The 71,509-nt window shown below is 44.4% G+C and overlaps 1 protein-coding gene and 1 long non-coding RNA gene across 4 annotated transcripts; one reads left to right on the top strand and one right to left on the bottom strand.

The window, feature by feature from the left end:
• The first annotated feature begins 43,436 nt into the window (after positions 1-43,436).
• LOC122468772 lies at positions 43,437-61,250 on the top strand. Its single transcript, XR_006293313.1, has 5 exons — positions 43,437-43,857; positions 46,613-46,791; positions 50,374-50,457; positions 59,231-59,318; positions 61,143-61,250. It is a non-coding gene; the product is annotated as an uncharacterized LOC122468772 (long non-coding RNA).
• On the bottom strand, positions 59,474-69,937 carry CCDC32 (coiled-coil domain containing 32). 3 transcript variants are annotated; one of them, XM_043555650.1, is made up of 4 exons: positions 69,847-69,937; positions 67,754-68,004; positions 63,438-63,594; positions 59,474-60,425 (listed from the first exon to the last, which is right to left on the bottom strand). In XM_043555650.1, the coding sequence occupies exons 2-4, from the start codon at positions 67,995-67,997 to the stop codon at positions 60,287-60,289; spliced, it is 540 nt and encodes a 179-aa protein (XP_043411585.1). In that variant the 5' UTR covers positions 67,998-68,004; positions 69,847-69,937; the 3' UTR covers positions 59,474-60,286. The 3 variants fall into 3 exon arrangements, with proteins under 3 accessions (XP_043411585.1, XP_043411586.1, XP_043411587.1); XM_043555651.1 differs by having other exon boundaries at positions 67,754-68,009; positions 69,847-69,924; XM_043555652.1 differs by lacking the exon at positions 69,847-69,937 and adding an exon at positions 69,302-69,403 and having other exon boundaries at positions 67,754-68,009.
• Positions 69,938-71,509: the final 1,572 nt, after the last annotated feature.

Here is a 71,509-nt window from a genome sequence, read left to right as displayed (position 1 = left end):
CCCTGTGGTAAAAAGCACATAACCTGAACGTCCCCTCTTAATTTTTTAAGGGTACAGTTCAATGCCGTTGACTGTATGCACATTGCCGTACCACAGATCTCGAGACTTTTTCATCTTGCACAACTGAAACCAAACCCATTAGACTATAGAACTCCCTGCTTCCCTTCCCTCAGCTTCTGGCAACCTCCATTCTACTTTCTGTTTCTATGAGCCTGACGCCTTTAGATACCTCATATAAGTGGAATAGTGTGTGATTTGTCTTTTTGTGGCCGGCTTATTTACTCAGCATTATGTCCTCAAGCTTCACCCCTGTGGTAGTATACGCCAGGATTTCCTTCTTTTTTTTTTTTAAGCTGAATAATAGTCCCTTGTATGTAGATACCGCATTTTGTTTATCCTTTCATCTGCTGAACATGACGGTTGCTTCCACATGTTGGCCATTGTGAATAATGCTATCATGGACATGGATGTACAAATATCTCTTCAAGATCCTGTTTTAAATTCTTTTGGATATATACCTAGAAGTAGGATTGCTGAATAATAAGGTAGTTCTGTTTTTATTTATTCGAAAAAAAATTTTTAATGTTTATTTTTGAAAGACAGAGAGAGACAGAGCACGAGTGGGAAGGGAGCAGCGAGAGAGGGAGACCCAAAATCTGAAGCGGGCTCCAGGCTCCGAGCTGTCAACACAGAGCCGGGTGCAGAGCTTGAACTCCCCAACAGCAAGATCATGACCTGAGCTAAAGCCGACACTTAACTGACAGAGGCACCCAGGGGCCCCTATTTTTATTTTTTTGAGGAACCTCCACACTGTTTCCTATAGCAGCTCCATTATTTTACCACCCCATCAAGAGTGCGCAAGTGTCCCAATGTCTCCACATCCTTACCAACACTTGTTATTTTCTGTTTTGTTTTTGCTTTGTTTTTTATAGTGGCTGTCCTAATGGGTATGAGGTGACATGTCATTGCGGTTTTGATTTGCGTTTCTCGGATGATTAATGATGTTGAGCATATTTGCATGCTCTTGTTGGCCATTTATTTAAAAAAAATTTTTTTTTCAATGTTTATTTATTTTTGGGACAGAGAGAGACCGAGCATGAACGGGGGAGGGGCAGAGAGAGAGGGAGACACAGAATCGGAAACAGGCTCCAGGCTCTGAGCCATCAGCCCAGAGCCCGACGCGGGGCTCGAACTCAAGGACCGCGAGATCGTGACCTGGCTGAAGTCGGACGCTTAACCGACTGCGCCACCCAGGCGCCCTCTTGTTGGCCATTTATAAATCGTCTTTGGAGAAATGTCTGTTGAAGTTCTTTATTCATTTTATTTTTTTAAAGCGTATTTCTTTCGAGAGAGAGTGCGAGAGAGGACATGCAAGCAAGTGCAGAGGAGGGACAGAGACAGAATTCCAAATAGGCTCACCGCTGCCAGTGTGGAGCCCAGTGTGATGCTCGAACTCACAGACTGTGAGATCATGACCTGAGCCGAAGTCAGACACTTAACCAACAGAGCCACCCCGCACCCCATGTATTCATTTTATTTTATTTTATTTTATTTTATTTTATTTTATTAAAAAAAAATTTTTTTAACCTTTATTTTTGAGACAGAGAGAGACAGAGCATGAACGGGGGAGGGTCAGAGAGAGGGAGACACAGAATCTGAAACAGGCTCCAGGCTCTGAGCTGTCAGCACAGAGCCTGATGCAGGGCTTGAACTCACGGAGTGCAAGATCACGACCTGAGCCGAAGTCGGATGCTCATCCGACTGAGCCACCCAGGCGCCCCCATGTATTCATTTTAAAATTGGGTTATTTGTGGGGTGCCTGGGTGGCTCAGTTGGTTAAGTGTCCGACTTCAGCTCAGGTCATGATGTCATGGTTCACGAGTTCAAGCCCTGAGTCTGGCTCTGTGCTGACAGCTCAGAGCCCGGAGACTGCTTTGGACTCTGTGTCTCCCTCTCTCTCTCTGCCCCTCTCCCCTCCCCCCTCAAAAATAAATAAACATTAAAAATTTAAAAAAAAATAAAATTGGGTTTTTTTGTTGTTGAATTGTAGGAATTCATTATGTATTCTGAATATTAACTCCTTATCAGAAATATACTTTGCAAACATTTTCTCCCCTTCTATTGGTTGCCTTTTTTACTCTGTCGATTATTTCCTTTGTGGCACAGAAGTTTTAAGTTTGATATAGTCCCATTTGTCTATTTTTGCTTTTTGTTTTGTTTTGCTTTGCCTCTACTTTTAGTATTGTATCCAAGAAATCATGGCCTGTCCAATATCACAAAGATTTCCTCCTTTGTTTCTTTCTAGATTTATAGCTGCAAGACTTATAGTTAGGTCTTTAATCCATTTGGGGTTCCTTTTTGTAGATGGTATAAGGTAAGAGTCCATCCTGATTCTTTTTCCTTTCTCCCTTGTGTTGTCACCCTTGTTAAAAGTCATTTGAGCATAGGGGTGCCTAGGTGGCTCACTCAGTTAAGCATTTGACTCTTGATTTCAGCTCAGGTTGTGATCTCATGGTTTATGGGTTTGAGCCCGCATTGGGCTCTGCAATGACAGCTGCAGAGCCTGCTTGGGATTCTCTGTCTCCCTCTCTCTCTGCCCCTCCCCTACTCACTCTCTATCTCTTTCTCTCAAAATAAATGAAAAGAACATTAAAAAAATCATTTGAGCATAGATGTGAGGGTTTATTTCTGGGCTTTCTATTCTGTTCCATTGGTCTGTATGTCTGTCTTTATGTCAGTACCATACTGTTTTGATTACCATAACTTTGTAATATGTTTGGAAACCAGGAGGTGTGAGGCCTCTAGCTTTGTTCTTCTTTCTCAAGGTTGTTTTGGCTGTTTAAGGTCCTTTTTAAAAAAAAAGTTTTTTTTCAACGTTTATTCATTTTTGAGAGACAGAGACAGAGCATGCACAGGGGAGGGGCAGAGAGAGGGGGAGACACAGAATCAGAAGCAGGCTTCAGTCTCTGAGCTCTCAGCACAGAGCCCAATACGGGGCTTGAACTCACAGACTGCAAGGTCATGACCTGAGCCAAAGTCAGACACTCAACCCACTGGTTTTTTTGTTTTTTGTTTTTTTGGGTTTTTTTTTGTTTTTTTTTTAACGTGTTTAGGGTCCTTTGAGATTCCACATGAATTGTAGGATTTTTTTTTTTCTATTTCTGCAAAAAATGCCATTGGTAAAGCAGGTTCTTAACCTGTGGTCTCGGAATCTCTGGATGGCATTGGGGGTTCTAAGAACCCCTTGGAACTGTGTGTGTCTATGTCCAAACATTCTTATCTGGTCTCGGCTCAGACATCTGAGGGTTTTCAGGAGCCTACAGATTGGGTCCTGAAAGGTCCACAGAGGTCAAGAGTGATCGCCGTGGGCAGTCGATTTGTCACCATACAAGGAGAAACCACACATAGGCATAAAATCCAAAGGAACTCAGGGAATACACATCTGGCCTTAGTGTTACTTGATATTGTTACTGATGGTTTAGTTACCATGACTGACACTTTGGAAAAGATAATTGTTGTCCTAATCCATACTCTTGAAGCAGGCTTTGTTATAAAGAGCAACATTCCATTAATTGATTATGGCTACAGGAGTGTTTTGCCCTAAAATGGATGTCTTCTTTTTTCAAAACCTGTCCTTTTTTTCTATTTGGGTCTCTGGTGCCCTATCATCTCAGACTGTAAACCCTACAGGGCTTAAAGGACAAGTGTCATGTTTAATTGTCCCTGCCTCATTATATTAGGTATGGGAGTTTGGTAATGAAGTTGTTACTGTACATGTTTCCTGCTGGTGTCCAACCAGCTTGGGAGAACCTTCACAATGTGTTGACACATTCTGTTTAGCCCCTGGTGTTGTTGTGTTTTTTTTTTTTTTTTAAGATTTTTTGGGGAGGCTCAGTCGGTTAAGTGACTGACTCAGTTTTAGCTCAAGTCATGATCTCACAGTTCATGATATGGAGCCCTGTGTTGAGCTCTGCACTGACAGCATGACGTCTGCTTGGGATTCTCTCCCTCTCTTTCTGCCCCTCGTCCCCTCGTGCTTGCTCATTCTCTCTCTCTCAAAATAAATAAACTTAAAAAAATTTTTTTTAAAAAAAGGTTTTTTTAAAATAATCTCCACACCCAACATGGTGCTCAAAATCACAACCCCAAGATTAAGAGTCACATGCTCCAATGACTGAGTCAGCCAGGTGCCCTAGCAGCTTGTATACTTAAGCATAATGGGACGACACACTTTTCACAATAATTGTTAACGTAATCATTGTTGATGACACTGCTATGGGCTGAATGTTTGTATCCTCTCAAAATTCATTTGTTGAAGTTCTCATCCCCAATGTAATAGTATTAGTAAGGCAGGGCCTTCAGGAGGTAATTAGGTTCAGATGACATCATGAGCGTGGATCCCCTGTAATGGTATTTAGTGTCCTTATAAGATGAGGAAGAGACCAGAGCTCGCTCTCTCCTCCATGTGAGCACACAGTGAGAAGGCAGCCATCTGCAAACCAGGAAAAGAGCTCTGGGCAGACACTTGGTCTCCCAGTACCTTGACCTTAGACTTCCCAGCCTCCAGAACTGTGAGAAAGGAAAAGTATGTTGTTTAAGCCACTAGTCTATGCTTTTCTGTTCTAGAAGCCCAACTGACAAAGACAGGGACTCTTGACTGATAAAAACACAAGTCAAATAACAAGATCGTATACTTTATTTTTTATAATCCAAAGCACCCTTTTTGTCCTGGAAACTGCCACCCGGATTACAAACTTGAAGGTTGTGTTTCCTTGGACCAGCAGAGCAAATTTGCCCGTCTTGTGTAGGCTCCCTCCTCTGCCTTTTCCTTTGGCTAGAGTTGGTATGACTTTGTCTGCAGTCCCCCTCTCTCTTGAACCTCCGCTTTACTCAGGAGCCCGAGGTATTTTGCCAGTCAGAGTGTGCTATCACCATCATCTCTGGTCAGGAAAGCATCCATTTGTGCCCTGCTCATGAGCGAGCGCCTACCTTGGACCAGGACCATGCTGGTATTTCCCCAGAAGAATATAAGTCACATTCAGATGATAACAAGCCTCATGAAGTTTTGATGATTATATGTGGTGGGGAAATCGAGAGTTACGCAGAATTTAAAAGATCACTGTAGGACTTTTTTCTTGATATTTAATGTGTCTTATAGATCTGAGTGGAAGACTAAGATAGTGGAACTATTCTTCTGAACTTATTTGACTACATAATCCCCTTTTTCACAGATCTGAGTCCACTTTGGAAAGACAAATCTGTAGAGACTCAAACCAGCTCCTAAATCAGCTTTGCTGTAGATAAATACATGTACTAGATGTTTCCATCTACTTCTAATTTCTAGAAGTGGCAGAAATTAGTAGGTATGATTTAAGTAGAAAGGTGAGTGGTAGGTATGTGAGTATTTTATTACTTTTTGAACTGTACACATATTTTGTGTATACTCTTTTGTAAATTATTTTGTCAAAAGTTCTTCCTTGCTTGCTTTTTTCTTGCTTTCTTACCAAGTACCATAGTCTTTATAATCCATCTACCATTATTTGTTGACTCTAGCAATGGGTAAGCAAATTTAAAAATCGGTCAGAGCAGGTTTATTGTTTTCTCACTTACCTACTATTTGACATCTGTTTTCTTTAAGGCATACATAAAGAGCTTGTGAGACTTGGAATGCCTGTAAAAATCACTCAGGTGAACTGTGTGCCACAAAGTAGAAAATGTCACCTTGTAAGGCTCACTCTGTAAGCCCCTGTTCTTTCCCAAATACCTAGCATAGTGGTTTAGAGTGCAGGGTTGGAAATCAAGGAGATGTATATTCAAATCCCCATTTCATTATTCATCTGTTTGACATTGGGTAACTGAGTCACTTCTAGAAGCTTCCGTTTCTGGATCTATAGAATGGGATTTGCATGAAGATTTAGATGGGATAATGCATGTAATGCTCTATAAATTGCAGCCATTCATAATATGAAGTACAAACCAGTACCCTTACTGGGTGTGTGGCCTTGTGAACTAGCAGGCAGAAGGAGGGGGCAGGGGACAGCAAAAAGTCTTTCTGCACACTACCTTTGTAATGGTTAATTTTATGTGTCAACTTCCCTGGGTCTTGGGTACCCAGATGTTTGGACAAACACTGTACTGAGTGTTCTGGGATGAGATTAACAGTTGAATCAGTAGAGCTAGTAAAGCGCACTTCCTAACGTGGGAGGGCCTCATCAGGTCAGTTGAAGCCCTGAATAGGAAAAAAAGAAAAAAAAGGTTGACTCTCCTGAGAGTAAGGGGGAACTCCTCCAGGTAGCTGACTACCGTGAGCTGGAGCACTGGTCTTTTCCTGCCTTTAGACTTGAAATAAATTGTTGGCCCTTCTTGAGTCTAGAGCCTGCTAGCTTTGAACTGAAACTATACCTATCTGCTCTCATGGGTCTCCAGCTTGCCAACCACACATCTTGGGGCTTCTCAGCTTCCATAATTGCCTGAGCCAATTCCTTCTAACACACACACACACACACACACACACGCACGCACGCACGCACGCACACGCACAGACACACACACGCCCTATTGGTTCTATTTCTCTGGAGAACTGTGACTGATATAATTTTGGTAGCTGTTCTTTTTTTTTTTTAATATTTATTTATTTATGAGAGAGAGAGAGAGACACAGAACACGAGCAGGGGAGGAACAGAGAGAGAGAGGGAGACACAGAATCCGAAGCAGGCTCCAGGCTCCGACCTGTCAGCACAGAGCCCGACATGGAGCTCAAACTCACAAACTGCAAGACACGAGCTGAGCCGGGGTCGGACGCGCAACCAACTGAGCCATCTAGGCGCCCCATTTTTTGGTAGCTATTCTTAAAAATTCACAATTAAGACAGTCAAAATGACTGGAAAACATCAACGTAAGACTGGTGTGAAGTTCAAATATGCAATTCCTCATAGAACTGAGACTGAAGATTCTAAGAGTTAAAACGGAGAAAGTCTAGCGTGCAAGGGCCACATGCTCATATAATGTAGCTATAGCACAGTTACAGAAATGGGGGGGAGAATGGGGATAGCAAAAGCAAAAAGTATTTTAACTGTCCTCAGTAAGTCTATCAGTGATGATAGTATTCACGTTATTCTGAGACTACCGTATGTGTGCGGTGGGATAAAGTTGATTATTATTAATGGGTGTTCTAATTATACCCTGCCCTGTGTCTTGGAGAACCAGGCTTCGTAGAGTGCCAGAAAAGAGATACAGAAGTAATATAGAAAAGGTGAGATGAAAACCCTGTAGTCTTGTATTCTTTGCAGAAACCACAGTCGCCCTCCCTTGTGCCTACAGCCTTCATGTTCTCACACCCAGCATGACATGGACTCCAGCTTACTGAGGTTCCCTGTCACCCAGGAATGGCCCTTCCTTCGCCCTCCTTGCTCTTCACTCCGAATAGCCCATGTTCATAACACGCGAAAACACCCACTGGCTGGAAGTGTTTGGGCACCTTCTAACCACGTGGGTGATGAAGTGGAGAAGGCAGATCTGGAGAAAGAAAAGCAAGAAGCTGCCCCACAGAGAAGGGCTACCTCTGATCTCTGACAGCTTTCTTGTCCCCAGTTCCACTCCTTTCCTGAGACCTGCCTGAATTTCTGTGCTGGGTTCTGTGTATCCTTATAATTTTCCCTTTTCTGCATATGCTTGAGAACTTGTTCTCACCTGTCAATTTGGGAAGAATCTAGCTAATTCTTACTGAAGTATACATGACTAATAAAGCTCCCTAAGATTATAAGGAAAAAACCTTTGGGGCACCTGGGTGGCTCAGTCAGTTGAGTATCTGATTTCAGTGGGTGATGATCTCACAGTTCACAAGTTTGAGCCCTGCGTCAGGCTCTGTGCTGACAGCTCAGAACCTGGAGCTGCTTCGAATTCTGTGTCTCCCTCTCTCTCTGCCCCTCCCTAGCTTGTTCTCTCTCTCTCTCTCTCTCTCTCTCTCTCTCTCTCTCTCTCTCAAAAATAAATAAAAACAGTAAACAATTTTAATTTAAAAAACAAGAACAAAAAAACCCTTTTAGTCCTGAATTTGAATTGAGAGTATCATTAGGAATTCATGAGATATTTTATATTTATCTTTTGATTGATCTCTTGGTTGATTGAGCCATTCCAGCTCTGTCACCTGAAGAGGACTAGAAACAATGACTAACCCAGTAGCAAGGAGTATTTGTAGTATCCATTTATTTATTTATTTATTTATTTATTTTTATTTATTTTTTTTTTTTAATTTTTTTTTCAACGTTTTTATTTATTTTTGGGACAGAGAGAGACAGAGCATGAACGGGGGAGGGGCAGAGAGAGAGGGAGACACAGAATCGGAAACAGGCTCCAGGCTCTGAGCCATCAGCCCAGAGCCCGACGCGGGGCTCGAACTCACGGACTGAGAGATCGTGACCTGGCTGAAGTCGGACGCTTCACCGACTGCGCCACCCAGGCGCCCCTATTTTTATTTTTTTAAGTAGGCTCCATGCCAGTGTGGAGACCAACATGGGGCTTGAACTCACGACCTTGAGATTGAAACCTGACCTGAGATCAAGAGTCAGACACTTCACCAACTGAGCCCCCCAGGCGCTACGCGCCCCCACCCCAGCATAGTATCTAGATGGTAGTCTTTTTTTTTTTTTTTAATTTTTTTTTTAATGTTTTTTAACGTTTATTTTTTTGGGGACAGAGAGAGACAGAGCATGAACGGGGGAGGGGCAGAGAGAGAGGGAGACACAGAATCGGAAACAGGCTCCAGGCTCTGAGCCATCAGCCCAGAGCCCGACGCGGGGCTCGAACTCACTGACCGCGAGATCGTGACCTGGCTGAAGTCGGACGCTTAACCGACTGCGCCACCCAGGCGCCCCTAGATCGTAGTCTTTAAATACCATTTTCTACAAGAAGAAAGCAGAGCTTCTTAGAGAAATGGCTGATTTCAGCTGTGAGCTAGGAAATGTACAAGATCAGCCTGGACATCTTGTTTTACTAGATAGCAAGGAAGTGATCAAGGACTACTGCTGTCAGGTCAAAAGATGCAGGAGCCCACTTAAAAAGTTTTCGCTTCAAAAAGGATGATGATTGTAGCTGATTAAAACCATTAGCCGTGTTCACATTTATGAGTTCATACTGCTACTTAAAAACCAGTAATCTTCAGACAATGATAGTCATTATCTTCAAAACTGGTAAATAAAAGCAAAGAATCAAGCATTGATCTTGCCTTTCTATTGAACTTTACCACTGGGTAAACCAAATAGTAGACAAAATGAAGCATTTTAAAAATAAAGTACCCCAATTAATAAAAAAAAATACAATGAGGGAATATCATCATTTTGCAACCTCCAGTGAAAATAGATCTCTAGGCACTGAGCCTCAACAGCTGCTAACCTCACAAAATGTGGGATGACCAACTGCAAATTTATAGGAAATACAAGGACAGAGGAACATCTTGAACTGTGATTTAGGGAGCTGGGAGGATATGGAAGCAAAGCCCCTCAACTCTCAACAAAAATGGTTTACTTTTATTAGGTGCTACTACATGCCAGGTGTTGTCGTGGCTTTCTGTGTATGATCTCACTTAATCTTTGTAACAACCCCATGGAGCAGGTGTGATTATCATGCTTAACTTATAGAGAAGGAAAGTGAGGCACAGAGAGGTTTAATAATTTGCCCCAGGTCACACAGCTCACAAACACGAGCTGGAATTTGAACACTGGCCATCTGGCTCTAAGACCTACTCCCTTAAACACTAGGTTATATTACCTGTCATTATAAAAACTCTTTTTCCTAACAAATAAAAGTTATAATAGAAGTCCATGCATACACAGACACATGGAAACTTTTAAGATTCTAAATGTTATTTAAAGGGCATGTGCAAATGCTAAAACCATCATATTAAACTAGGGATAGAAGAATTCAGTGGGGTCCTTCGCCTGAATCTGGTTTGGTCCCCACCAACTATCACCTTGATTGTCTCAGAAAGTGACGGTGGTGGACAGGGTTGATTCTTCTGAGCATAGGCTCCAAAAAAAACATGTCTTGCAACAAATGTTAAGGTCCTGCGTTGACATGGTAGTTGTCAAGACTTATGAAAAGGCGGTCGGAGGCAGCCTTGTGCAAATGAGTGCCTAATGCTCACAGAGAGGGTAGCCCAAGGGTGGCGCCTCCTTGACATGCCCACTGTCTGACAACCCAGAGCAGGGCGCCCAAGAGTGGAAAGAACCCACTCCCGTCTCTGATGGTTTCTCCCTCTCTCTCCCCTCCCTCCCGGTCTGACCCAGCCCTGAGCTAACACCAAGTTGTGGATTCTGTCTGCCTTGCACGGACAAAGCCCACCCCACCCCTACCTGCAGCACCCCTCACCTTTTTTGCTCCGGTCTTTCTCCCACTCTCCTTCAAGCCCGACCAATTTTCTGGAAGCATCACTTACCCCAGAGGGTGAATTTAAATCTCAGAATTACCTCTTGCAGGGCCATAGGCATTTACATTTTAATGTCTAACTCCTGTTGGAGGATTCCTGACTTGCACACTGGGGGAGTTCAGTGATTGTAATTTGTCACCATTGCCACCCTTCTCCCAGGGGGCCTTTTCCGGGCACTCTACATTCACCTGGGAAGGAGGTTGTCTTCTTCCCCTGGTAACAGGTAAGCTCCGCCAGGAGACCCTGAGGTCCTCTGGTCCTGTTCACGTGGGCGTTCTGCCTGAGCTCACCTACCTCATTCTCCTCCTCCAAAGACGTGGAGACGGCAGCATTTATTAGAGTGAATTGTGGTCCAAACGGCTAGTTTGGCAACTCTGGCATCTTTCTTAAACCCAACGAGGAGCTCAGGCATGAGGAGAAGCAACCACGAGATGTCTGAGCACAGATAACTGTCGCTGTCAAATAACTGTCTCTGAAAACTCTTCCCTTTAATATATGCACACTCTATGAGTAAATATGTTTCTTTTCTTTTTTTTTAAAGAATTTTTTTTAACTTTATTTATTTTTGAGACAGAGAGAGACAGAGCATGAACGGGGGAGGGGCAGAGAGAGAGGGAGACACAGAATCGGAAACAGGCTCTAGGCTCTGAACTGTCAGCACAGAGCCCGATGCGGGGCTTGAACTCACGGACCGCGAGATCGTGACCTGAGCCAAAGTCGGCTTAACCGACTGAGCCACCCAGGCTGAGTAAATATGTTTCAAGGGTGCCCCAAGCCATGTTTAACTAAGCACCAACACTCTCAGTGTATAACATCTCTGCGGCCAATATGATGTGCCACACAGATACTTGCCCTGATGAACACCAGTTTGAAAGTTTCAAACACTCTCTATTCTCCTGACATGTATTTCAACTTTTCAGGATCTGCTTCTTGCCAGGTAAAAAGAATAAAATAGAAAGAGGGGTGCCAGCCTCTAAATCAGAGCCTTTGGGAGTCAGATGTTAGGAGATTTGGGGCATATGCACACAGATCAAAAAGAGATGTGCTATTCCTATTCAGTATCAAATGAGTGTTGTCAATGTCTTTAAATGGGTCAAAATGTCTGAAGTATTGGGATCCAAAATGACCGAAATAATCCTCTGCCTTTGACTTTGGGTATCAAAGCTGAGGGTGTTAGTGTGTGTTTCAGTCTCCGAATCCTGGTCCCTTGTGGTTCTCATTTGTCAGAGTAGAATGAATGTCACATACCTGTGTTTCCATAGCAGACCCTTCCTCTCGGTCTTGAGGTGGCCTCAGTGCTGTTTGAAGTGTCACAGGCAATGCTGGGGAGACCTGGGTGCTGATACATGCCATGAGAAAGGCATTCTGATGCACGTATCCATCACTGTGATGAGTCTCTTTCCCTGTCACTTCCTGTTTTCTAGCAGATCAAGGGGCTAAAAATGCCCCAGTATCAGTAAGTGTTTACCAAACGATCTGCACATACAGATCATGCTGTTTAGGTTTACCGACGCAGACTCAAAATGAAGGGCATTTGTCTTGTTGCTGCCTTGATATATGTAGCAATCTCACCCGAATCAATGCTCCCCAGATTCATTAAGGGGGGGGGGTGCCAATTTTGTTAGCATGTGGATTTCCCATTGACAAATGATGGCTCTCTTTCCATTGAAATATGGCACTTGCTTCAGTGAATGCTAATGCACAGGTTTCAACATCACAATTGCGTGTTCTAACAGAATAATCAAGCTTCTAGAAAGAGTTGTTTATACTCGCTGTCTCCATTTCCTAACTTCCTATTCATTCCTCACCCTGGCCCATGTCACTCCACAGAAACCTCTTTCCCCAAGGTCAAAATCTAGTGACTTCTGACTCACTAGATCCAGTGGACATCTAGCTTGACCTCCCAGCAGTATTCAGTCCTGTGAACCACTTCTCCTTCCTCTTTTTAATTATTTTTTTTTATTTTAACAAATGTTTAATGTTTATTTATTTCTGAGAAAGAGAGAGAGTAAACGAGGGAAGGGCAGAGAGAGGGGGACAGAGGATCTGAAGTGGGCTCTCTGCTGACAGCAATGAGCCTGATGTGGGACTCACACTCATGAACCGTAAGATCATGACCTGAACCAAAGATGGACACTTACCCAACTGAGCCACCCAGGCGCCCTACTGTCTCCTTCCTGAAACACCCTTCTACCTTAGATTTCTGGACATCCCCTCTACTGGTGTTCTTCTCACTCTCAGCCCCTACTGCTCTGGCTGTCTTGTGGTCTTATCTCCATTCAGCCATTGAGTGTTGAAACTCATCAAGATCTTTCCTGGGCCCCTTTCCCTCTTCCTGTATGCTTTCTTCCCAGCCCTATGTCAAACACCACATGTGCCAATCATCTCACACACAGATCTCTAGCCCAAGCCTCCCCCTCTAAGTTACAGACTCTTGTGTCCAACTGCTAATTAACATCACCAACTCAGTCCAAAACTCACGGTTTTCCCCCAAGAAAAAGGAGACGAGAGAAAAGGGAAAGAGGAGAAGGGAAGGGAAAGGGAGAGGAGAGAATGGTGAAAAAGCAAGGCTTGCTTTTTGTGCTCCGTCCCTGTCACCATGAACATGACCGCGATTCATCCAGTTCCATGGCCACATACCTCGAAATCTTGTTTAATATCTTTTCTCCCCAAGTGCAGATTCTAGTCAGTCACCAATCCCATCCCTTCTACCTACAGAACATCTCCACTTCTCTCTATCTCCATTCCATCTCCCTAGTACCAAAATTGAGGGGACAACTAACATTATCTTTGCCTGGACTATTGCAGTAGCCTCCTTTCTCTCTCCCCAAACCACCATTGCGCCATTCCCACTCACCTCTGCTTATATCCTTCAATAGTTTCCCTCTGTTCTTTTTATTTTTTATGTTTATTTTATTTTTGAGAGACACAGTGCGAGCAGGGGAGGAGCAGAGAGACAGAGGGAGACACAGAATCCGAAGCAGGCTCCAGGCTCTGAGCTGTCAGCACAGAGCCCGATGCAGGGCTTGAACTCACCAACTGCGAAATCATGACCTGAGCCAAAATCAAGAGTTGGGTACTCAACCGACTGAGCCACCCAGGTGTCTCATAGCTTCCCTCTGTTGTTAAGGTGAAGACCCAACATCCCCAACACAGCCATAAGCCCTACATGGTCCATCCAGCTCCTGTCCTCCTCTCTGACCTCCATTTCCTAGAACACACCTCCAGTTCCTTAGTTACCCCGGCTTCCCTGCCTGCCACAGGGCCTCTGCACATGCTGTCCCCTCTGTCTGAAATGTTCTCCTTCTTCGGCCTCCACTCCATTTTGTCTGGTTAACTCCTCATCATTCAGATCTTCTCAGTTGTCACTTCCTCAGGGGAGCAGCTCCCCTGACCCCCTGCAGTAGATCAAGTGGCCTGTCATAAGCTCCCACAGTGAGACATATCTCTCATCTTTATGGCTCCCCTGACTGCATGATTACATATCTGTTAGTGCAATTATTGAATTGATAGCTCTCCCCGCCATTAGCCAGTGACCTTCATGAGGATAGGGACTATGTCCAACCCTTGGTTCAGCCTCGCAGATTTAGCTTACTACAAGTACTCAACATGTTAAACAGTTTAACAATAAAAGTGACTTTTGAACTTTGCTTTAAGAAAGTATTTAATGGGTTTCAGGACGCCTGGGTGGCTCAGTCAGTTGAGCCAATGACTTTGGTTCAGGTCATGATCTCACAGCTCGTGAGTTCAAGCCCCGCGTCAGGCTCTGTGCTGACAGCTCGGAGCCTGGAGCCTGCTTCGGATTCTGTGTCTCCCTCTCTTTCTGCCCTTAACCCACTCGCAGTTCTGTCTCTGTCTCTCTCAAAAATAAATAAACATTAAAAAAAATTTTTTTAAGTATTTAATGGGTTTCTATTTACATTTCCTTAAATGACCATAAATGTGAAAGTTCCCTACTCTTACCTATTTTCTCTTGATATGTATCTCAGCTGTGGGTAGATCTACAAAAATGAGGGAAGAGTGGGCACCCCAAGAGTCAGAGCCTACACTAAATGCTGTTTCTCATGTCCTAGATCTTATTTAAACTCTGAATGTCCCAGGTGGTTATTGCACCTGCTGCTTCTCAGTGCTGCTGAAAATGTCCCCTGAGAGACTGACACTTGCTTCATGGGACCGTGAGCTGCGCTCCCCACACATACCCCGCAACTGTGGACATTTTGGGGGTTTTATCATCTTATTTCTGCAACGTGACAATCTGGAGGTCAGTCAAGGGCATTGGAAAAAGCAAGGATTTCTAGTGGCCAGCCCCCGACACGCTAACGTCACTGGGTGAGACCCTAGCACCCCGGGCCCGCCCTCTCCCCTGGGTGAATGCCACTCGCTTACACTCAGCTAAAGCTGCCCTCCCTGCTCCTGCCTTTCCCATCCGCCACTCTCTGTAGCCACCATTTCCTTACTGCTCTGCCCATTGAGTGCTGAAAGAAACCCGGGCCACTACCCCAGCCTTGTGACATTCGGCTGCAGCTGCCATCCCCTCTCAATTCAGGGGGTGGGAGGGTTCTTCCACCATCACCAACCTAGCGCGCTCTCTCTCTCTCTCTCTCTCTCTCTCTCTCTCTCTCTCTCTCTCGTCTAGCCAAATCCTGAACAGTCTGGCTTGTGAATGGGCCATCGGCTAGTTTCCCCGGATGCTGTCACGTAGCCCAGCTCTCTCCAACCTGCCCACCGGGCTTGCTTCTGCTAGAAGTTTGGGGCGGCATTTTTCTACCTTTCTTAGGGGTGCTGGTTGTAGAGCCCCCAGAGTCTAACCTGAATCCCAAAATCTCTCTGCTCTGCCATTTTCCCAGGGCACAGAGTGGGCCTTCCTGTAAGAGAGGCTCTTGAGAGCCAGCTCTGTTATTCTGGACCCTGAGGTGACGCCAGCATAATCCTTGCTACACTTTCCGCCCTGCCAAGACGCCTCCCTTCACATAGGCTGTGCCTCCTCCGCTCAGTTGTTACTTCTCAGGGCAGCCTCCTCTGACCCACAGACCAGATCAGATCTCTCGGAGGTTTGCTCCCTCCCCTCTGTAGCTCTTACGAGAGTTTGTAATCCTATATTTGATTTGTATCTACATCCCCCTTGAAAAGATAAGGCCATGCAAGGCAGCAATTTTGTCTTTTGCCCACTGTTGCATCCCCAGCATCTTGCACACCTGGCCTGTGGTAGGGGCTCAATAAATATTTGTTGAACGAGTGGATGAACTAGGATTTCACTTCATTACATGTCAAGCTTTTGAGAGCCTGTCTTCAGCAAACTCCTTGCTCTACGATGGCAAAGAAAACACTTTTGGAGGCGGTCTCTCACCGGTGCTCGTTGCTTGTGTGAGCACCACAATATTTCTACTTGTGGGCTCGATACTCCGACCCCATATTTTATTAAAGTATTTCGTTCGGGGCGGTAAAAAACACTGTGTTACTGGCTTGCGGGTGGCTCTGGGGGAAGGGGTCATGTTACGACACTGCAGATAAGTGAGCATATCAGTGCCAGGCAGGGAGGAGGCTAGGAGAACACCCAGGTCCTGCCTGGGGACATTCAACCTCCTCCATCCGCTGTGCGGATTGCAGAGGGCTTAAAGAAGGAGGGGACAGTCCCAGAACCAAGTGCCAGGTATTCCTATGACCCCCCACAGCCATGAGGTGGCTCTTTGATGGGGGATCTCAGAATGGGACTGTGTGGTTAGCATACAACATTTCCGGGTTTGCTTTGTGGTTTGTCAGCACCCTGGGGCTGTTGGAAGGTGGCAACAATGTATTTAAACAAGATGGACAGCAAAGCAGCTGTGATGTAGAAGGATGAGGCCCTTCGGAGTCAGAACGGGCAGTAAGAGTTACCCATCAAAAACGAACCCCCACTGGGGCACCTGGGTGGCTCAGTCGGTTAAGCGACCGACTTTGGCTTAGGTCATGATCTTGCAGTTCGTGGGTTCGAGCCCCGCATCAGGCTCTGTGCTGACAGCTCAGAGCCTGGAGCCTGCTTCGGATTCTGCGTCTCCCTCTCTCTCTGCTTCTCTCTCTCTCTCTCTCCCTCCCTCTCTCTCTCTCTCTCTCAAGTGAATAAACATTAAAAAAAAAAAAAAATGAACCCTCATTGAATGCAAGAAGCTCCTGGGAAGCAGTGTGGGGAAGGTGGAAAGAGGACCAGGCATGTTGTCAAGGTAATGACCATGCTACTTGCCGTGGGTGGGCGCTGTGATGAGTACTTTGCATGCATTGTCTCATTTAATCCCACAGTAGCCGATGAGGGTTCTTATTATCACTATTTTTCAGATAATAAAACTGAGTGTCAGGGTAAAAAAATGTGCCAAAGGTAACGCAGTTAAGTAACCGTCAGAGTCAGGATTTGAAGCCAGTTCCATGTGACTCCACGTCAACCCACTTAGTACCCGGATACACTGCCCATTGGGAAAGTTGGCTTTGAGTCCTGATTCTTCCATTAGGGCTGTGTGTCTTGAAGCAATCGCTTCAGTTCTGCAGAAGTTTTATTATCTGTACAATATGAACAATAATACCTACAGCAGAGAATTAGATGAGACAATGTCCCTCACTAAAACTGTGCCAATCCGGGGCGCCTGGGCGGCTCAGTCGGTTGAGCGTCCAATTTCGGCTCAGGTCATGATCTCGCGGTTCATGAGTTCGAGCCCTGCATCAGGCTCTGGTGCTGACAGCTCAGAACCTGGAGCCTGCTTCAGATTCTGTGTCCCCCCTTTCTCTCTGTCCCACCCCTGCTTGTGCTCTGTCTCTCTCTGTCTTTCAAAAATGAATAAAGATAAACAAAAATTAAAAACTGTGCCAATCCATGAGCCACTAGCCACATGTGGCTCCTGAACACTTGTAAAGTGCCTAGTCTGAATTGATAAGTCCTGCAAGTGTGAAATACACAGATTCTGAATACTTAGTATGAAAAAAATGCAAGGAATCTCATTAATAATTTTTCCTATGGAAGATATGTCACAATGATAATATATCAGGTTAAATAAGATATATTACTAGAATTTTCACCTGTTTCTTTTTTTTTAATGTTTATTTATTTTTGAGAGACAGAGAGAGACATGGCATGAGTGGGGAGGGGCAGAGAGAGAGACACACACAGAATCCGAAGCAGGCTCCAGGCTCCGAGCTGTCAGCACAGAGCCTGACACGGGGCTCAAACCCACAACCTGCAAGATCATGACCTGAGCCGAAGTCAGACACTTAACCGACTGAGCCACCCAGGCTCCCCCTCTTTATTTTTTTTAATGTGGCTACTAGAAAATTAAAATTGTACATATGACTTACATTATATTTCTATTGGACGGCTCAACTCCAGAGCACTGTAAAGATGAGTGATTATTGTTATGGTAATTTCACACAGAACCATATTCCATTTCACCACTGAGGTCAACACCTAGACAGTCTGACATAGAACGAGTCCTCATTTTTCTATAAATGTGAGTTTTAATGAATTTTAAAAGATGAAGGTTTTATTTATTTATTTATTTATTTTCTTTGAATATAGTCGATGCTTAGAAACAAGCTGTAGGTTTTAATCTTTTTGAGTCCGGTCTTTCTGATGCGTGTCTCGTCCTTCAAATAAACAAGGTCTTCCAGGTGGAGGGAAGTCTCCGTGTCTGGAGAAGTGAACCCACTCAAAGTATATAGGTGACAATTCAAAGCATTCTGACCCAGATTCTTTATTCAGGTGACTGGAGCATAAGCTGCATCTCATGGAGCACAAAAATCACTTTTCCTTACAGCTGGCAGAAATGATGTCTTTTTTTTTCTTTCATTGCGTATCATATGTTGCACATCCCTATTCATCATAATGTATGAATCACTGCAATTGTTTCAAACCACTGTCTATGAAAGCATATCATTCATTTTTTTTAATCAAAAAAAATTTTTTTAATGCTTCTTTATTTTTGAGAGACAGAGGGAGTCAGAGCATGAGTAGGGGAGGGGCAGAGAGAGAGAGGGAGACACAGAAACCAAAGCAGGCTCTAGGCTCTGAGCTATGAGCATAGAGCCCGATGCAGGGCTCAAACTCACAAGCTGTGAGATCATGACCTGAGCGGAAGTCAGACGCTTACCCGACTGAGCCACCCAGGTGCCCCTCTTTTTTTTTTTTTTTTTTTTTTTTTTGAGAGAGAGATGGAGGGAGGCGCAGAGGGAGAGAGAGAGAGAATCTTAAGATGAGAGAATCTGTGCTGAGTGTGGATCCCGATGCAGGGCTCAGTCCTACGCCCCTGGGATCATGACCTGGGCTGAAATCAAGAGTTGGACGCTTAACCAACTGAGCCACCCAGGCGCCCCTGAAAGCATATCATTTCAATACATGTCTAAATTTCATCTTGTTACTTTTGACCCATCATTCCAGTCTAGAAAATGTGGGATCTTGATTCTCTCACTGAGCATCATGCCATCCCTTTCAGCTTTGTATTTGTCTGCAAATTTCATTTTAGACTTTGTATTGTTCATCCAGGTCACTAAATGAGAACACGGCTAAAGAAAGAACAGTCAACTTAATGATAACCTTCATAAGGACCGAGGGACCAAACTTATGTAGCTGAGATAGACGACTGATCTACATTCCATATTGAAGTGATAGCCCAGGAGAAAGCACCCTATAATGAAAGGATTTTTGTTTTAGTTAGGGTGATGCTACCTGCTGTAATATCTGAACCCCAACATTTCAGAGATTTAACACCACAGTGGTATATTTCTCCCTCATAACAGTCCAATGTTAATGGTTTTGGTTGGTATTTATTCTTCCTCTAGCGATTTAGGCTCGGGGCATCCCCGCCCCTCCCCATCACCATCACAGCATTATACCATCTCCCAGGGCTTTGTTATCCTCTGCAGCCAGTCAGCAAAGAGACAACTTAAGAAACCTACATTTCTTTTTTTTTTTTTAATGTTTTATTTATTTGGGGGAGATAGAGTACGAGTGGGGGAGGGGCAGAGAATCTGAAGCAAGAAACCTACATTTCTTAAACCTGGCTTGAAAGTGGTACACAGTGACTTCTGTTCATATTCCATCAGTGTGAATTTAGCACGTGGTCCCTCCTAGACATAAGAGGAGCTAGAAATACAGTTCCTGGTTGGGGAGCCCCTTTCTAGAAAACCACTGTATGATGAAAAAGGAGCATGGAGTCTCATAGACTGCCCTCCATCTCTACTATCTAATGGATGGAAATTATATCCCTAAGGATGAATGCAAAAATGTCTGAATGTGTTTGGAGACTTCACCATTCAATATACCTATTGTCACTGCTTCCCCCAAGCACATTCGATAACACACTGCACTACATAAGAAATAGGGATAATAAAAGATTGCATAATTACTCATGCTTTATAGGGATACTACATTATTGCCCCAAAAGCAATGGTCATAAAAGTGTTCCCTCGAGTTGGAATGAATTAGGCATTGGAGAGTAAAGGAGGGCGTGGCAAGATGACTACCATCCACCTCCATTCACTCCATTAGGAGGGTAGATGTAGAGAGAACTCAAGATACATCAATTCAAGGGAGATACGTCAATTCAAGGGAGACTGCAGTCTGGCCTCCTCTGTATCACCCCTGAAGTTGGTAAAAGAGAAGCGAAGTATCACCTCTTTTCCTTTTTTAATTTTAGTAACAAAAACCACATCGTTATTCATATTTGCTCTCTCCTGGCCAACGTTTCTGGATGATTTGTCTTAGAAAGATGACTTAATACCTAAATTGTCATATAAATATGTGCAAAATTATGTAAAATATTAAAGGGTAAACATGAACAATGACCCTGCAATTTCTCTATATTCCCCACAGTGCTTAGCAGTGCCTCGCCACAGCAGGCATCTGCTAAATATGTATTGATTTTTGATGGATTGAGGTGGGTCCAGAGTTTGTTATGATTGTACCTTACCTGAGTATTCTGTTCAAAAATATTTATTGTAATAGTTTTATATAGAGTAGAGGCATCCATTCCCTTCACGAATACTTCTTCCCTTTGATGTGAAAGCATACATTCTATAAAAATATACCCTAAGTTGAGATTTCCCAGCTCTGAATCGGCTCTCCAGCTCTGACTCTGCTCTCCAGCTCTGAATCTGGCAATTGGTCAAGGAATTAAATCTCTGTTCTTTATGTGATGAAAACATAATAAGTAAAACCATCTAAAAATATCTGAATATGGACATTTTTCTGTTTAAAAGACCAGTCATTTTTATCATATCTTGCTTACTTATGTACTAATGTGAGGCAGGCAGGGAATCAATGATATGCAATAAATGCCTTGTAAAGAGTCTTATAAAGGGGCACCTGGCCGGCTCAGTCAGTGGAGCACTCAATTCTTGATTTGGGGATTGTGGGTTTAAGCCCCATGGTGGGTGTAGAGATTACTTAAATAAATAATAAATCAATAAACTTTTAAAAATAGTCTCTTAAAAATATAATATATTCTGTTGTTTTCATAAGCTCCTCCCTTAAAGTGGGAAGGTCATTTTATCTATGACTAAGTCCCAGCAACCACACACACAAAATGATTGATATATTTAACCACACTAAAAAGGAAACACTCCTGCATGGCAAAAATACTGTAAGCAAAGCTTCAAAAGACAATGTAAAATTTGGGGAAATATCTGCAACTTGAATAACGAAAATCTTATTTCCCTGTTATACAGAGGACTCTTGAAAATGAAACAAAAACCAGAAACAAAACCCACTAAGACTCTAGCAGAAAAATGAGCAAAGGATATAAAAGATTATACACGGAAAAGAAATACAAAGACCCTTACTTATATGACAAGATGGTCAACCTCATTCATGAGTGTAAGTGAAAACGACACTGAGAGAACATCTTCACTAAGAGTTTGGCAAAAATCTAAACTTTTGATACGACACTGTGTAGGTGAGGGTGTGGGGAAACAGGGGAGGGTCATGTGGGACAATCTCCGTGGAGAGCAATTTGATAATATCCCTCAAAACCGAAAATGCACTTACCTTTACACCCAGCAAATCCACTTCAAGGAATGTATCTCAAAAATATAACAGGTGCAAAATTACCTGTATACTGGGTCATTCATTGCCTTATTGTTTTTTCGGTTTTTGTTTTGTTTTGAGAGAGAGAGAGGGCACAAGTGAGCAAGGAACAGAGAAAGAGAATTCCCTGAGGGAGAGAGAGAGAGAGAGAGAGAGAGAGAGAGAGAAGTGGGGCTCACCCGAAGCGGGACACAAGCTCACCAGATGTAGGGCTGGAACTCAAAACCGTGAGATCATGACCTGAGCCCAAGTCAGATGCTTAATGACTGAGCCACCCAGGCTCCTTGCCTTATTGTTTTTAATAGCAAAAACACTGGAAACAATCTAAATATCTATAGATAAGAGGACTGGATAATTAATTCATGGCTCATTCATACAGTGGAACATTATCATACTATGAAAAGTACATTTTTTTTTAATTTATTTTCAACGTTTATTTATTTTTGGGACAGAGAGAGACAGAGCATGAAGGGGGGAGGGGCAGAGAGAGAGGGAGACACAGAATCGGAAACAGGCTCCAGGCTCTGAGCCATCAGCCCAGAGCCCGACGCGGGGCTCGAACTCACGGACCGTGAGATCGTGACCTGGCTGAAGCCGGACGCTTAACCGACTGCGCCACCCAGGCGCCCCAAGTACATTTTTTTTTTTTAATGAGGAACCTGTCTGTATGCTGGCATGGAAAGATCTTCAAGATACATTAAGGGGAAAAAGCAAGATGCAGAACTGTGTGAACAGTATGCTACATTTTGTGAAAAAAAAGGGGGAGATTATTCCTGTGTGCTTACTGGCACCTAAAGAAACTCTGGGATCAGATAAACAACAGTGGAGGAGGGGCAGATGAAAACCAGTAGCAAAGGAAGGAGACTTTTGTGAAAATGTGAAAGGAGACTTCCTACCATAGGAAGGAGACTTTTGTGAAAATGTTTCAAAAACTCTCCTAATGTTTGAACCTGGGTAATGTATTGCCTAATCAATAAGCTAAATTTTAAAAAGTAATGAGATCTCAGAGAACTTTGAATGCAGTGTTGGTAGGATGATGATGGTCTTGGGAAATGTGAATTTTCATGGCCAGTGACTTTATTGTATGGTATAGATCATCTTGTATGACTCAGTAATTGCTGCTTCTGCCCAAGTCTTGTCTTCTCAGCAAAACCACCAGCCCTCACCTCTGCTGGAGCCTCCACATAGGTTAACCTAGGCAGCCAGCAGGGGTCTGAGGACAACTTGTTGATTGATTAGGCCTCTCAGACTTTCATCTCTTTCATCATGAGCACTTCTTATGCATTTTCCCTTCTTCCTTTCAAATAAATCAAAATATTAGCACGAAAGGACAAGAAGATAGAAAGTTGCCAGGTAAATTGGGCCTCCTGAGAGTGTATCTTCAGATTTTTAAAAAAGGCAGTTTCCATCTCATTGATGAAAATGTGTTTGCTCTCTATTTAGTCAATTACCTATTGTATGTTGGATGGTATTTTCTGGTTCAAATGGCTGTCTGTATCAAACGCCAACATTTAAAAATCGATTTCCTCTCTATAAAAAATCTATTTCCTCCACTCCTGTTTCAATGTCAACAACGCTATTGTTAGAATCTTTGAATTGGTGTCTTTCCAGCCAAAGGATAATTCAGCTGAGATGTTTGATTTTATGATACAAATGTGATCTCGCTTCTTCATGTGAGCTGCCTCCTGAAAAATCACTTAGTGGAGAAGAGACAAAAAGACGCAAGAGGCCAGCGCGTGCTGTGCAGGCTGCTGGCGTCGGCCGCCGCAGCAGGGGCAGCCAAGTCTGAAAGACGCGGGCCAAGGCCAAGGCCGGAGGGGGCTCCCGGATCCCCTCCAAGAGGTGGAAACCCGTCCTCCACCAGCCTCTGGAGGTGGAGTGGATTCCCCCTGCAGAATCCGCAGAGAATTATCCCGGGCAAAGAGCTCTGGTGTTTCACCCGGAGCCGGGGTGGAAAGGGCAGCTTACTGCCTTGCTTCCTGGTGCGGAAGTCTGAGAGAGCTGTGGCGGGCCAGGGGGTGTGGTCGGCCACACCCCAGGCTGGATCCCAGGGGCCCAGCTGGACTGCACAAGGCCCTCCCCCAGGACGGGGAGAGGGCCCCTCAAGGCTGGCTCCCCTTGGGTATAGTAGCATCCTCTTCCCTCACACCTTACAGCCTGTCCTCTTCCCGGCCCCAGCTTTCTCTTCTCCGTTATCCCCAACTAGAGAAAGACTCCAGAACACACATACTTGGGCAAGTTATTTTGGGGGCAATAAATGAAACTGGCAGGGCCTCAGTTTCCTCTTTTTATGATATCAACCTTTACAACCTTTAGAAAGTGATTTGACAGTGTCCTATAAAGTTAAATAGACACTATTCAACTTGTAAGTACCAAGAGAAACGAAAATCTTTGTCCACGGAAACACTTGCCTACAAATGTTTATAGCAGCTTAATTCACAACAGCCAAAGACTAGAAACAACTCAAATGTCCATCAACAAATAACTGAAAACACACTGTGATGTATTCATACGACAGGATACTCCTCAGCAACAAAAAGAACAAACTACTGATGATACCTACATGCTTAAGCATGACTAATCTCAAATGGGTTATGCTAAATAAGCTGGACTATGATTCCATTTAAATGAAGTTCTGTAAAAAAAAAAAAGCTAATCTGTGGTATAAGAAATCAGAAACAGTGGTATTGTTGGATGGTATAGACTGAGAAGGGCAGAGGGAACTTTCTGGAGTGATGGAAATGTTCTATATCTTTTTTTTTTTAATGTTTATTTATTTTTGAGAGAGAGAAACAGAGTGTGAGTGGGGAAGGGATAGAGAAAAAGAGGGAGACACAGAATCCGAAGCAGGCTCCAGGCTCTGAGCTGTCAGCACAGAGCCTGGCATGGGGCTTGAACTCGTGAAACAGGAGAGATCATGACCTGAGCCGAAGTGGGATGCTTCACACACTGAGCCACCCAGGCGCCCCCCGCCTTTTTTTTTTTTTTTTTAATTTTTTCAGATGTAGCTATTTAAACTGCCTTACCATGAGACTGCTTAGGACAGGAGAAAGAGCTTGACTGCTTCTGTTTAAATGCTGGTTCAGTCCTTATTACATGTGATATTGAGAATGTTACTTAACCTCTCCAAGCCTCAGTTTCCTCATCTGTAAAATGGGAATAATACCTACCCCATGTGGATTTGGGGCACAATTGTATGAGAGAAAGTACTGCGTTTCAGAAATAAAAACTATTGCTGATCTCTGCAGAAGGGGAACGCTGGTGATGTGAGGGTCTTTGTGTAGCACATGTCCAGCGTGGGTGAGAGCATGCCTCTTCAAGAGCATTTCCAGGAAAGCAGGACCTAGCTGCTCTTCTCTGCATGAGGAAGGGGGAGAGATGCCGAAGCTGAGAGGAAACTCTTGGAGGGAGTGCTTGGGACTGGGCAAGATTCAGAGCCCTCTCAGAGGAAGGGTGGATGAGGAACACCCTAAAAGGCGAATCAGGGAAGAGATGTCTAATGGAAGGAAATACTGCACCCTGCTGTATGCGTAGTCTCCTCTCTACGCCTCCAAAAACAAAAACAAAAACAAAAACAAAAACAAAAACAAAAACAAAAAAAACAGTCTACAAGATAAAGCTCTTGTGTAAGTGGACCTTTTGGAGGAGTGAGGGGAGTTGGTAAATCCTGCTTCAAGGGTGGCACAGGGAGGAAAGGTAGGCTGCAAACACCCAAATCTGGTGGATCTGTGTGTCTGGCACAGTCCTGAGTGCAGGGTACAGGCTTAATAAATGACAGACATTTAACGTCGTGTGGACCGGACTGGCTGAGGAACCTGCCTCACTGCAAACGGTGGGCTGAGGTCTGAGCTCCGAAGCGAGTGTTTCTATGACAACAGCAGCGTCTTTGCGCCCCGGAGTGGGCGCGTGGGGTGGGGACGCGGCTGAGGTGAGCTCCAGTTGGCCTCACCCGTGGGCCAGCAAAACCTCCCTGTCTGGGGCGCCAATGATTCCCTCTCACGCTCCACTCTGGCTTCGTGTCTGTCACCGGCGCCGCGCAGGGAGCCCCGAGCCGCCTCTCAGCTGTCGCGCCCCGCTGTGAATCTCGCCCACGCCTTCCCCGGGAGCTGGCCACAGAGGCCCACAGCTCGGGCAGGTGACAGGACCCTGTGTTCTCCTCGAGCTGTCCTCACTGTGGCCCTCGGCCACCCGGACTCCCCAGCCAGCGAGCCGGGGGAGTGCGAAAGGACGCGCCGCAGGGCCCAGCGCTCTCTCCCCACGGGCCGGGCTGGGGTCAAGGTCTCGGCTCCTTTCGCTCGCAGCACCGCCCCCTGGCGCTGAGCCGGCGGGAACGTGCGGGCCGCCTCTGCGTGGATCTCGCGCAGCCGGTTCGGCCGCCGCCGACGGGGCGGAGACTGGGCGCCCTCTTGGCCCCGGCGGCCGGCAGGGAGGGGGGCCGCCAACCGGATAACCGCCGCGGGCGGAGAGCGCGGCCGTGTGCCTCCCCGGGGGCCTGTGCTCTGTCTGGTCGGAACAGAACGTTTCACACCGCAGATCTAAAACTACTCTCCCGACGTTGCTTGGATTGGGACAGGCCTGTGTGAAACAGGGTCACCGCCTCAGTGTGCTCAGCTGGTGATGCAGCAGTGACAAGAGCCAGCCCTCCTGCAGGCAAGGCCAAGCAGGCAGCCTCCCACCCACGGAGGACGTCAGGAGTTCCTGAGCTCTCCCCATGACCACATCCCACCCGCCTCTGCCATGACCCTCTACTCCCCAAACTTCTGTTTTGAGGATAGGCGTGAACTCTCCGGCCTCTGACACTCTCACCTGCTGAACGTCCATCTGTAGGGACCTAGGGTTTCCCTCTTCGTCTTTGTCCTCCCCATCCCAACCCACCCACCCCACCCCCCCCCCCGCTCCCGTCATCACTCTGTCTTCCCCAGTGACCCAGTCTCCCCCAGACCCTTCCTCAGCTCCACCCTTGACGCTTGACCCTAACCACAGCTCAAGTTCACTTAGCTCCTTCAGCAGTAAGACTGGTGCTCAACCCCCAACCCCATTCCCATCCCTGTTTTCACAACCTCGTGGTTATTTCTGGTTTCCTATTTCTCCAAGTCACCACTATCCGTCCTTAACAGGGACTCCAAACATTGCCCTCTCCCAGCTGTCATCAGGGTCCCTGACTCAGCCTCCCCCCCCCCCCCCCCCCCCCCCCGCAAACCCTTCCTTGCATCTGGGATCACTGGCCCAGTCGAGCACAGAAGATTCTCCTGACTCTGCCTGATGGAGTTTATGTGACCTGTATGTGTCCCCACTTGAGACTCCACCTTCCACCCTGCTCTGGGCCCCACCCCCAGTCTGTACCCTCACTTGTGCTCACTCACAGAGCTGTCAGTGGAATCCAGAGGTGTGGCAGGAACCTCTCTTCCTGCCCAGCAGGCCTGCTGGGGTTCACAGAGCAGATGTCGGTTCCTGCCTTTTCTGCCCAAAGGGATGGAGCCCTGTTTTCCTAACCTCACCTGCTTTTGAGGGTCCAGCATCTTCCAAGGACCTCCTGGGATGATGGGGGAGGAGGGGAGCTTGCCTCCTCCTTCCCTCTAGTACAACCTGGGTTGCTGTTTGGTCAGCTAAACATTCCCACCAAAAACTGGTAAAGGAAGCAACAGCTGGTTTAATTCTCAGAGTCTTGGCTGCCCGTTTCCTGGAGTTTATGGAGGCAACATTGCCACTTTCTGAGCACCTACTGACTGTATTCATGGGCCCCCAAGGGAAGGTCATCACCCTCTCCCCTAGCTTGGCTAAATCCTACCCCTTCAATCAAGACTCAAGCCCCATGTAGCCCAGGGCTTAATTTAAGAGCCTACCTTTATCACTTGCCATCATTTTCTCTCTCGGTTGTTGCTGTCTCCAAAAAGAGACAATGTTGTCAACTTTGTCCCTATGATCAGCTCTGGTGCGCCCCACCACACCTAGGCTAGACAGCCGGCCACATGCCAAAAGAGGCAGGACTCCCCTTTCCAAGGGCCCTCGGGACATGTGCTATGGATGGGTGCCCAAGAAGATATGTGCAAAGTTCCCTCATGCCCCATAAGGCCACCACAGGGCTATTCTTGGCCCCTTACTGAGGACACACTGTGTCCTGCCCCTGGATGAAGACAGGAGTCCATCCTTTCAGGGATACACACTAAAATAGTGCTTCTCATATTTCCAGATTTTTATACACCAGGAAAAAGCATTGGAGTTTCTAACTTTTCACTTTGCCGAGAAGTTTACTGACAGTAAGTACCATCTACTATCACCATCATTTCATTTATCCAGAAACTTTAATTCCAATAATATGGGAATGACATAGATGCATTGCTAACATTGTGCTTTTTAAAAAGTTTTTTTTTTTTGAGGGGTACCTGGGTGGCTCAGTCGGTTAAGCCAACTCTTGATCTCAGCTCAGGTCGTGATCGCATAGTGAACTCAAGCCCCACGTGGGGTTCTGCACTGACGGTGTGGAGCCTGCTTGGGATTCTCTCTCTCCCTTTCTCTCTGCCTCTCCTCCACTTGTCCTCTCTCTCTTTCTCTCTCTCTGTCTCTGTCTCTCTCGAAATAAATAAACTTAAAACAATTTTTTTGAGTTTTTGTTTTGAAATGATTGCAAACTTACAGAAATATTGCAAGAATAGTACAATGAATTCCTATATACCCTTCACTCGGATTTACAAAGTACTAACATTCTGCCATATTTGGTTTATTGTTCTCTCTCTTTCTCTACACACACGGGCACACACACACCAACAGAGAGAGAGAGAGAGAAGTCTCTATACCAATAAATGTATTACCTAAACCATTTGAAAGTAAATTGTAGATATGGCCCCTCTTAACCCTGAAATACCACAGTACTATTATCAAAATCAGGAAATTTAGCATCTTTGATACAGTACCATTATCTAATCTATGTACCTTCTTCGAATTTTGCCAGATGTCCCAATAATGTCCCTCCCCACCCCGCTGTTACAGCCCTCTCCTCCCTCCCACCTCCTCCTCCTCCTCTCTCTCTCCTCCCCCTCTTCCTCCTCCTCCTCCACTTCCTCCTCTCCTCCCCCTCTCCTTCTCTTCTTCCTTTCTCTCTCCTCCCCCTCTTCCTCCTCCTCCTGCTTCCCCTCCTCCTCCTTCTAATAGCTATTGTTTTCTCTGGTTCAGGATCCCATCCAGAATCTCATATTGCATTTAGCTGTCATGTCTCTTTAGTCTCCTTCAATCTGAGCAGTTCCTCAGCCTTTTTTTTGTCTTTCATGATATTGGCTTTTTTCTTTCTTTCTTTTTTTTTTTTTTTTCAGTACAGGCCAGTTACTATGTAGAATGTCCCTTAGTTGGAGTTTGATGTTTCCTCATGATTATATTCAGGTAATGCGTTTTTTGCCAAGAATGCCACAGAAGTGATGTGTCCTTTCTCAGTATATCACATCAAGAGGCACATGACATTGGTTTGTCATACTTTGAGAAATGTTAATTTTGATCACTTGGTTAGAATGGTGGCAACTGTGTTTCCCCACTGTTAAATTACTATTTTTCCCTTTGGAATTTGGTAAGTAATTTGTCAGGTGAATTAGCAAGTCTTTTCAATGAAATAAAATTGGCTTTTTGGAAAACTCATTCCATAGCCCTGTTTTCCTCATTTGCTCATGTCTGTTGAAAATATCTTCAAGGGGCGCCTGGGTGGCTCAGTCGGTTAAGAATCTGACCCTTGGTTTCCACTCAGGTCACGATCTCCCAGTTTCGTGGGTTCAAGCCCAAAGTCGGGCTCTGTGCTGGCAGCATAGAGATTGCTTGGGATTTTCTCTCTTTCCCTTTGTCTGCCCCTCCTCCACTCATGCTGTCTCTGTCTCTTTCAAATAAATAAATAAACTTAAACAAGGAGAGAAAATATCTTCAAGATCACCAGTGATCCATATAGTGCCTCTTAAAAATCACTGCACAAGGATGCAAGCAAATTATTCATTTATCTAACAAATACTTGAGTACTATATAAGCCATGTACCTCAGAGGGAAGAACAGCATACAATCAGGACACCATATAATTAAGTATGGCACACCTCTTTTATAGAAGGCCTCTGGACCTAACTTCCAATTTGCAGAAAACACAGGGGACAGAGGAACAAGTTGAACAACTCAATGAGGAAACAACCACTAAATCCAGAATGTGAACCATTCTGTAAGAAAGTTGGCCTACAAAAGGACACTGTCTTGGAAAAAAGAAAGGAGTGACTAATCTGGATTAAACGTTGCAACAATTCATGAGCTTTGATCGAATCCGATTTTCTTCAAAACTATAATTGGGGACAATAGGGGAAATTTTCATGTAAATTAATATTAGATGACATGGAATTTATTGTTAGTTTTCTTAGGTATGATAATGGTTCTGTAATTATGTAAGGGAATGCCCTTATTTTAGGAGAAGCATGCTAATGTATTTAGGGGGGAGGGGGCATGATGTTTGCAATTTACTTTCAGCAAGGGGTGCCTGGCTGGCTCAGTGGGAAGGCCATGCAACTCTTGATCTCTGGGAGTTCAAGTCCCACTTTGGGTACAGAGATTACTTAAATAAATAAAGCTCTAGGGGTGCCTGGGTGGCTTAGTTGGTTGAGCATCTGACTTGATTTCGGCTCAGGCCATGACCCCAGAGTCGTGGGATCAAGCCCTGTGTGGCGCTCCGGGCTGAATGTGGAGCCTGTTTAAGATTCTCTCTCTCCCTCTGCCCCTCTCCCTTGCTTGTGTGTGCTTTCTCTCTCTCTAAAATAAAATAAAATAATTTAGTGAATAAAATTTAAAGAAAGGTTCCATGAAAATTCATTCATACATCTAGAGCGCGAAAGAGCAAAGTGGTAAAATGTTAAAAATTGTTGATGCTTGATAGAAGGTTTAGGGATGCTCATGGTACTATTCTTTCAACTTTTTGGTGGTTTTGGATTTTTGAAAATTAAAAATATGAAGGAAAAATATATAGGTGTAATTGTGATTACTAAGACTAAAACTCCCTTTAAAATGTTGCTGAATTTGTAGTATTTTTATTATTCTAAGTTTTCTCTGCTAGTTTCTCTTCACTGTTATATGTGGAGAAGGTCCTCAATTTTTTTTTTTTTATATATTTAAAAAGGCTCCTAGGGGCACCTGGGTGGCTCATTTAAGTTGAGCAGCCGACTCTTGATTTCAGCTCAGGTCATGATCTCATAGTTTGTGAGTTCAAGCCCCATACTGGGCTCTGCGCTGACAGTGAGGAGCCTGCTTGGGATCCTCTCTCTCCCTCTCTCTCTCTCCCCTTCCCTTGCTCTCTCTCTCCCTCTCTCAAAATAAATAAATAAACTTAAAAAAAAAAAAAAGGCTCCTAATTCAGCCTTTCTGGAAAGTGTCTGGATAATATATGAGAAATCTTACAAACTTCATAACAACTTTAACTTGGGTATTTACCCAAGAAAATAACTATGGGCTCCTGTAAAGATTCAGCAACAGGGTTGTTCATGCCAGTATAATAATACATCAGTGAAGAAACTGTATAATTTAAATGCTCACCTCTTTATTGTTGATTAGATAAACTATGGCCCAGCCACCTAAAGAAAGGAATGTAGCACAGGCATCAAAAATGTTGTGAGATCGGGGCGCCTGGGTGGCGCAGTCGGTTAAGCGTCCGACTTCAGCCAGGTCACGAACTCGCGGTCCGTGAGCTCGAGCCCCGCGTCGGGCTCTGGGCTGATGGCTCAGAGCCTGGAGCCTGTTTCCGATTCTGTGTCTCCCTCTCTCTCTGCCCCTACCCTGTTCATGCTCTGTCTCTCTCTGTCCCAAAAATAAATAAACATTGAAAAAAAAATTAAAAAAAAATGTTGTGAGATCAACCATGTGTTGACAACATTTGAGGCTGGATGACTTGTATATAGGAGCCCATTCTTTTTCCTTAATTAGAAAAAAAACCATTGCAGAACCATGTTTAACAAGTCGAAAGATATTGGTACGATATATTTAGCTTATGAAAAAATGGTATGGGGGTGCCTGGGTAGCTGGGTCAGGTAAGCTATCAACACTTGATTTCAGCTCAGGTCATGATCTCCCAGTTCCTGAGTTCCAGCCCCAAAACGGGACTCCGAGCTGACATTGCAGAGCCTGCTTGGGATTCTCTCTCTCTTCCTCTCTCTCTCTGCCCCTCCCCTGCTCACTCGCGCTCTGTCTCTCTTTCAAAATAAATAAATAGAGTTAAAAAAAAAAAGAAGGAAAAATGGTATGTACTGTCTAATCCTATTTTTGTTTAAAAAAAAAAAAAAAGACTGGAAAAATATACATCCAAGTGCTCAACCTTGATTCTCTCTCCAGGTTGGATTTACAGGTAGTTTTTATTTTTTCTTGTTCCAACTTTCTGGAATTTGTAAAGCGAGCATGAATTGTCTTTATGTTAAGAAGACAAAAATCATGTTTAAAGAGATGTTACTGAATTACCCAGTGTTTTCTTCTACCTAGTATGAAGCATCCCCACTGGGGGTTCCTGGAGCCTCACCCAGAGGTGGGACCATCCTAGGCCACAAGGTGGCAGTGCTGCTCGCTGAGGGCGGCTCTTTAGCACCCTCTATCGCACCCCTGAGTGTCCTCTGCCTCCCTTCCCCCAGTCTCAGCCTCTTAGCCTGAAAAACACAAGAGCACTCCCTGAAAAAAGAAAGGCAATCTGGCGAATACAGGGTCTCCTCCCCACTCTGTACCTGGGTTAGGAGTGTAACTAGTGCCCGCAGTGGCGATGGCAAGTCAGGAAATGTTCCTTTCCTTGGGGATACTGGGAAGCCTCCCCACAGACAGTTGCCTGGTTGTTTCTAGATGTGACAGGGCCGCCAGTGTGTGTGTGTGTGTGTGTGTGTGTGGTGTGTGTGTGTGTGTGTGTGTGTGTGTGAGAGAGAGAGAGAGAGAGAGAGAGAGAGAGAATGTGTTAAGAATGTATTCTGCATGTTTTACTGATTATGTCATTTTTCTTGGTGTGTGTTAATATTTAGAATATGTTCTTTTATTTCAAAACAACAATTATGGATAGAATGTTGAAGAAAGCATAATATTTACTTCATACCCAATTCTATGCATACTTTCTTCTGCTTTTCAGTCCACACATTGTTCATCATGCTGGAAATCCTTGCTATACCTTCCTTTGAAGCAGGATCAATGCACTATACAGATATAATTTCAGCAAATGACCTAACCAGTATGAAGTGCATTGAATAATGGTATCATTTTGTGTTATGCTCTGTGGACTTTTTTTAAAAAGTGCTTTATCTACAAAACAATAATGTAACTGTATTTATAAAATTGTTTCCCAATTAAGAACATATTTAATAATTTATAAAAGTGGACATTTGCACAATTTTTTATAGTTCGCCTAATTGTTTGAAGTGCAAAAATTAATGTTTTTTTTTTCAACGTTTTTTTATTTATTTTTGGGACAGAGAGAGACAGAGCATGAACGGGGGAGGGGCAGAGAGAGAGGGAGACACAGAATCGGAAACAGGCTCCAGGCTCTGAGCCATCAGCCCAGAGCCCAACGCGGGGCTCGAACTCACGGACCGCGAGATCGTGACCTGGCTGAAGTCGGACGCTTAACCGACTGCGCCACCCAGGCGCCCCAAAAATTAATGTTTTAATATATTCACAGAGTTCTGCAACCATCACCCCCATCAATTTTCACGGTCATTATACTACTGTATCAATTAGCAGTCATTCCCCACCTGCCTCCACATTCCCTCCCCAGACTGCAGCAAGCCCTGCTCTGCTGTCTCCATACATTTTCCTGCTCCAGAAATTTCATACACAGTAAATGGAATCATACAACATATGCTCTTTAGTGGCTGACTTAGCATTATGTTTTGAAGAGTCATCCATGTTGTCACATATAGCAGTGGTTAAGTCCTTTTTATTGCTGAATAATATTCCATTGTGTGGACTTTTACTTACCCATTCATCAACTGATGGATATTTAGGTTCTTTCCACTTTGGGGTTATTATGAATAATGCTACCATGAGCACTCGTGTACAAGTTTTTGTGTGTGGGTGGATACATGGTTTCATTTTTCCCCCGGGGTATGTACCTAGGTAACTCGATGTTCAACGTTTTGAGGAACTACCAGGCTATTTTCCAGGGGCAATATATGTTGATTCCAATTTCTCCATGTCCCAAACACTCATTACCTGTCTTTTTGGTCACAGTCCTCCTACTAAGTGTGAAGTGGTATCTCATTGTGGTTTGAGTTGTATTTCCCTGATGGCTCGGGACCATTTGCATATCTTCTTTGGTGAAATGTCTGTTCAGACCCTTTGTTCATTTTTTGGTTGGATTATTTGCCGTTTTATTGTTGGGTTGGACGAGCTCTTTATACACCCTAAATATAAGCCCCTTATCAGACATCTGATTTGCAAACATTCTGTCTTATTCTGTAGGTTGTCTTCTTACTTTCGTGATAGTGTTCTTTTGAGGTACAAAAGTTTTTAATCTTTTAAGTTTTAATTTTGATGAATTTTAATTTGGGGGTTCATCAAATCTTAGAAGCCACCCACTCACAATGTCTGGCCCACCCAAGACCCAGGCCGCTGGGGGTTCATACTCTAGTGTCCCTGCTTAGGTATAAATAAAACAGCGTCCCGAATAATTGCATTTGCCCTTAGCTTTTTTCCCCCTGACCCTGTAGTTACCTTGAGTAGTGGTTGGGAGTAGGTTGGGCTTTCCTCTTCTTTCCCACTGAGAGAGCAGAACTGAAGACCCCCTACAAAGGCATCTCTAGTGAGCTGCCTGGTGTCTATGTGGGTTGCCCACTGTAACCCCACCTTAAGGGATGTGGGCTCTGGAGACCAGAGCCAAGCAAAGTTAAAGCTGCTTGTACCCAGGGATAAACACAGCTGACTGTGGCCGCTGTCCTTCCGGAACTTTATTTAGGCACATGAAAATATATGGACTTGTTTACGAGTGTGGGTTGGGGTGGTCAGTTTTTTTTCTTTTCAGCAGACTGGGATCATTTTCTTTCAATGCAACAAGTATTCGTTGATTACCTCCTATATGCTAGGCATTTTTAGATCGCTGAAAATCTGCAACTTGCAGTTTTTGCTTAAAAGCATAAAATCTTTCTGTGTCAATACATAATGATCTGTCATTTTTTATCACTGTAAAACATTAGCACACTTAGCATTTTGATGTATTTAATGCTCTGATAAATATAAATTGATCGAAGTACCTCTAGCTATTTCTATCACCATTATTGGGTGGGATGCAATGAACAGATTTCCTAAGGTTAGGGAATTAGACATAAGCAGGGTTATGAGTTTAAGTCATAGACTCTTTCTCCCTAATGGGTTAAAACATATTTTTCAGTTTTGCTTTATACTGTGGATCTGTAGAAAGAATTAGATTGGTACAACTATTTTTTTTAATTTTTTAAAATGTCTATTTTATTTTTGAGATAAAGTGAAAGAGAGACAACAAGTGAGGGAGGAGCAGAGAGAGAGGGAGACAAGAATCTGAAGCAGGCTCTAGGCTCTGAGCTCTTAGCACAGAGCCTGACACAGGGCTAGAATCCACAAGCCATGAGATTGTGACCTGAGCTGAAGTTGGATGCTTGACAGACTGAGCCACCCAGGCGCCCCATGATGAGAACTTTTAAGATCTACTCTCTTAACAACTTTCAAATATACAACACGCTATTGTTAACTATACCCACCATGCTGTACGTTACATCCCCAGAACTTACTTATTTTATAACTGGACATTTGTACCTTTTGACTCCCTTTCCCCATTTCCCCCACTCTCTTTCCCACTGGCTCTGGCAACCACCAATCCCTTCTCTACTTCTGTGAGTTTGTTTTTTTAGATTTCAAATATAAGTGAGATAATACAATATTTGTCTTTCTCTTTCTCTCTTATTTCACTAAGCTTAATGCCCTCAAGATCCATTCATGTTGTTGCAAATGCCAGGAATTCCTTCCTTCTTTGTGGCTGAATAATATTCCATTGTGTATATATATATCACAGTTTTTTATCCATTCATCTGTTGATGGACATTTAGTTTCCTTGTCTTGGCTGTTGTAATTAACATTGCAATGGAAATGGGGGTGCAGATATCCTTTTGAGATAGCGATTTTGTTTCCTTTGGATATATACCCAGAAATGGAATTTCCGGATCATATGGTAGTTCTATTTTTTAATTTTTTCAGGAATCTCCGTACTGTTTTCCTGGTACTGGTACAGTGGCTGGACCAATTTACATTCCTGTCAACAGTGCACAAGGGTTCCCTTTCTACGTCCCTCCCACACTTGTTGTCTCTTGTCTTTTGAATGACAGCCAGTCTAACAGGTGTAAGGTATCTTATTGTGGTTGATTTGCATTTTTCTGATGATTAGTGATAGTGAGCACCTGTGGGGTGCTCACTTTTCACGTACCTGTTGGACATTTGTATGTCTTCTTTGGAAAAATGTCTATTTAGTTCCTCTGCCCATCTTATGATGTTTGTTTGTTATTTGCTATTAAATTGTATTTCTTTATATATTTTGGATGTTAATCCCTTGTCAGTTACATGACTTGCAAATATTTTCTCTCATCACCTGGGTTGCCCTTTCATTTTGTGGATGGTTTCCTTTGCTGTGCAGAAGCCTTTTAGTGTGATGTAGCCCCACGTGTTTATTTTTGCTTTTGTTGCTTCTGCTTTTGCTGTCATATTCAAAAAATCATGAGCAAGACTGATGTCAAGGAGCTTGCTGCCTATGTTTTATTCCAGGAGTTTTATGGCTTCAGGTCTTACATTCAAGTCTTTAATCCATTTTGAGTTGATTTTTGTGTATGGTGTAAGATAGTGGTCCAATTTCATTCTTTTGCATGTCGCTGTCCAGTTTTCCCAGAACCATTTATTGAAGAGACTATCCCTTCCCCATTGTATATTCTTGGCTCCTTTGTCATAAATTAATTAACTGCGTGTGCATGGGTTTATTTGTGGACTCTCTATTCTGTTCCACTGATCTGTGTCTGTTTTTATGTCAATATCATACTGTTTTGATTACTATGACTTTGTAATATAGTTTAAAATCAGAAGTGTGATGCTTCCAGCTTTTTATTCTTCTTTCTCAAGATTTCTTTGGCTATTTGGGGTCTTTTATGGCTCTACACAGATTTTAGGATTATTTTTTCTATTTCTGTGAAAAATGCCATTGGAATTTTGATACGGATTGCCTTGAATCTGTGGGTTGCTTTGGGATCTGTCATTATTTTCAACAGCTGCATGGTGCCTGATAGCGTGGCAGCATTACAACTCCATGATTTCTTTAACTAGTTTCCTAATTGGGGGCATTCACATGGTCTCCGTATACTTTTCTATTACAAATAATGCTACAATCAGTGCCTTTGTCATGTGACCTTGTGCATATTTGTGAATATTTCTGGTAGACTCCTATGGGGAGAATTGCTTAATTAAAGAGAATGTGCTGAATATTTCTAATTGTTTCCAGGTAACAAGATTGTGTCCATTTATTCTCCTACTACTAGTATATGAGAGGATTCTGCTCCCTGTGGTCTAGAAGTTAATATTATCAAGTTGATAGGTGAAAATGGGCAATAACCTTTTCGATAGTTATCCGCCTCAGCCGTTTATCCTGACCGAGCAGCTTGCAACCCTCAGCACAGGGCACTTCGGGGATACAAATTAAGAAAGGTCAAGTTCTAGCTGTTCTCGTGGGTGAGCTGCAGCTATTACCAACGCTTGCTCAGATTCGTTGTGTACTTTTATATCCACGGTCTGTTTTCTCCCTTACCACCACACCCTCTAAGGTAAATGCCATTATCTCATTTACAGGTGAGGAAACACACCCAGTGAGGCCAATTTCTCCAAATCACAAAGTTAACAAGTAACAGAGCCAGGGAGGAAGGGGCCCCTGAGGGTGAAGGAAAGAACAGCAAGGGTAAGGCCACTGTTAACCCAGGAGTTTGAGTACTGACCTGGATGTCAAGGCCAGAACCAGACCAGTTGTGTGGTCTGGAATGGTCCTAAATTCCTTCCCATGGGCTGCGGCGTGTGCGATCTGTTCTGCCTGCACTTGTCCTGACTGGGCATGAGGTGGAGGCTACAGATATGGAGAGAGGAACCCCCCTGAGTCTAGTAACTCAAAGGGATCAGGGGAAGAGACGAAAGGACTGTTACCCTGGTGCTGGCAGAGGCGTTTATGAACGGATGATATGTGTGCAGACCTTGTCCACGAGCTCATGAGAAATCTCTTCCACCCTCCCAGCTGGCCGCTGTGCTAGTCACTGCCCAGGGCCCTCAGCATAGACTTCATTCCTCCCAACAAAGCATCCACTTAAACAGTCCTTGTATTACCGTGGCTCTACGCCTAGGAATTCCAAGGGCAGATTTGTTTAACCGTTTCTGGCTCCAGTACTTGTAGACTGGTCCTCAGAACTCAATGGTTTGGAGAAATATTTTCAGCAGACTCCAAGTGGGGAGCCGGCAGGCAGCTCAGCGTCTTTCCTTTGAGAGTGCATTTGTTCCCCCAGGGAAACTCAGCTCAGTGGACACACTTCTGGGGTCATAAAAACCCCTGTGGCCTTACACCATCAGGATTTTAGTCCCCAAACATGAGGCTCCTCAGGGTGGTACCATCTCAGCCCCTCCCCGACATGACCTGAGGGTTGGGGGGGGGGGGCACAATGCACACTTGCTTTGCCAGCCATGTGAAGGGGGCTCTGCCACTGGGTAGCTGGCTGGTGGTTTCAGATGTGAGAGGCCCGAAGACTACGGAGAAGAGTCTTGTATCCTGAGCCTAGTGAGAATGTGGCCCAGGATCTCAGGAAGGTACAGTCTGTCTGCCCTTTTGTTTGTAAAAACAGTAAGAAATCTATCCTGTGGTCATGTGAGAGAATGTCTTTATTCTTAGGTAACGCGTATACACATGCAGAGAGAGAGAGCGCACGTGCGAATGGTGCATCTAGATAAAAGGTATTTGGAAATTACTTATACCGTGCAACTTTTCTGTAAGTTTGAAACCGTATCAAAATTAAATGGTGACTGGGGCGCCTGGGTGGCGCAGTCGGTTAAGCGTCCGACTTCAGCCAGGTCACGATCTCGCGGCCCGTGAGTTCGAGCCCCGCGTCAGGCTCTGGGCTGATGGCTCAGAGCCTGGAGCCTGTTTCCGATTCTGTGTCTCCCTTTCTCTCTGCCCCTCCCCCGTTCATGCTCTGTCTCTCTCTGTCCCCAAAATAAATAAATGTTGAAAAAAAATTAAAAAAAAAATTAAATGGTGACAAAAAAGTAGAATTATAAAACTCAAAGAAGCATACTTAGGTACATTAATTCTCATTCACACCTGACTAGCCCAAGAATGGACTTCATTTTTGTGTAAATTTTGAATTATTTGTACCCAGTTGTAATCACGGACAGTTTTGTAGTCTGTTTTTTGTTTGTGTGTTTGTTTTTACTTGACATCGGTCGCAAACTGTTGTCTCTGCTGTTACACGGTCCTGATAACTATCATCTAAATGACTTACAAAATACCATTACAGGTCATAATTTATGCTTTCCCATTGGTGGACACTCCAGAGGAAGCAGGGGATTGATCTGAGTTCATCATGAACTTTGTACCAGGGGCTATCCACCACAGGCCTTATCTTATTTGCCCCTCACAATCATACTAAGATAAATATTTTTACCCCCAGCTTGTGGGTATGGAGCTTATAACAAGCCAACCCCACTCACGCAGGGCAGATTCAGCATTCAAACCCAGTCTCTCTGACTCCTCTGCTCATGCCTTCCCTTGGCTCTTCCACCACTAAAGACTTGTCTTCTTCCTCCTCTAACTGCATGGCTCTTTTTCTGTACTGCAGTTTCTATCTTGGACTGTAGTTATTAATTCCATGTCCCCAACACTGAGGCTAGCCTATGGGCCCTTTGAGGGTAGGGCTCACAGCAGTTTACCCTTGGAGGCCTCAACGTGCTTAGGCCCTATGGAGGTCATTCATGGCAGGAGTTCATGTCATTTATTCTTTCCACACATACTGTATTTATGGAAGGCCTACTATGCTCCAGGCACCGTTCTAGATTCTTGGGACACATTAGCAATTCAACAGACAAAATGGAGCTTATATCCTAGGGGAAGAAGATGTACAATAAAAAACATACGTAGTAAATAAGAAAAGCATATGTTATGTTAGTCGGTGCTAAGTAATATGGGAAAAGAGAGCACAGTAAGGAGAATAAGGGATTACAGGAGGAAAGGGTGTTTTAATTTTCTTTTTTTTTTTTAATTTTTTTTTCAACGTTTATTTATTTTTGGGACAGAGAGAGACAGAGCATGAACGGGGGAGGGGCAGAGAGAGAGGGAGACACAGAATCGGAAACAGGCTCCAGGCTCTGAGCCATCAGCCCAGAGCCGACGCGGGGCTCGAACTCACGGACCACGAGATCGTGACCTGGCTGAGGTCGGACGCTTAACCGACTGCGCCACCCAGGCGCCCCGGGTGTTTTAATTTTCAATGGAGTAATTAGGGTAGGCCACACTGAGGGAGTAACATTTGAGCAAAGATTTGGAGGAGAAGAAAGTGAATACCACATGAATGAACACATGAGGGAATAAAGTTACCTTTAGGATACATTCTAACTATACAATTAGAAAGTGGTCATTAGAAGAGCTAGGACCCATGGGGTGCCTGGGTGGCTCAGTCGGTTAAGCATCTGACTTTAGCTCAGGTCATGATCTCATACTCCATGAATTCGAGCCCCGCATCGGGCCCTGTGCTGACAGCTCAGAGCCTGGAACCTGCTTTGGGTTCTGTGTTTCCTTCTCTCTCTGCCCCTCCCCTGCTCATGGTCTGTCTCTCTCACTCTCAAAAATGAGTAAGTGTTTAAAAAAATTTTTTTTTAAATAAAGAAAATTTTTTAAAAAAGAAAAGCTGGGACCCTAAGTCTGAAAAAGTCAGTGCTAAGGAGACATAAGATCAAAGTTTAAAAGATCATACCAAGCACAGACAGGGTGGACAATGGCTCATTCCACAAACAGTGCCAATTTGGCTCCTCAAAGTAATGTCAGAGCGAACAAGAAAAGCTGCTTTACACACAGGTGGTAAACACCTGAGACTTAAACCCCTAAAGCTGGCATGGGCTGAAAACACAGGACAGTTTTCAGTAAACCCATAGACACCAGCCCTGTGGTTGGTGATTGGAAGAAGTTGGGGATATTGGTAGGGCATGCCCCAACCATCTGACGTGATCCAGGACAAAAGTCCAGTCTTGTGCCATGTTAGGACGGAGGACCTGGGTGAGCTGGATGCCACCGAGAGGTCCTGTTGACCCCGGACTGCACATCTCACATCAGCTAACACTGAAAGCCTTTTCTTTTACATGTCATGCTGTTGATGTTTGTCGAACAAATTGCAAACTGGACAGGTGGAATTATTACACTTAGAATTATTGCATTTGTGAATTTTTTTAATACAAGACTTACATAGAATCAACTTTTTCAAACATATAATCGCACTTTCTGACGGGGCAGGAGATATCATTTTGACCAAAGTATAATCTTTAACAATTTATTTGCTTAGTAAATAATTTCCAAGTTAAATGGCCTTTGTTTTTCATAGACTGTGTCTGTGTAAATACATAAACATGTTATCGATGAAATGAATCATAACTGAAATATGTGAGGTTGGCCTAACAGAGGATTTCTATGCAAATAGAAGCTTCTTTTGTGAAGTAAATACTTCCTGAAATTTTGCCTTACATATGTATATTTTTGTTTATTGGGTTTTCTTAGAGTAGAGCACACCCACTTGACATTCCATTTTTTAAAATGTATTTAAACTTTCTATCTACTGATATGGAATGTTCTCAGAACAGTAAAACACAGATCAGCACATATTGTATGCTGTATCATATGTTATCATTTCTATTAAGAATATACACATACAGGCTCATATATGCATAGAATGTCCCTAAAGGATACACAAGGAGGTGGAAACAGCATCTATCCCCAGGGGAAGAAATGTGATGATTAGAAGGCAGGAGAAGAGGGAGATGTTGTTTTCACTCCATATCTTTTTATATCTTTTGACCTTTGTACCATGTGTATACATTACCTAGTCAGAAAATAGTCTTTTTTTTTAATGTTTATTTATTTTTGAGAGAGACAGGGAGAGACAGTGTGTGAGTGGGGGGAGGGGCAGAGAGAGGGAGACAGAATCTGAAGCAGGATCCAGGCTCTGAGCTGTCAGCACAGAGCCCCACACGGGGCTCAAACCCTTGAATGGTGAGATCATGACCTGATCCAAAGTCAGATGCTCAACCAACTGAGCCACCCAGGTGCCCCAGAAAATAAAGTACTCTTTAATACACCATAAAAAAATAAAGCATCGCTGTTTCAGGACAAATATGTAGTCACCAAAATGACTCGGACATTAAGTCGTGAATGTTAGTGTTAGGACACACTGGTAGGGTCAGGAAAAGTATTGACTGAGTCCAGGAAATGCCTTCTCCAAAATGCTCCCTTTAATTGCAGACTGTATTTTAAATCATTTGACCTCAATTTTGTTTTACAGATTTATTCAAGGTACAGTTTATTTACCTGCCTTTATAGTTAGGGATCTCTGCTCTGTTGTCACAGAGTCCACCATATCTGCTCTTAAAGACTGCCTTTTCTTCTTCTTCTTCTTCTTCTTCTTCTTCTTCTTCTTCTTCTTAATTCTTTCCCCACCCCCACCCCCAGTTGCATTTTGGAAACACAAAGACTTTAATAATTATATGAGCCACAGATATGAACACACACTCTGCATAAGGTAAAGTACAAATAGGAAACAGAATCATTGGAAAATATTCTATCTCAATAGTCAAAGAAACTCAAACTAAAAGAAATACCTTATTTAATATGCAAGTCATTCAAAGGTTACCCCCAGTGGCAAGTAGGGTCTGGTAAAAGCTGTATGTATTTATCATTGGCTAAAATATAAATCAGCTCAACCCTTTGGCCAGGCATATGTCAATTCATGCAGCCATAAAAATATTGATGTCTTTTTTTAAAGTATTGTTATCTCTAACATGTTTTTTTTTTTTAACGTTTATTTATTTTTGAGACAGAGAGAGGCAGAGCATGAACAGGGGAGGGTCAGAGAGAGAGGGAGACACAGAATCCGAAACAGGCTCCAGGCTCCGAGCTGTCAGCACATAGCCCAACGCAGGGCTCGAACTCACAGACCGTGAGATCGTGACCCGGGCTCGGAAGCTTAACCGACCGAGCCACCCAGGTGCCCCTACTTTATTTATTTTTTTAATGTTTATTTATTTTTGAGAGAGAGGGAGAAACAGAGAGAGAGGGAGGCACAGAATCTGAAGCAGGCTCCAGGCTCTGAGCTGTCAGCACAGAGCCCCATGTGGGACTTGAATCCACGGACTCTGAGATCACGACCTGAGCTGAAGTCGGATGTTTAGCTGACTGAGCCATCCAGGAGCCCCAAAATATTAATGTCTTTTGACTTAGTAATCCCAACTCCTGGGAATTTGTCCTGAGGAAATTGTTTCCAAAGAAGAGAAAAAGCTGTGTGTGGGAAGATCTTCATTCATCTGTATCCATCGAAGGGAAAAGGTGAGGGGCTAGAAAGAGCGATGGTTTTGCAGTCAAGTGTCTGGGGTTTGATGGCTTGATCTTGGGATCTGCCGCTTAATGTCTGTGTGATGTTGGATAAGTGACTTGATCTCCCTAAGTCTGTATCTGCCAGGATGGAAGGAGGGAAATCAGGCTGGGAGAGTCGTGTGGGACCAGAGTCTGGAGGATCTTGACTGCTAAGACAAGGTCCCCAGGCTCTATGAAGTGGGCAAGAGGAGCATTGCAAGTATTTGACCTGAGCTCCACCTCAGGAAAGTTAAGCTGGTGGTGGCATGTAAGATATATGCAACTAGCGAGAAGGTGGAGGTAGGGAGGCCCTTTAGAAGGCTTCCGCAGTAGTGTATATGAGAGGCAATGACTAATTAAATGATGCAGCCTAAATTGTGCGAGTACTTTGTGGGTGATGAGTCATTATCATAAATCTCCAGCCTCCCCGAAGCATCTATTTTATAGCCTGCACTGAGCAGAAATATCACCTAATAATGCCTTATATTTCTAAAGCCTTTTACGGTTCAAAAAGTGCTTTCATGCGTATTATCTCATACGATCTTCTAGGGTGTTTACAAGTTGGTATTGTGAAGGACTTGTCCCAGATATTGTAGCAGGCCTATTCATTTATAATTTCCAGGGTCCACCCCTCCTCTCCTTCCCTCAGTTCCCTTTTGTTCAGTATTCAGCACTTTCCAGTTCTTTTTTCCATTTCACTGCAGAAAAAGAAAAAAAAAGAAAAGAAAAGAAAAACAGAGTGGCTGAACAATGCCCCCTGCTTAAGTCCCCCAGAAGGTGGGTAAGTCATCAATGTGCTGAATTTGAGCACATTTGGTTTATTTAATCATGTGTTCATTTTTCTCTGATTGCACTGGAGTTTCACACATTCCACCATATGTTGTCTCCATGATGCTGTGCACACACGAGCGAGAACCCATGCGGGGGCCTAGCTTTCCCTCTCTTCTCTCCATCTCCAGCCCATTTCCCATCCCAGAGAGGGGTGTCTCCCTCTGGAGGCCCAAAAAGGGATCCCCAGTTACACAGACCCAATCCCTGAGAAATGGGACTTGTGATCACCCGGGAAATCTGAGGTCCTGGCCTCCACTGTGATCACAACGTCCTAACTCGGGGCTTCTCTGGCTTCCAGAGGCACTAATGAGCAGGGCTGAGCGGTAATTAAGACTGTGCTCAGCTCCCCATCACACAGCACAGCTGCAGCCAGCCAGGAGGAGGGAGAGGGAGGAGGACACGAAGGATGCCTCCAGCCTTCTCTTCCCACTCTGAGCCCACTCTCCAGGGCTCTGTTTAGTGCAGCAAGGGGGAGTCAGTAAAGCCAAATAATGAGGGAATAACTGTAGGATTCAGCTGCCCAAAGCTGGGGAGGAAGCATCCAGATGCCGGCCAGGTGTTGCTTCTCTATCCCATGAGGCGCCAGTGGGTCAAAGCTGTGCTTTTGTCAGAGGTGAGAAGTATCCTGTTTTGCAACCAGCCTGACACAACAGGACCTGCATCAGGATGGGACTGTGGTCTCTCAAGGCAGGGGCAGCATGATACGCACCACCCACTATTCATTGCCATGCAGATATACCATTGCTTCTGGGGAGGCTTCTGAGACCTTCTCTGGCTCATACCCTAGACCAAGGCTCCACTCTGGGTGAGGACCAACAGCAATAACAAATACTGAGTGAGCAACACTGAGCCAAGTTCTGGAGACCCACAGATCCATATGACCCAGTCTCTTCCAGACAGCATACCCTCCAGGGAGGGGGCAGATGTGGAGAGATGTGACTGCTATGATAGTGGTAAGAACAAATTCTAAGGGAAACAGAGTAGCCTGGGTAGATTGAGGATAGCTCTGCTTGTATAGTGGCAATCGAGTCATGTCTTGAAGCAGAACACAGATTCACCAGAAAAGAGCTTTTTGGCAAAGGGAACAGAGCCAGCGAAGGCATGGGCATGAAATAGCAGATGGCCTGTCCTAGCGCAGTGAGCATTCAGATCCAGACGGTGAGGCAGACCTGATGCATAGCTTGAGTGGAGAGAGGAGGGATGGATTCTAGGGGTCGCTGGCCTGGTGGGAGCAATTGCCAGTCTGACTCACATTCCCCAGCTTACACCACTTTCAGGTGCACAGATGCTCCCAGACTATCAGAATCCGTGGGGAGCTGTCCCAGCCCCAGGTGCTGAGCAGGAGAGGGATCAGGGGTGAGTTGAGGGGCTGATGGAGAAAAGCCAGAGCTAGGGGGAAGGGGATTAGGCAGAAGGAAAAGGCCCCATGCTCACACAGGAACGCAACTGCAGCCAGGGGAGAGGGGTGCCTGTTGCTAGGCTGGAGCCTGGGCCTCATGTGGGGCGGTGGTCACCCTTTTCCTTCCTGTCCTCTGCCAGCTGCTCCAAGAGTCACAGGTACCTGAAGGTCCCCAAAACCTACTCTGTCCCCAGGTAAGGGATAGAAGTATTCGGTGATGATTCTGTAGGGGCAGAACTGGGAGGTTATGTCAACCACTTCCCAAACATGTAAACCTATGAGTCAGAGAAAGAAAGGTTAGCCTCAAAAATGCTGAATCTTCAGTAACATTGTGACCACTTTCAAATATATACAATCAGGACTCATTTCAAATAGCCTTTTGGAAGCATGCTAACTTTTTTTTAAGTAGGCTTCATGCCCAGCACAGAGCTCAATGAAGGGCTTGAACTCACAACTCTGAGATCAAGACCTGAGCTGAGATCAAGAGTCAGACGCTCAATCGACTGAGCCACTCAGGCACCCCAAAGCATGGTAGCTTATGACCGCTGGGTTATGGCCGTCCCCTCTCCTGCCAAGAATCAAAAGACTTCCCCTTTCCTTATCTGAGTGACATGATGAAGTTCTCCAAGGGTATTTTGGGCTGACTGATGAATAAAAGGAGCCTGGAATGCTGCTGTGTTAAGTCAGCCACCTCTTGGCTGGTGAGTGCCCACTTCATGACTTTCCTGCATGTAGATTTTTCAGTTCACGACAAGCTTCATTTTCATTCTGAGCTGGTGGTCTTGTTTTCCAAGGCAGTGTTTCCCAAAAGGCTTGAGATCTCTTGCATGGCCATGGCTCAAAAGTTTGGAAATGAGATCCACAGGTGAGCTGTGTCCTCTACGGAGCTAACCTGAGGCTGCCCTGTACCCCTTGCCTCTCCCTTAAGGGGTCACAGGGTCAACAGGACACCTGTGGACACCTCTTCCCGGTACCTGTATGTCTGCCCTGTAGGAGAAAGGTGTAAGGAGTGGAACGGGTATATCTGGATGGGGAGGAGGGCTGTGAGTCCAAGCCTCCTTCACACATGGGAAACAAAATATCTGGCTTCCCTTCTTGTGCCCTTGTCAGAGAAGTGGATCTGGGACCCAGCCTCGTCTCTCCCCACTGACTTGACAGGCATGGGAAGCGACGGTGGAGGGAACTTCAGAGCTGGGGGAAGTAGAGGGAGGATTGCCTTTTATTTTGAGTATCTTTCTTTGGACTTTTGCATTTATAATAATTCTATTTTTGAAAGAATCATTTGGTTCCTTTTTCTTTTAGCATATTTTCTTTAGAGCAACAGAGGCTTTTGCAATATGGAAAAAGTGACATTTGATCTGAAGGAGTGTGGAGGGGAGCTCTGAGTGTGGGGGACTGACCTTTACTAACCACCTACCCAGAGCGGAGGCTGGAGAAGCGCGAGCTGAGCCTGCAGCAGTGATGTCTGGTGCCCTCCACAGGTCAGTTCACAATGGGAGTCTCGGTGACGACCCGGAGCTGTGTGTGCGTGCCTATGCTCGCCCCGCTCTCCAGCGGATTCTCTGGATGGCTCTGGCTAACGTGTCTGTCCACGCGCTCTGTTGCCAGCTGTCCCAGTTCTCTCTTCCTCTCTCCCTCTCTCCTTTCAGCCCAGCCTGGAAGCCCCAGGGCTGGGCCAGAGGGAAGCAGTTGTTGCTGTTTTTCCCCAGCTCCCGCTCAAACGTGACACCACAGAAAGGTCAAGCCCACGTGGTTCTGCACGTCCCCTGCCTGGCCCGCCCTGGCTGTTACCATGACGACTCCTGGGCTGGAAATGTCCTTAGCCACCTCTACTCAGCATGTTGGGTGGCTGTCCCAGGCTCCGTTCTCAGAAAAGCCACTCCAGCCAGCTGTTCCGGAGTTATAGGTCTTCTGGGAATATGGACAGACAGATATAGAAAAACAGATCAAGTCAGAGGCACACACACCGACAGAGACAAAGAGAAATAAGGCATATTTAGGGACCCAGAGAATGTGAAGAGGCAAAAAAGTGAGATGGTGACAGGGTCTCAGTGATGCAGGACTGAGGGATGATGAACAAAGCACAGCAGAGTCTGAGACAGAAACAAGAAAAGAGACAAAGAGAGGCACAGGGGACTCATGACAACAAGGATGAGAGAAGCCCCCACTGAAGAGTAATGGAGATGGCCTGAGGGAGGCAGAGAGGGGAAAGGGGACAGTTGTGACAGGAGTTGGCCCACACTGCCTTGCTCCCATCCAGTATTTGTCTCACCTCCCCAAGGTCTCAGGTGGGATCTCAGGTGATTTGCTGGCCGGGCTCTTTCTCTGGCTGGGTCACATTTGCCATCCATTTGCCTTGCCCTAAGCTAACAATGGTGAAGTTGAACCCCACCCCAGCACACACCCACACCCAGCCCCTCCTTGCCTTAGGGAGGCCCTTGGTTCCATTTCACCCCAAACTCACCATAAATACCTACAGCTCAGCCTCCTTTCTCCCAGGTGGTGGAATGGGTATTAGAGCACTGAGTAGGATGGTAAGAAATGAGGCAAAATTAGGGAGTTTGAGTATGACCATCAGAGGTGACGTAGCCCCTGGGCAGGGGGCAGTTAACTAATATGAAGGAGGAGAGAAGGGGTGACCGGAAAGACTGAGTACCGGTCGGGAATGCAGGGGTAACAGGGTGAGAGGAATAGGGGAGGGGAGTGTTTGGAGTGCTCACCAAGGAGGCCAGAGGAGCACTAACTGGAGTCACAGACCTACTAGGATTGGTCCTCCAGGGCTGGCCAGGAATTTTGCATCCAACATTAGGTCATTAATTTCCTATCTTAGAAGTGTCTCTAAGGCTTTGAGTAAGGTCTCTCAGGGTCTTTGAATTCTCAGTCATTCTTAGCCTTTCTTCTTAAGAAATAATAGCCCATAAGCAGAGGAAACTTGGAGCCCATCCAGCCTCCGACCAGTTCTGTCCTTGACCATTGTAGAATGAACAGTACAACCAGTATCCCTAATGTCACCATGTTCCAGGCTCACATGTGGGTGTAGAATAGAACAGGTGGCAGCCTAGAGAGCCTAGTGCCTTGGTAGCCTCAGAGCAGACAGCCCAGTGAGGAAACTTGGCCCAGAAGGGAGACTTCAGCTCAACATAGCTGTGGGTGGACATCAGATAAGGCTATGCTGAATTAGCCAACTTGGAGAACTCCTTGGGCCACAGAAGCTAGAATGTGAAAATCAAAGGTCCCATGCTGTCCCTGGAAGATAGGTCCTGGACTGAATGGGAAAGGGACTGTGGCAGATGTTGTTGATGCCCTACCCCACATCCCTTCAGCCCACCTCTATGTCCAACTGCGGCTGTGATGGACAGTTCCAGAACATGTTCACAGTTTCCCATTTATGATATAATGATTTGTAAGAAATGTATATTTAGTCATTCAGATGACCAAAGTATCTTTCTCAGATATATTTGGTCTTCATCCACAGTTCCTGAAAATACTTCACAGCCATAAAGGTGAAAAGGGTGTCTTATAATTACTGAAGTTGACTTATAGACTCCACCCAAAGGCAGCGGCTGGTTTCCAGGAGAAACAACTTTGTGATTAGAGTGTTGGAACTTTCAGTCCTACTCCCACCTCCACCCCAACCTCTGGGGAGGGGAGACTGTAGACTGAATCAGCCAATGGCCAATGACTCAGTCAATCATGACTATGCAATGAAACCTCCATAATAACCCAAAAGGACTGAGTTGCGAGAGCTTTGGAGTTGGTGAACACATGAAGATTATGGAGAATGGTGTGCTTGGAGAGGGCATGGAAGCTTCGTGCCCTTTCCTCATACCTCACCTTATGTATCTCTTCATCTGACTGTTGACTATCACATCCTTTAATAAACTGATAAATAAATGTTAAGTGTTTCCCTGAGTTCTGTGAGCCACCCTAGTAAATTAATTGAACCTAAGGAAGAGGTAGTTGAAACCTCCAATCGGTCAGAAGAACAAATAACAGCCTGGGGTGGGAGGCAATTTTGTGGGACTGAACCCTTAACTTGTGAATCTGATGCCATCTCCAGGAAGATAGTGTCCGAATTGAGTTGAATTCTTGGACACCCTGCTGATGTATGAGAATTGCTTGGCACTATGTGTGTGAGAACCCAACCCACCCCTGTTGGAATTGGGTCCAGGAATCCTAATAGACCATCCTTCTCCTTCTCTGTGGGAGGCTTTTCTCAGTCTCTGCAGGGCAGCCTAGAAGCAGTAGGAGATTAACACTCCCAAAAGACAAACCTCAACCACTGAGGGATGGGGACTGGTGGAATTATAGCCATATTTCCCCATCGCTCAGTGGGAGAAATTCTGAACTGTGATCTTTTATGCACCTCAGAGTGATCCCAGAGGGACTGAGCCCTAACTACCCACAAGGAACCACTCACTAGACCCTTCACCATCTCATTCTCTTTGCTCCATTATTCTTGCCCACCCCCTAAAATAAACTGTCTACATCCAAGACCTTGTCTGATGGTATGTGTTCAGAAGACGTAAAATAGCACAAGGGCTGTCTTTCTGTGATCTTCCCTGCCAAAAAGTCTGTCCCACATGGCTGGGCTAAGATAAGAATTGTTGGAGAGCTCTGCCTCTGACTGATTGTTGGTAGGTGATCAGATGTTTGTTGGAAGAGGTCATTATCATGTAAGGAGGTCATTATCATCTAAAGAGCTCAACAGCTCCTCCTCCAAGATTTTGCGGAGTCCAGGGCTGACTTATTAGCAGCAAGCACCTGTAGGTCTCTGATGGACAACCATAGACTTTCATAACTGGAAAGGACCTTAGGGGTCATCTGATCCAACTTTCTATGAAATAAAGGAATCCATTTACAATATCTCTGATGCCTGATTGAACATATATTATTGGACAGCTATTAGAAAGTTTACCTTACATTGAATTGTGATTGCTCTCCCTGAAACTTACCCCCAGTGGTCCTAGTTTGTCCTTTGTATGTCAGTGTTTCATTTTTCTGCTCAAGACTCCTCCAAATATTTTAAGGCCAACCATGTTTATCATATCTTCTCTTTCCAGGCCAAATTTTATTGCCTTGACCTTTCTTCAAATGAGATGATCTTCTGGGCCTCCTTACCCTGGACCCCTACTCCAGGCAGCACTGTGAGTTTGTCAGTGTTCCTCTTTCATAGCGCCCAAATGATACTTCAGAGTCGTATGGCCAGTGCAGAATTTATTTTTATACTATTATAGCCCTAAGTACATTTCCACTGTTGATTCCTAGAATTATAAACTTTGGCAGGTACACAACACTACTGACTCAACTGAACTGTAAAGACATTGAACATCTGTTGTTTTGGTTTCTCAGCATCCCTTTTGCTTTTCTTCAGGTAACAGCAACTCTCTCTCACTTCCCATTTTCAAATGGTTCTGGTGGGATTGCCAACCACGGTACCCTGTGCCTCTAGCCATAGGTTTTGGCCCATGACCTAGGCTCAGCCAATGAAAGCCAGTCCTTTCCCTGGTCACAGCAATTGGTTTGATGATTAGCATGTGACTCAGGCCAGGCCAATCAGAATCCTTCCCTGGGATTTATTATATGGAGTTGGAAGGGCTGGATTTGCTAAGCTGGGATGATGTAAAGAACTCCCAGGCCTATATCTGCTATACCTACACACAAAGAAATAGAGAAGTTAAGAGTGAAAGAAAGAAGAGATTGAAGATATTACTTGAGTATTTGGATCCAGATGACCTTGAGGCCAGCTCTACTTCTGTCCTTATCAATCAATGTCCCTTTATGGTTTAATCTAGATTGAGTCTGTCTTCTGTTACTAGAACAAACTAATACACAGTTCTTTTTGTGTCCTCTAATTGTGTAGTTACTTTTTAAATCCTAAACGAAGGGCTTCATATTTATCCTTATTAGATTTCATACTTTGTCCCATCATTTCAGTCTACAAAAATTTAGAGTCTGATTCTGTTGGTCAGTCAATTACCTATCCTCTCACTTTTAGTAAGGATGTCTTCTATGCACTTATCCAAATCATTAATAAAAATGTTCAGCTCAGCAGAGTGAGGAGGAAGAAAAAGAAGAAGGAGGAGGAGGGGAGGAGGGGGAGGAGGGGGTAAGGGAGAAGGGGGAGAAGAAGAAGAAAAGGAAACAAAGAAGATATGAGCATCGTGTCAGTTTATTAGTCAATGAGCACAATTTTTAGATGGTTTTTCAAACAACTAAGAATTTACACTACTGTACTCTAATCCAACCTACACCTTCCATCCTGTCTCCCAGATCTCATGATTTAGTTGACCAGATGCTCTGCTGAAGGCTATGCTGCACCTTGGCATTCTGCTGAGATACCAATTGATAATCTCATCCAGGGGCACCTGGGTAGCTCAGTCGGTTAAGCGGCTGACTTTGGCTCAGGTCGTGATCTCGCGGTTCATGAGTTCAAGCCCCACATCCGGCTCTGTGCTGACAGCTCAGAGCCTGGAGCCTGCTTCGGATTCTGTGTCTCCCTCTCTCTCTTCCCCTCTCCCACACATTCTCTCTCTCTCTCTCTCTCTCTCTCTCTCTCTCTCTCTCTCTCTCTCTCTCAAAATAATAGATAATCTCATCCAAAAAGGACATAAGATAAAAAACCAAAAGTGGTCCTTTATTTATTTATTTATTTATTTATTTATTTATTTATTTTAGAGAGAGAAAGGGCATGTGAGAGGGGGAGAGAGAGAGGAAGAGAATCGCAAGCAGGCTCTACGCTCAGTGTGGAGCCCAATGTGGGTCTTGATCCCACAACCCTGGGATCACAACCTGAGCCAAAATCAAAAGTCAGATGCTCAACTGATGGAGCCACCCAGGCTCCCTGGTTCTATTCTTTAAAATGCTCAAAACTCAGGGTGCCTGTCTGGCTCAGTAGATAGAGCTTGCAGCTCTTGATCTCAGGGTCATGAGTTCAAGCCTCATGTTGGGCATGGAGCCTATTTAAAAAAATAATAATAATAAATACAATACAATAAAGGAAAAAAATAAAATGATGATAAACTCTCAGTAACCCATCTCCTTACCTGTGCACACATGCATGCCCACATAGGTACCATCTCTCTTACCTATCTCTGCCTCCTCCCTCCCTGCTTATCTGCAAAATAACTGATTTTTTAAGTGGATCAGGTCAGCATGAAGGGAGCAAAGAGTCTGTCTGTTTGGGAAGAGAAAAACTTTACTTCCGAACAATCTGTGACCTGTAGCACTTGGGAAAAGGAGGTGGGGAGAATGCCAGGAGATATAACTCAGCCACACATTGACTCATGGTGGGAAGTACCACCGCTTAAGATGGCCTCCAGCTGGAGGGTGGGGCCTCAAGGAGCAGAGACCCACCCACCTGTCGCTCCAGTGCAGCCTATAGGAGGCAGTGTGGTGCATCCAAGGAGCACAGGCTTCGGAGAGCTAAGCTAGGCTCGAAATTCCAAACCCAGCAACACCACTTGCTAGCCACCCCACACTCCCTCGTGCCAAACCCAGGTGTCAGGCTCCACTCCTACTCTCTCACACTTCATTCCACTAGGATACTGAGTTCCAGTGGTTCTTCCCCTCCAAATGCTTCCTTTATCCACTTCTCTCTAGGCTCAGAGCCACATCCTCGTTTGCGTTACTATCATCTCGTCAAATATTTCTTCTGCACCATTCGCTCTTTCTGGGACTCAAATTACACGTATATCAGACTGACTGATATTTTCCCACAGATCTTAGAAGCTTGGTTTTCTTTTTTTACTCCCACTCCTTTTTGCCCCTCTTTGTGTTTCAGCTTGGATGGTTTCTACTGACCTCTCTCAAGTTCATTGTTTTTTTTTTTTTCCCCTCAGCTGTACCTACTATGGAAAAACTTGTTGAAGGAATTCATCTCTGATATCATGTTTTTTATTTCTAGCATTTTTTTAAGTAGGCTCCGTGCCCAACACGGAACTTGAACTCACGACCCTAGGATCAAGAGTAGGATGCTATACTGACTGAGCCATCCAGGAGTGCCCATTTCTAGCATTTGCATTGGACTTTCTCATAGTTTCTGTGTCTCTGCCAAGACTCCCTAAATGTTCATGCAAGTTGCCCGCCCTTTCCCACAAGACCTTTTCACATATTAGTTATTATTATTTTAAAGTCCCTATCTGGTAACTCCAAAATCTGTGTCATCTGTGAATCTGGTTCTGTTGATTTCTGTAACTTTTTTTTTTTTTGAGAGAGAGAGAGAGAGAGAGAGAGAGAGAAAGAGCAAGCAGGGGAGGGGCAGAGACAGAGGGAGAGAGAGAGAATCCCAAGCAGGCTCTGCACAGCCAGCGCAGAGCCCCACGTGGGGCTCAAATTCATGAACCATGAGATCATGGCCTGAGCCAAAATCAAGAGTCGGGTGCTTAACTGACTGAGCCACCCAGGTGCCCTGATTTCTGTAACTTTTGACGATGGATTTTTATTTTTCTTCTTTTTCATATGCGTCATAAATTTTTATTGAATGCCCATCACATGTAAACAGTAGAGACTGAGGTAAATGGTATTTATGTCTGGAAGTGGCCATGCCTCTTCTGTTGGTCTGAGGGGTTGAGTCTGTTTAGTTCGGGGTCAGGCAGGGTTTGGGCTATGTTGTTCCCACCATTACCTTAGTGCATCACAGGCTTTGAATCCCTCTAGTAGTGGGCTGCTTAGAGTGTGGACTGGTGTGTCAGAGGATTTTTCTGGGTTCCTGCTCCACGGACCTCAACCATCCCTGCATGCCTGCCCTACACCAGCAGTGGAGTGCTCTTGCTTGTCGTGTGGAGCCAGGCTCCTGGAGGGGTAAGACACGCAGTGGGGGTGGGTTGAGGGGGTGCGTCTCTGTTATCCTGGTTCAGCTTTAGTCTCAGGCACATCCCAAGGTCAGGAGTGAGGCTTTCTCATTATTTCTGCCCCTGTTCCCTCAGAAAGCCAAATTCTGCCTTACTATCTGCAGTTGGTTTTTGTGGCCAGTTTCTTGCCCGCTCCCCCAACAGAGCAGACCCTTGCTTGAATCCTCAGCCCCATAGTTGCCCGCTTCTCCCTTTGGGATAGAGGGATTTTGCTTCCATTCTTCCTCACCAGAGCAGTGGATCTTTGCCTGTGGCAAAGAAGGACAGAAATGTTTTTACTCCTCACCCCAAAGCAGGTGAGTTTTGCTTTCATTACTCCCCCTAAAGCAAGAATCTGTTGCCCCTTCCTTAGCAGCTTAAGGCTTTTGCTTAAGAGAGGGATTCTGGAAGCAGCTGAGGCTTTTTGCCTTTGCCAAGCAGCTGCCTTAATCAACTTCTGCATGCTTGCACCACCACGGAGGAAAGCCCTCTTCCATTTCCTGCCCAGCTCCCAGTTTTTCTCTGAACCTCCGGGGAGGCCTCTGGAAAAACACTGTGAGTACAAACTCTCCTGTGTCTGGAATAGTCTCCAGCTATTCTAAACTGACACACTAGCCCATGTGTAGCCTTTTAGCTTTTGTTAAAGTTTTTGTTGCTTTCTTCTTACCCACTTGTATGATGGCCACCTCTTTCTTCCGTGCTCTGCTAAAGTTGAGACTGTTCACGTGTGTCTCTCTCTCCTTGAAGAGGCTTTATTTCATTGTCTTGTGACCTCAGCTTCCTGCAGACTCAAGAAAAGCTACGGTTTTGTAGATAATTCGGCTATTTCTCATCCCCGGGCAGGGGAGTGGCATTTTCTTGCAGGATTCTCTACCCTAAGTGGAGATGAAAGTCCTCAGGTCAGTCATCTCTTTCTTAGACAACCGCAGTCACCTCACAGCTGGCCCCTGCATCCAATTTTGCTCCTCTCCATACTGCATCCAGAATTAAGTATTAAAATTCTGTAACCATTAGAAACTAAAAGGGACTGAAAAATAAAATACCTGAAATTAGCTACATAAAATCCGAAACGTAGGTCATGGTGTGCCAGTTACCTATTGTCTTGTAACAAACCAGCTCCAAACCCAATGGCTCAAACCACGGCATTTATTTTGTTCATAAATCTGCAGGGCTTCTCAGGGACAGCTTGTCTCTGTTCCACCTGGTGTCAACTGGGGTAGCTTGAAGGCTGGGGTCTGAAATCATCTGAATCTCTCACATGTCTGATGCCTGGGTGGGAAGATTCATGCTGGGGGCTAAACTGCTGAGAGCCAGCCCCTCTGTCTCTCCATGGCGTTTCTATAGTATGGTGTCCTCAAGGTTGCCAGACATCTTCTATGTTGGCTCAGAACTACCAAGGAACATGTTGAGAGAGAGAGAGAGGAGTGCTTTCATGACCTCGCCTCAGAAGTCACATTATTTGTGCTGTACTCGATTAGCAAGGCACTTACATAGTCATACCCAGGTTCAAGGGGAGGGAGTGCTGACCCAACATCCCAAGAGAGGCATGTCCCCATCATACTTTAAGATGAAAGGCTGGGACGTGTTATGTTGATATGGCCACCTCTGAGGTCTGCCAACCATGATTCTATTTGTTCTGTAATCGTGAAACAATAGCTTCAAAGAAATCAAGCTAGAAAATAAAAATAAGACCACAAGCCATCAACTGCATTATTTCATATAGACATATCATTGCCAAGTGTGAATCTGTGCTCCCCTAATCAGTATAATCATGTCATACCCATGGCAACCATAGCTTGCGTCTTTCTAGATGCAAATCCGATCCTGTCACTACCCCTCTTAAAATGACCCATTATCTCCTTGTCCTCACAATAAAACCCAAGCTCCTTAACATGGCTTAGAAAGCCCTTCATACCTGGCCTTGTTTGTTAATTTCCCAACCTCACCTTTGGATGTTTCCTCCTTTGTCCTTCATGCTCCAGCTACACCGAACTACTTTCTAGTCTCCAAACTTTCTTTTGCCTTTAGGCCAATGTACATGCTGTTTTCCTCTTCTGGGACTTTTCTCTGTCCCCATGTTCTTCTCCCTCTATTTTCATGGTCTGACTGCTACTCATTTTTCTGGACTTGGCTTCCCTAACACAGCCTCTCTCCTACTTCCCACCCTGACTGGCCTAGGGTTCTCCTATCTTCTTCCCCATGCTCTAAAGCTCCCTGTGCTTACGTCTTGACTCCACAGCACCAGTGATGACAGCACTAATTAGCTAGACCATCTCTCTCCTTCCACCATTGTGTGGGAAGATGTGGTTTCACTTTATTCACCACCATGCACAGTGCAGGGTCTCAACAAATATTGGCTAGGTGAATGAATCCGTGCCTGAAATAACCCACTTCTGGGTTCAAGTAAACAACTCTCCCACAGACCTAAGATTGCTATGGCAGTGTCCTGTCTTGAATCTTATAACTCAAGTAGGGGCAAAGCTGGCTGGGATGGTTTGGAATTTTCAGGAAAATATTGCCTGTTTCATGTGGCTGGAGCTTTTCTTAATCTTGGGGAGCCACTCCAAGGCAGGGCCAGGGAGTGGCCCAGGGCGTTTTCCCTTTTCCAGCAACAGTCCTGGTGGGCAGGCCTGCCTGGGAGAGGCACACCTCAGCAACAGCTGGTGGGATGTTTGTTTACTTGCTGTCCCTACATCCAGAGCCTATTTCTGGAACAGGTACTGGATGCAAGCCTGTGCCATTCCAGCCCTGATCCTACCAAAGCCCTGGGTGATGAGCGTGCCATGTGGCAGGAGAGAACAGTGTGGCAGTCACTTACCTTTCCTCCCTGGCTCTAACCCAACCTTCTTTGGGTATGCCACATCATTTCTGCTTTGCCCTATTGGCAAAAGTTGTCCTCCCTTGGCTCTGTGGTTTAGCATTAAATATTGCTCCATTTGCTCTGTTTCACTTAGGGAGCCCTCTCAACTCAAATCTGATTTGAGGAAGTGCTAACTGGAGTTCCTTGGAAATTTCCAGGGTCAAAGAAAAAAGATCAGCGTTTCTGGCCAGCAGAATTTTTCCTACATTTAGTCCAATTTCTGAAAGAAAATTGGAATATAAAGAGATCATTTGACTTGTGATCACACAGTAAGCCACAAGGCAGATAAAGATAGCACCCGAGACTCTTAGATTCAAATTTAGTACCATTTTAATAGTCTAAGTTAAGTCTATATTAAAAAACTAGTTTGGGAAGCTAGTATCAAATTTGGTTTCGCTATGGGATGCCTGGCTGGCTCAGTTGGAGGAGCGTCCTCAGTTGGAGGATGAACTTGGGTTCGTGGGTTTGAGCCCCACATAGGGTGTAGAGATTACAAATAAATAAAAACTTAAATTTTTTGGTAAATTGTGCTTCACTTGTTTTAAGAGCCATCACTCAGGTTGTCACCTCTAAACCATAGTTGTGGGGCACCTGGGTGGCTCAGCTGGTTGAGAGCCCAACCTTGGTTCAGGTTGTAATCTCATGGCTCCTGAGTTTAAGCCCTGCATTGGGCTCACTGCTGTCAGCGAGGAGCCCACTTTGGATCCTCGGCCTCTCCCCCGCTTGTGCTTTCATTCTTTCAAAAATAAAATTAAAAAAAAATAATAAGAAGAAAAGAAACCATAGTTGCAACTCGCTGAACTCCCTTCTGTGGAAATCTGCCTCTATTAAAGAGTTAAGTGAGGGGCGCCTGGGTGGCTCAGCTGGTTAAGTGACTGACTTCGGCTCAGGTCACGATCTCATGGTTCGTGGGTTTGAGCCCCTTGTCGGGCTCTGTGCTAAATGCTTGCTCGGAGCCTGGAGACTGTTTCAGATTCTGTGTCTCCTTCTCTCTCTGCCCCTTCCCCGCTTGTGCTCTGTCTCTCAAAAATAAATAAATGTAAAAAAATTTTTAAAGAGTTAAGTGAGCAGGTAGCTGAAGATCTAGGACTTTCATCCCATACCTCACCCAGATTTTCATGTGAGGCTAAAAGCCTTCCAGTCCTGCAGTTCCTCTAACTCCACTTCAGTTCCTCTAACTCAATTTCCCACCTTCTCATACTAAAATTTCTGTTTCTTAGGAAACGGGAGGTAGGGAAAAGGCAAAGCTAGAATCTTGACTGAACTATAAAAACACTATTTTCTGGTGCAGATACATTCTCTGTCTGATGATTGACTGCTCTTTAGGAGGGTGTTTTGGGACCTTATTGCTTTTTTCTTAAATTGTTGTTACTTGGGAAAGAGTCATTTTTGTTTATCATGAAGGGAAAAGAAAACTCAGTCTTTAAAAAAAAAAAAAAATCTATCCAATGAGAGCCATCAGATGGCCCCGTAGGAAGTGTGGTCCAGCACCTGAACCCCAGGCAGAGACAGAAACTTGCAAGCTCAGTCCAGGGCCAGATGACTGTTAAGTGTCTGCCTTCCCCAAAGTGTTTGGGGACCACAGACGGTCGCTCTCTATGTCAAAGGTATCCTACTATTAAAAAGCAGTAGAGGAAAAAATTTAAAAAATTAAAAAAAAATAAAAGTAAAAAGCAGTAGAGGGCACCTGGGTGGCTCAGTCGGTTAAGCGTCCAACTTTGGCTCAGGTCATGAGCTCAGAGTTCTTGAGTTCTAGCCCCACATCGGGCTCTGCGCTGACAGCTCTGAGCCTGCTTCAGATTCTCTGTCTCCCTCTCTCTCTGCCCCTCCCTTGCTCACGCTGTCTCTCTCTCTCAAAAATAAGTAAACATTTTTTAAAAAGCAGTAGGAATAAAGCTAATACCATTAATCAAATTTTTCTTTTTATTTTTAGAGGGGGGGAGCGGGGCAGAGAGAGACCTAGGGCTTGATCCCACCACCCTGGGATCACAGCCTGAGCCCAAATTAAGAGACAGACACTCAACCAACTGGGCCACCCAGGTGCCCCCATTATCAATTTTAAAGAAGGAAAATATATCTGGAAATTGCCACCTCCCCCTAAATTCATATAATTCAGCAAATACATGGAATTATCTGGTTGATTCCCATCCTTTGACAGTGCAAATACTTGATTTAGATATAACCACATGTTCTCTGAAGATTTTTATGGTCACTCTGTTCCATCATTAGGGATTTGAAACCTGTTACCCGGGAAGAAGCTCCATGGAGTCAGAGCTGCAGAAATCTGGCCACAGAATCCTACCCTAAGAGCACCGAGGTGAGATTTGGCTTGTCAGAGGGCTCATGTCAAAAATAGAAGGCTGCAAAGTTTCTCAGGTCTCCTGCATTGTCAAATACTTGTCTTTACCTCCCCACTAACTGGGAGCATCTCTCTGGGGGAGAAGCAGTTCAAGAGCACCACACACACAGCTATTCTCATCAGAAAAGCTTTATGTAGACAACACGGACTGAACATGAACACTATAAACAGGGAAGCACAGGCTCAGCCAGGAAAGCTGCCGCAAGAAGCTTGGAACTATTCAGAAGGGGTGTCAAATACCAACACCAAATTTACAAGTCTAATTTGAAGCTTGGCCCTTTTTAAGTGCAAGAGGAAGTTAGGGGAGAAACCATGCATGAAATAAAAATATATACATATACACACAAACACTCAAGTTGTCACACTGTTGTCCCTTTTCTCCACAAGGAACAAATCAGACAAAGGAAAAGTGTGGCCTCTTTTCCTAAAGTCTCTATATTTATTACAAACTTAGAGGAGCCCCACATGGGGTGTGGATCCAAGGAGGCAGATTTGATTCTCCTTGGCCTCACTTACCACTGACAATTAACCAAAGAAATACTTGGGATACAGGCAGGAACATCCAGAAGAGGCAAGCAAAAATATGGCTCACTGAGCTTATATATTCTACACAAGGATATCAGTTTCTCCAAATACTTTCATACTTGCTCCTTCACTAGATTCTTAGCAGACTTCTCACCTGTAGCAACAGGGCTCAGGCAAGGTGTGAGACACAGAGGAAAGCGGTATTTTGATCCAGCATGTGCTGGGTCAGTCACTTTATCCAGGACAGTCACACATGCCAGCCCCAAGCCAGTCCTCAGGGGCCCACAGCTGTTTGCTTTGTTGAGTGGGAGCGTGGGCTACCCTCCCTCCTTAGATTTCTCCTTGCTGCTCCGCTGTTCCCTCTGGACCCAAGACAGCTGCTTGGCGTGCGTGTGTGCAATTTACTGTTCCGCGGCTGCTGGCTGGTCCCCGGCCACTGGCTTCTCAACCTGGGACTCTGGAGGAATCAGATACTGGACCTCCTCTGTACTGATGGCTACTTTATCTGGCTGGAGCCACCTCTTGAAATGTTCCAAGGTGCTAGGAGAAAGCAGGAGAAAACGGTGGCCGCATCAGACCTGGCTGATTAATCACTTAATGATTATCTCAGTTACTCAAATGCTGCCTTCCCGCCCACCACCAATTTCTTCCTACAATTGTTTTTCACTGCTAACGGGGAGAACGCCGATCTTCCTCTGACAGCTGTGCATCCTGGCAGCTCGGTGGCATAATTTACCCCCTAGTGGGCACTTTGGCTATAAGCAGCACCAGGCCCCTTCAAATGCAGAGCCTCTGAAGGCTTGACGAGAATAGCTGAAGAGCTTATGTCTCAGTCCTGTCTTTTCTTCCTCAAAACTGGAGTGGAGAGAAACTGTCAGAGGGAGGAAACGTTCAAATAAATACCAAACTATTAGTGGAGCATCTTGAAATCTCCTATACCTGAGGCAGTCTGAGACTCGATTATACTTACAGCACACTTAGTTGCACTAAGCACCATTTTTGTGGTTTTTTTGTTTGTTTATTTCATCCTATAGCAAGTCCCAAAGATGGAAACATCTGCACAGCAATTTCTCCCACAAAGAAATAGCCACTATGCCAGAGGGCTCTTTTTTCCTTTGCATCTGTGCAGAGAGGGGAAGTGCCCCCTCCCACCTTCCTTAATTACCCAAGATCCTCCACTCTAAAGCTTATTAGATACTCATGGTGAACTACAAATGACCACAAATAATATAAACCTTATTCTATGCTCTTAAATAGGCCAAAGTCTCGAGCCCAGAAGTAAAGCCATCACCAGCAGATTTGAGACACCTAAAACGGGGGAATCCTGGTGTAGACAATAGGATTTCTCAGCCCATTACTCCTGCGCCAAAAGCATGCCATGATGAGGGTCACCTACCTGGCTTTCACGTACATGAAGAACCACACAATTCCACGACAAAATGGCCTCTGTTTAAATCATAAATGTTGAAGTCTGCAAATAAATGCAAATCTATTTCTGGTGTGCTTGTTCTAACACTGATAGAAAGACGTGTTCCCACAGATGGAGCTTGGGAACAAGTGCCCACAGCTCAGGGGACTAAGGTACTCCAGGGGCATTTAATCTTCATCTACAACACTTTTCATAGAATTGTTTCAACTGCTTCTATAGAAAAGGGAACATCATATCATTTTAGGTATTGATAAACACACAGAAACATGACCTTGAGCCTTGGTGCTGATCTGATTTCAGAGAAAAAGAATTCCTACTTGAGAATCACATAGGAGAAAATTTTGTCTTCTCTTCTCAGAATTGGAGAGGAGGCAAACATTCAAGGGGAGCAAGAATCAAACACCAAGTTATTAGTGTGTTGGGAATGTGTACATCTTCAAGTCTTTTGTGTTTGGGGCAGTTGAAGGCTCAACGGGATTGAGTCTTTAGAGACAGAAAAAAGCAACATGTGTTTTATTTTCTGAACCCTCAGAGGGTAGGTAGTTGGCCTGACTTTAGATGCCACATGATTTCTGAACAATCTAAGGGCACGCCAATGCAATATTTAAGGTAATGTAAGTAAAAGCACTTTGCAAATTAAAAAGCAAAATGTAGGGGCGCCTGGGTGGCTCAGCTGGTTAAGCATCTGATTTCAGTTCAAGTCATGATCTTACAGCTCACGAGTTCATAGGGCTACTCGTTAACAGTGAGGAGCCTGCTTGGGATTCTCTCTCTCTGTCTCTGTCTCTCTGTCTCTCTGCCCTTTCCATGCTCTCTCTCTCTCTCTCTCTCTCTCTCTCTCTCTCTCTCTCAAAAATAAATAAACTTAGAAAAAAAAGTAAAATGTAACTATCAAGTTTTATTTCCCTACTGTCCATGATTTCAGCAGCCATAGCTTCATCTGACATCATGGGGCTTTTTAAAATCAACGTTAATGGTATGTTGCAAACTTAGGTCATGTTTCCCTAAGACCTTTTGTTTCAAATTCGGGTTTTTACTTCCCTCACCAATTTTTTTGAATTATTTCTTACTGAACTTTAAAATTCCATCAAGACCAATGATAATAGCTAACACTTATATAGTACTTACCAGGGGCCAGGTCTGTTCTAAGCACTTTATACACAGTAACTCATTTAACCCTCATAACAACCCAAGAGGTAAGAGTTACTATTCCTGGAAAGCATATTACTATTACATATTCCTGTTACTATTCCTGCTCTGTAAAGCAGGAAACTGAGGCACACACAGGTTACTTCCTTAAGGACACACAGCCACTAAGTGGCAGAGCGACTCTCCCGGGTGTTGGGCACCATGCAGCTCTTTGTGGCAGGATGCCCTCTCCTCCTCTCTGCATCCGCCACCCCCTGAAGATACTGTTCAAGTCCTGCCTTCTTCTCCGGCACAAACACCAGAGCCCACAGGGAGCTCAGTGGTCTCTCAACTCCCAAAGCATGCTCTGTCACTTCCACTCACCCGGCTCTTTTCTTATGCTGCCTTATTTTGTTAGGTTCATCTTTATATATATTTGGCATCTCTCTCCAAATAGTTGTGGGGACCAAAGGAAAAAAAAGGGATCTCTAAAATTTCTTTACATCTCCCCTCTGCCCCAGCACCCCCAGCCCCATAGCATCAAGCACAGTGCCTTCACACAGTAGATGCTTAGGAAATTCATGCTATACAAATTCAGTCTATACAAATTTGAATGCCTACAAGGTGATAGAAACTCTGTAAGGCAATAGGGAGTTACAGGTAAGATACTGTTCCAGTTGATGACTGGTTACTACTTTCTCAAGTACATTGTATACTTGGAAAAGAAGACTATGCTTTATCCTCAATTCTGTCCAATCTGTGATCAAGATGTAGGTGGGGTATTTGCTTTTTTGCAAAAATACTATCAAAAATCTGCTACTGGACCAAGAGCAAAGAGAGCAACCTTAAAAAAGGATGAGTTTTGAGCTCAGAAAAGCTGATGTTGATATTAACCAATATCTCGACTCAAATGTCACTCTCCCTGAATTCTTCAGAGAAAGAGAAATGCCCTCAGTGAAATACTGTCACCTGGAACTGGACTGAGAACCAATTACCTCTCATCAGAATCAAATCCATCCACAAAGAACTCTGATGCTAACTTCTCCTGGAGGAATCGGTCCCAGCATTCCTTCTTGGCTTGGGCCAAGGTTCGAAGCATGTCCTTAGAAGTTACTTCCTGATTTAAACCTTTGATTCTTCTCAGTTTCTTCTCTAAAAACAGATGAGGAGAAGTTAACAAGGAAAAGTGAGTATAAAATGAAACTAAATCTAAAATGCAACATGACAAGTTAAAAATTCTCTCAATGATGAGTATATTCACACTCCCTGCAAAAGAGCTCATTTTTTCTGAGGACATGTACAGGGAAATGTACATTTTTCTTTTTCCTTCACAATGTCTTAACTCTGGATTGTATCAGAGAAACATTTAACCCCAGAAAGGGAAAAAGCCATAGGCTCTCATAAATAAATCAGTGGCATGTCTTCTTTGAAATCACAGAAGCCAGCAGGTATCTCTCTAAGGAATTACTTGTTTTCCCTGGCTTGACATGTGTCAACTCCTTGAATACAGTCTCTCTGAGGAGTAAGTGGTTTTTCTTTTTGTTACAATGACATGAAGTAGTTTCCAAACCTCAGGAGAAAGAATTAGAGAAAATAATGAAAGATCCAATGGTTCATTAGACACTAAAATTGACTTGATGGGAACTCAATAATCAGAGACCTTGAAGATCTCTATGTGTGATTAAATTCTTCATAAAAGAAAACCTCCCAATGTTTTTTACAGTTACTCAACTTGTGGCCTGGATGTTGGGAACTTATAAAAACAAACATCTTCTAATTCCAATGAAAGGTCTACATGGCTTCCTGATGATAGATGTTTACTTATTCTTCTGTGCATTTTAAGTGTAATTGTTGAACAACTGAAGAACAGAAGGAACAGTATCACCATTTGCCTTCTGCCTTAATTCAGTCTTGCCTTCAACTATAATAAATGTGTCAATGATGGCCTTTTGGAGGGGGGAGTGGGGAATAATATCAACCCCAGACCCAAACAGAAACTTTGATTTGCAATCCTGTTTTCATTTCTCCTTTTTAAAATTTTATTTATTTATTTTAAATAATCTCTACACCCAATGTGGGGCTTGAAATTATAACCCTGAGATCAAGAGTTACATATTCCTCCGACTAAGCTAGTCTGGAGCCCCCTGTTTTCACTTTTTTTTTTTTTAATGTTTACTTATTTATTTTGAAAGAGAGAGAGAGAGAGAGAGAGAGAGAGAGAGAGCAGGGACAGGGAGAGAGAGGGAGACAGAATCCCAGGCAGGCTCAGCTCAGAGCCTGATGCAGGGCTCTATCTCACAAACTGTGAGATCGTGACCTGAGCTGAAATCAAGAGTTGGTCACTTAACCAACTGAACCACCCAGGCACCTCTGTTTTCATTTCTAAACAGGCGACATCATCTGCCATCCACAGATCAAAGCAATAACCACCTTTTGTTGCTGCAAGTTACCACCAAGAGCTCGCCCATGTAAAAAACCTGCAATTGATAAAAGTTAAATATTTGAGGAGTTTTTGCCTCCTTGAGGATGTGAAAAGAATTATGTAGATCTCACACTGAGCTGGCTAAGTTTTTTTTTTTAATACTTTTAAAAAATATATTTATTTTTGAGAGAGAGAGAGACAGACAGACAGACAGACAGACAGGGTGTGAGTGGGGGAGGGGCAGAGAGAGAGGGAGACACAGATTCCGAAGCAGGCTCCAGGTTCTGAGCTGTCTGTACAGAGCCCGACGTGGGGCTCAAAGTCACAAACCATGAGAGCATGAACTGAGCTGTAGTCAGTCGCTTAACTGACTGAGCCACCCAGGCGCCCCATGAGCTGGCTAAGGTTTTATAATTGGTGCCCTTAGTGGAAGGTACTCTTTTGGGCTGGCAAAGTCTTCCCCTCTCTGAGTGTGCTGAGTCCCTAATCGGTTGTGATCTAAGTTGGGCAGGTAGAAATAGATACCACTGCATACTCCAAGTCTGCCTGCCAATGTCTCCCAGACTGTGCCATAGGCACAGAAATGGCTCCTGTCTTCCTCAGAGAATGAAATTTTAATCATCTTTTTTTTTTCAAGATTTTATTTTTAAGTATTCTCTATACTCAACATGGGGCCCAAACTTACAATCCCCCAGATCAAAAGTCCTATGCTCTACCGACTGAGCCAGCCAGGAACCCTTTAATCATCTTCTTAACTGATTTTAGAAAAGATCAGTGGAGTTTTAACTTCCAAAACCAGTCTTGACCAATCAAATCATCACCAAATCCATTAAACTTTCTTACATCTCCTGGGCACAGAGTACCAACAAGCTGCAGGATGTGGTTCTCCAGCTTTCTCAGATGATTGCTTCTTCTCCTTATCATCGTTCTGACTACCACTGAACAGAATTGTGTGGGACACCTAGGTGGCTCAGTTAAGCATCTGACTCTTGATTTCAGCTCAGGCCATGATAGTTCGTGAGTTTGAGTCCAACATCAGGTGAGCTCGAGTCTGGCTTTGGGTAAAACATGAACCCGGGTGAGCCCCTTTCTCTCTCCCTCTCTCTTTGCCCCTGATGGGATTCTCCCTCTCCTTCTCTCTCTCTCTCTCTGCCCTCACTCACTTGTGGCCTCTATCTCAAAAAAAAAAAAAAAAAAAAAAAAAAAGAACACAATTGTCAACAACCTTGGCCAGGGCTGCAGGCTGCAAGTATTACTATCCTAACGTTGGTGGCTTCCCGATAAATTTCACATTACACCTTTATATTTTTCATTATCCATCATTCCTCTTGTGTTTCTCTCATATCTTTTTCTTACAGATCCTGTAAACTCTATTCTGACTCTTCTTTCTGTCCTTCCTCAAAAGCTTCTTCCTGAATTGCCTTTCCTTTCTTAAATAATTATTCCTAGGTTTGGTTTTGTGACACAAAGATGAATCTCATGGGTGTTTAATAATAAAAGGATACCACAATTCTAAAGCACTCACTGCCCTAGACCGATATTTTTCTTTCCCCTTGCATGGGACAATCTGAATCTCTTTCCTGTATTTGGAGTCTCTCGAAATATTAATACTTAAGGCCACAGGACAGAAGATGTATTCAGGAAATATTTTCAAAATTAAACAACAAGAGGTAGAATGAATCTTATGTCAACATGGTCCCATTCCAACAATCAACCTATTTAATACAACAGTTTTTTAGTACAACCATTTTTCAATATAATAGTTTCATCAGAAATCCAAATGCAGCTCTGGAGCCATGCCCTTTTCTTTCAGGATGGCATAATGTTTGACACTTTTGAGTTATCTGAATATATGGGCCACCAATAGTAGGCAAGAGGATTGTACAGAATGGCAAGAAATGAAGCAGAATTCAGATGATACAGTCAGAGGCAGGAGGTAACAAAGACAGTTTTAAGGGATATACAAGGAAAAGGGTGCTCCTTCCCAACAACCAACCTGAAACCCTAGAATTATATCTGACAAATACATGTGGTGAGGACTAAAAATAATACTAATTAAGGGGGCAACTGGGTGGCTCAGTCAGTTAAGTGGCTGACTCTTGATTTCAGCTCAGGTCATGATCTCACAGTTCATGAGATTGAGCCCTGTGTCCGGCACAGTGCTGACAACACGGAGCCTGCTTGGGATTCTCTCTCTCCTCTTTCTCTGTCCCTCCTCCTACTCACACTGTCTCTCTCAAAAATAAATAAACATTAAAAAATTATGACAATGGGCACCTGGGTGGGTCAGTTGGTTAAGCGACTTCGGCTCAGGTCACGATCTCACGGTTTGTGAGTTTGAGTTCCAGATAGGGCTGTGTGCTGATGGCTCAGAGCCTGGAGCTTGCTTCAGATTCTCTCTCTCTCTCTCTCTCTCCCTCTCTCTCTCTCTCTCTCTCTGCCCCTCCCCTGCTCACACTCTGTGTCTCTCTCTCTCTCTCAAAAGTAAACATAAAAATAAATAAAAATAAATAAATAAAATAATAATACAAAATGATAATAGTAATAATTAAGATTAGAAACCAGGTTTGAGGGGCACCTGGGTGGCTCACTCAGTTAAAACATCTGACTTCGGTTCATGTCAGGATCTCACAGTCTGTGAGTTCGAGCCCAAGCCCCATGTCGGGATCTGTGCTGACAGCCCAGAGTCAGGAGCCTGGTTCAGATTCTGTGTCTCCCTCTCTCTCTCTGCCCCTCCCCCGCTCTCGCTCTGTCTCCCTCTCTTTCTCAAAAATAAATACACATTAAAAAAATACATGTTAAAAAAAACAGGTTTGATGTAACTTTAACATGCTTCCTTAAAACCACCAGCTTATGATTAAAAACATAAAAGAAAGTAATTTAACTCACCTAGAGATGCTAAATACACTTCTGAATCCTGCAAGGGAGCCCAAGGCTTTGTAGCTGGCTGATCAGCAAAATCTGGGGCCTCCCTCTGGCCTGTGCCTGCAGGGTAAGAATCCATAAAGGAGTCTGAAAAGGCATTGTTGGCACCATCTTCTTGATCAGGATTTGGCAGACAGGAACAGATTTCAGCCCAAAGATCAGGGCCAGATTTTGTAGCTGTAGAGTCAACGCTCTCAAACATTTTCATTTGGAATCTGAGCAGGAAAAACAGAACTGTAAGGACTGGCTCTAAGGATACAGCATAAGTATGCAGTACTGAGATATTTGTTTCCCTACTGAAGGAAGGTAACAGGGTTTTAAGAAGTTTCTCTAAACTTAAAATGTCTTTTATTAGATTCCTATGTTATAGATATAAAGATGACCAAAGGGCAATTGGGTTCCTCTTCTGGCTCGGCATTCCAGTTGTTTTCATAATAAAGTTTGTTTTTAAAAATGAAATTTCTCAAGCCAGACACAAAAGGACAAATATCAAATGATTCCACTTGTAAGAAGTACCTAGTGCAGTCAAATCCATAGAGACAGAAAACAGAATGGTGGTGGCCAGGGGGTTGGGGGAGGGGGAAATGGGAGTTACGTTTAATGGGTACAGAGTTTCAGTGGGAAGTTCTAGAGATGGATAATCATGATGGTTGCACACCCACGTGAGTGCCACTGAATTGTACATCTAAAAATGGTTAAAATGAGGGGCGCCTGGGTGGCTCAGTCAGTGGAGTGTCTGGCTCTTCGTTTCGGCTCAGGTCCCTGATCCCAGAGTCATGGGATCAAGCCCCCCATCGGGCTCAGAGCTGACAGCACAAAGCCTGCTTGGAATTCTCTCTCCCTCTGCTCCTCTCCCCCACTCACACTCTCTAAAAATAAAAATTTACAAATTTTAGGGGCACTGGGTGGCTCACTCAGTTAAGTGTCCAACTCTTGATTTCAGCTCAGGTCACCGTCTCACAGTCGTGGGATTGAGCCCCAAGTCGGGCTCCACTCTGAGCATGGAGACTGTTTGGTCTCTCTCCCTCCTCCCCTCTCACTCTCCCTTTCCCTAAATAAGTAAATAAATAATTTTTTTTAAAAAATACTTTTTTTAAACAGTTAAAATGGGCCCTTTTACATTATGTGTGTTTTAACACACACATACGCACACACACAAAGAAATGTCTAGGACATTTCCAGTGGAGACAAATATTCTGCACTTTGCTCCAAAGATCTCCAAAATGCAACCACTCTGTCCTCAGCCAATTAAATTCTGTTTTCAATAGGACATGAACTAAAGGCCTTGCACAGTTCCATAGACATGAGGATAATAAAAATGCTGTTTGGAAAATACTGTCAGAGAGTAATGTCATATGCAAAGCCCCATGTGCTCATTATATGTAGAAGCTGGACTATATACCTTATTTTATAAGTTCTTATTTTAATAGTCAGAAACAATGGAAGAGGCATTTCCATCAGTTTACAGATGAAGAAACTGAGGATCAGAAGGATAACAAAAGTCTAGGGTACCTTACTGACATCTATGGTGATTCCTTGATTGGAAACCACACCTCTGCCGCTCCAAAATCCATGTTCTTATCCAATACCTCGCTGCTGGGGCTTTCATAACTATCTAGTCTTACAGCCTGGGCTGACACCCTCCTTCAGGAAGGACCTTTGAGATTAGGAAGGCTGCCTGGGGTAAGGTCTGAATAATTCCAGGAGAGAGCCCAGCCAGCGCAAGGGCCCAGAAGTAAAAGGGGCAGAAATGTCACAGAGGCTCTGGATGAATTGATGCCGGGGTCCCAGTGAACCTCCACTCCCATCCCGAAGTCGCTTGAACCCACCCAAACCAAAACTTTGCTCGCACCGGAGCCCCAGTCCTCCCCCCTTCTCTCTAGGAAGTCCAGAACAGAGCCGGCAATGCCAGTGTCCAGACCCGGGCCTCCGTCACTCTAACCTCAAGAACTGGCTGGGCAATACGAGTCAGGCCCCGAAGCTCCTCTGTGGTATCCTGGGATAGGACCCGGACCGAGGATCTAAAACTGTAGGTACCCCTGCCCCTCTTCACCTACCGCAACCGCCTGCCCAGCAGCCCACAAACGCTCGGCTCAGTTCCGTCGCTGAAGGCTGTGAAGAAATGGGGGGTGGAGTCTCCGAGTGATGGATCCCGGGAGTCCTCCAACCACCGCCCAACCTGACGATGTTCTGTGCGTCGATTGGTTGAGGGGAGCTCGGCTAAGTGAGGAAGTGAGGGGCCGAGTGAGAGAAAGAGGTAGGCGGGACTTGTTGCCGGGATATAGGGCAGTCACTTGGCCTTGGCTCCAACTTCCCTGGGGCAGGTAGATTCCACGCGCATCTGAGCATTCCTGGCGCGCGGACAGCGCCTTCCGCCATCACCTTCTCGAATAGGGAAGCCCAGTTGCCGAGGCCTTTTGAGTTTTCTTGGTTCCCTGAGGAAATTCACCTCCTTGGCAATTCTCTGGGTTGGTGTTTTGTCTGTGAAAATTTCAGCCCTTTGCTACCCAAATTAGAGTACTTCAGCAGCTCAGATGGGAATGGAGGCGACTACTTTCCTTATTCTCACAGGAGACCCAGGCCCTATTAGCCAAGTTATGAACCTTTTTCTTTTTTTTTTTCTTTTAAAATTTTTTTAACGTTTTATTTATTTTTTTTCACATTTTAACTTTATTTTTTATGTTTTAAAATCTACATCCAAATTAGTATATAGTGAAGCACTGATTTCAGTAGATTCCTTCATGCCCCTTCGCCATTTAGCCCATCCCCCCTCCCACAAACCCTCCAGCAACCCTCAGTTTGTTCTCCATATTTATGAATCTCTTTTGTTTTGTCCCCCTCCCTGTTTTTATATTATTTTTGTTTCTCTTCCTTTATGTTCATCTGTTTTGTCTCTTAAAGCCCTCATATGAATGAAGTCATATGATTTTTGTCTTTCTCTGACTAATTTCACTTAGCATAGTACCCTCCAGTTCCATCCACGTAGTTGCAAATGGCAAGATTTCATTCTTTTTGATTGCTGAGTAATACTCCATTGTATATATATATATATATATATATATATATATATACCACATCTGCTTTATCCATTCATCCATCGATGGACATTTGGGCTCTTTCCATACTTTGGCTATTGTTGATAGTACTGCTATAAACATGGGGGTGCATGTGTCCCTTCGAGACAGCACACCTGTATCCCGTGGATAAATGCCTAGTAGTGCAATTGCTGGGTCATAGGGTAGTTCTATTTTTAGTTTTTTGAGGAACCTCCATACTGTTTTCCAGAGTAGCTGCACCAGCTTGCATTCCCACCAACAACGCAAAAGAGGTCCTCTTTCTCCACATCCTCGCCAACATCTGTTGTTGCCTGAATTCTTAATGTTAGCCATTCTGACAGGTGTAAGGTGGTATCTTATTGTGGTTTTGATTTGTATTTCCCTGATGATGAGTGATGCTGAGCATTTTTTCATGTGTCGGTTGGCCATCTGGATGTCTTCTTTGGAGAAGTGTCTATTCATGTCTTTTGCCCATTTCTTCCCTGGATTGTTTTTCAGGTGTTGAGTTTGATAAGTTCTTTGTAGATTTTGGATACTAACCCTTTATCTGATATGTCATTTGCAAATATCTTCTCCCATTCTGTTGGTTGCCTTTTAGTCTTGCTGATTGTTTCCTTTGCTGTGCAGAAGCTTTTTATTTTGATGAGGTCCCAGTAGTTCATTT

The sequence above is a fragment of the Prionailurus bengalensis genome, chromosome B3, assembly GCF_016509475.1.
Source record: "Prionailurus bengalensis isolate Pbe53 chromosome B3, Fcat_Pben_1.1_paternal_pri, whole genome shotgun sequence".
Classification (NCBI taxonomy): domain Eukaryota; kingdom Metazoa; phylum Chordata; class Mammalia; order Carnivora; family Felidae; genus Prionailurus; species Prionailurus bengalensis.
Note: the sequence above shows the minus strand (reverse complement) of the source record. Positions and strands in the feature narration are given on the sequence as shown.

Excerpts from the sequence above, each read along its gene's own strand:
- CCDC32 (XM_043555650.1), bottom strand. The coding sequence starts at position 67,997 with ATGAAAATGTTTGAGAGCGTTGACTCTACAGCTACAAAATCTGGCCCT. Across the intron at positions 63,595-67,753 it reads AGTGTATTTAGCATCTCTAG|AGAAGAAACTGAGAAGAATC; the intron begins GTGAGTTAAATT and ends ATCTGTTTTTAG. Across the intron at positions 60,426-63,437 it reads GGATTTGATTCTGATGAGAG|CACCTTGGAACATTTCAAGA; the intron begins GTAATTGGTTCT and ends GCTTTCTCCTAG.